Here is a 72,089-nt window from a genome sequence, read left to right as displayed (position 1 = left end):
GCTCCATGGGTGTTAGAATCATTACTGTGTAATCTAGATTATTGACTCTAGTGCAAGTGGGAGACTGAAGGAAATATGCCCTAGAGGCAATAATAAAGTTATTATTTATTTCCTTATATCATGATAAATGTTTATTATTCATGCTAGAATTGTATTAACCGGAAACATAATACATGTGTGAATACATAGACAAACAGAGTGTCACTAGTATGCCTCTACTTGACTAGCTCGTTAATCAAAGATGGTTATGTTTCCTAACCATGAACAAAGAGTTGTTATTTGATTAACGGGATCACATCATTAGGTGAATGATCTGATTGACATGACCCATTCCATTAGCTTAGCACCCGATCGTTTAGTATGTTGCTATTGCTTTCTTCATGACTTATACATGTTCCTATGACTATGAGATTATGCAACTCCCGTTTGCCGGAGGAACACTTTGTGTGCTACCAAACGTCACAACGTAAATGGGTGATTATAAAGGTGCCCTACAGGTGTCTCCAAAGGTACATGTTGGGTTGGCGTATTTCGAGATTAGGATTTGTCACTCCGATTGTCGGAGAGGTATCTCTAGGCCCTCTCGGTAATACACATCACATAAGCCTTGCAAGCATTGCCACTAATGAGTTAGTTGTGAGATGATGTATTACGGAACGAGTAAAGAGACTTACCGGTAACGAGATTGAACTAGGTATGGGATACCGACGATCGAATCTCGGGCAAGTAACATACCGATGACAAAGGGAACAACGTATGTTGTTATGCGGTCTGACCGATAAAAGATCTTCGTAGAATATGTAGGAGCCAATATGAGCATCCAGGTTCCGCTATTGGTTATTGACCGGAGACGTGTCTCGGTCGTGTCTACATTGTTCTCGAACCCGTAGGGTCCGCACGCTTAAGGTTTCGATGACAGTTATATTATGAGTTTATGAGTTTTGATGTACCGAAGTTAGTTCGGAGTCCCGGATGTGATCACGGACATACGAGGAGTCTCGAAATGGTCGAGACATAAAGATTGATATATTGGACGGCTATATTCGGACACCGGAAGTGTTCCGGGGAAGTTTCGGATAAAACCGGAGCACCGGGGGGTTACCGGAACCCCCCCGGGGGGTTAATGGGCCTCATGGGCCTAAAGTGGAGAAGAGGAGGGGCTGCCAGGGCAGGCCGCGCGCCCCCTATCCCCCTAGTCCGAATTGGACAAGGAGGGAGGGGCGGCGCCCCCCCTTTTCCTTCTCTCCTTCCCCCTCTCCTACTTGGACAAGGAAAGGGAGGGGAGTCCTACTCCCGGTAGGAGTAGGACTCCTCCTGCGCGCCTCCTACTAGGGCCGGCCGCACCCCCCTTGGATCCTTTATATACGGAGGCAAGGGGCACCCCTAGACACACAAGTTGATCCACGTGATCATATTCTTAGCCGTGTGCGGTGCCCCCTTCCACCATAGTCCTCGATAATATTGTAGCGGTGCTTAGGCGAAGCCTTGCAACGGTAGTACATCAAGATCGTCACCACGCCGTCGTGCTGACGGAACTCTTCCCCGATACTTTGCTGGATCGGAGTCCAGGGATCGTCATGGAGCTGAACGTGTGCTAGAACTCGGAGGTGCCGTAGTTTTGGTGCTTGATCGGTCGTGCCGTGGAGACGTACGACTACATCAACTAAATTAACGCTTCCGTTGTCGATCTACAAGGGTACGTAGATCACACTCTCCCCCTCTCATTGCTATGCATCACCATGTTCTTGCGTGTGCGTAGGAATTTTTTTGAAATTACTACGAAACCCAACAAAGGTATACTACGGGTATCTCCGAAAGTGTCTGTTGGGTTGACACGGATCAAGACTGGGATTTGTCACTCCGTATGACAGAGAGGTATCTCTGGGCCCACTCGGTAATGCATCATCATAATGAGCTCAAAGTGACCAAGTGTCTGGTCACGGGATCATGCATTACGGTACGAGTAAAGTGACTTGCCGGTAACGAGATTGAATGAGGTATTGGGATACCGATGATCGAATCTCGGGCAAGTAACGTACCGATTGACAAAGGGAATTGTATACGGGGTTGCTTGAATCCTCGACATCGTGGTTCATCCGATGAGATCATCGAGGAGCATGTGGGAGCCAACATGGGTATCCAGATCCCGCTGTTGGCTATTGACCGGAGAGCCATCTCGGTCATGTCTACATGTCTCCCGAACCCGTAGGGTCTACACACTTAAGGTTCGGTGACCCTAGGGTTGTAGAGATATGAATATACAGTAACCCGAAAGTTGTTCGGAGTCCCGGATGAGATCCCGGACGTCATGAGGAGTTCCAGAATGGTCTGGAGGTGAAGAATTATATATAGGAAGTGCAGTTTCGGCCATCGGGAGAGTTTCGAGGGTCACCGGTATTGTACCGGGACCACCAGATGGGTCCCGGGGGTCCACCGGGTGGGACCACCCATCCCGGAGGGCCCCATGGGCTGAAGTGGGGAGGGGAATAAGCCCATAGTGGGCTGGTGCGCCCCCATTGGCCCACCCCCTGCGCCTAGGGTTGGAAACCCTAGGGTGGGGGGGGCGCCCCACTTGCCTTGGGGGCTACTCCACCCTTGGCCGCCGCCCCCTAGGAGATCCCATCTCCTAGGGCCGGCGCCCCCTAGGGGAGCCTATATAAAGGGGGGGGAGGGAGGGGCAGCCGCACCCTTGAGTCTTGGCGCCTCCCTCTCCCCTACTACACCTCTCCCTCTCGCAGTAAAACGGCGAAGCCCTGCTGCGGTGACCCCTGCATCCACCACCACGCCGTCGTGCTGCTGGATCTTCATCAACCTCTCCTCCCCCTTGCTGGATCAAGAAGGAGGAGACGTCACGCTGACCGTACGTGTGTTGAACACGGAGGTGCCGTCCGTTCGGCGCTAGGATCTCTGGTGATTTGGATCACGTCGAGTACGACTTCCTCATCCCCGTTCTTTGAACGCTTCCGCGCGTGATCTACAAAGGTATGTAGATGCAATCCGATCACTCGTTGCTAGATGAACTCATAGATGGATCTTGGTGAAACCATAGGAAATTTTTTATTTTCTGCAACGTTCCCCAACAGTGGTATCAGAGCTAGGTCTATGCGTAGTTCTCTTTGCACGAATAGAACACAATTTGTTGTGGGCGTAGATGTTGTCAACTTTGTTGCCGCTACTAGTCTTATTTTGCTTCAGCAGTATTGTGGGATGAAGCGGCCTGGACCAACCTTACACGTACGCTTACGTGAGACCGGTTCCACCGACTGACATGCACTAGTTGCATAAGGTGGCTGGCGGGTGTCTGTCTCTCCCACTTTAGTTGGAGCAGATTTAATGAAAAGGGTCCTTATGAAGGGTAAATAGAAGTTGACAAATCACATTGTGGCTTTCACGTAGGTAAGAAAACGTTCTTGCTAGAACCCTATTGCAGCCACGTAAAACTAGCAACAACAATTAGAGGACGTCTAACTTGTTTTTGCAGCAAGTGTTTTGTGATGTGATATGGTCAAAGTTGTGATGAATGATGAATGATATATATGTGATGTATGAGATGTTCATGCTATTGTAATAGGAATCACGACTTGCATGTCGATGAGTATGACAACCGGCAGGAGCCATAGGAGTTGTCTTTACTTTTTGTATGACCTCCGTGTCATTGAGAAACGCCATGTAAATTACTTTACTTTATTGCTAAACGTGTTAGCCATAGTAGTGGAAGTAATAGTTGGCGAGAAACCTCATGGAGACACGATGATGGAGATCATGATGATGGAGATCATGGTGTCATGCCGGTGACAATATGATCATGGAGCCCCAAGATGGAGATCAAAGGAGCTGTGTGATATTGGCCATATCATGTCACTATTATTATTTGATTGCATGTGATGTTTATCATGTTTTTTCATCTTGTTTACTTAGAACGACGGTAGTAAATAAGATGATCCCTCATAATAATTTCAAGAAAGTGTTCCCCCTAACTATGCACCGTTGCGACAGTTCGTTATTTCGAAGCACCACGTGATGATCGGGTGTGATAGATTCCAACGTTCACATACAACGGGTGTAAGATAGATTTACACATGCAAACACTTAGGTTTACTTGACGAGCCTAGCATGTACAGACATGGCCTCGGAACACAGAAGACCGAAAGGTCGAGCATGAGTCGTATAGAAGATACGATCAACATGAAGATGTTCACCGATGTTGACTAGTCCGTCTCACGTGATGATCGGACACGGCCTAGTTAACTCGGATCATGTTATACTTAGATGACTGGAGGGATGTCTATCTGAGTGGGAGTTCATTGAATAATTTGATTTAGATGAACTTAATTATCATGAACTTAGTCTAAAATCTTTACAACATGTATTGTAGATCAAATGGCCAAAGTTGTCCTCAACTTCAACGCGTTCCTAGAGAAAACCAAGCTGAAAGACGATGGCAGCAACTATACGGACTGGGTCTGGAACCTGAGGATCATCCTCATAGCTGCCAAGAAAGATTATGTCCTACAAGCACTGCTAGGTGAAGCACCTGTTCTCCCTGCAGAACAAGACGTTATGAACGCTTGGCAGACACGTACCGATGATTACTCCCTCGTTCTGTGCGGCATGCTTTACAGCTTAGAGCCGGGGCTCCCAAAGCGTTTTGAGAGACACGGAGCATATGAGATGTTCGAAGAGCTGAAAATGGTTTTTCAAGCTCATGCCCGGGTCGAGAGATATGAAATCTCCGACAAGTTCTTCAGCTGTAAGATGGAGGAAAACAGTTCTGTCAGTGAGCACATACTCACTATGTCTGGGTTACATAACCGCTTGACTCAGCTGGGAGTTAATCTCCCGGATGACGCGGTCATTGACAGAATCCTTCAGTCGCTTCCACCGAGCTACAAGAGCTTTGTGATGAACTTCAATATGAAGGGGATGGAAAAGACCATTCCTGAAGTATTTGCAATGCTGAAATCAGCAGAGGTAGAAGTCAAAAAGGAACATCAAGTGTTGATGGTGAATAAAACCACTAAGTTCAAAAGGCAAGGGTAAGAAGAACTTCAAGAAGGACGGCAAGGGAGTTGCTGCGCCCGGTAAGCAAGCTGCTGGGAAGAAGCCAAAGAATGGACCCAAGCCCGAGACTGAGGGCTTTTATTGCAAGGAAAGTGGTCACTGGAAGCAGAACTGCCCCAAATACTTAGCGGACAAGAAGGCAGGCAAAACGAAAGGTATATGTGATATACATGTAATTGATGTGTACCTTACCAGTACTCGTAGTAGCTCCTGGGTATTTGATACCGGTGCGGTTGCTCACATTTGTAACTCAAAGCAGGAGCTGCAGAATAAGCGGAGACTGGCGAAGGACGAGGTGACGATGCGCGTCGGGAATGGTTCCAAGGTCGATGTGATCGCCGTCGGCACGCTACCTCTACATTTACCTACGGGATTAGTTTTGAACCTCAATAATTGTTATTTAGTGCCAAGTTTGAGCATGAACATTGTATCAGGATCTCGTTTAATACGAGATGGCTACTCATTTAAATCCGAGAATAATGGTTGTTCTATTTATATGAGAGATATGTTTTATGGTCATGCTCCGATGGTGAATGGTTTATTCTTAATGAATCTCGAGCGTAATGCTACACATATTCATAGTGTGAGTACCAAAAGATGTAAGGTTGATAATGATAGTCCCACATACTTGTGGCACTGCCGCCTTGGTCACATAGGTGTCAAACGCATGAAGAAGCTCCATGCAGATGGACTTTTATAGTCTCTTGATTACGAATCATTTGACACGTGCGAACCATGCCTCATGGGTAAAATGACCAAGACTCCATCCTCAGGAACAATGGAGCGAGCAACCAACTTATTGGAAATCATACATACTGATGTGTGCGGTCCAATGAGTGTTGAGGCTCGCGGTGGCTATCGTTATGTTCTCACCCTCACTGATGACTTGAGTAGATATGGGTATGTCTATTTAATGAAACACAAGTCTGAGACCTTTGAAAAGTTCAAGGAATTTCAGAGTGAGGTTGAGAATCAACGTGACAGGAAAATCAAGTTCTTGCGATCAGATCGTGGAGGAGAATACTTGAGTCACAAGTTTGGCACACACTTAAGAAAATGTGGAATAGTTTCACAACTCACGCCGCCTGGAACACCTCAGCCTAATGGTGTGTCCGAACGTCGTAATCGCACTCTATTAGATATGGTGCGATCTATGATGTCTCTTACCGATTTACCGCTATCATTTTGGGGCTATGCTTTAGAGACTGCCGCATTCACTTTAAATAGGGCTCCGTCAAAATCCGTTGAGACGACACCGTATGAATTATGGTTTGGGAAGAAACCTAAGCTGTCGTTTCTAAAAGTTTGGGGATGCGATGCTTATGTCAAGAAACTTCAACCTGAAAAGCTCGAACCCAAGTCGGAAAAATGCGTCTTCACAGGATACCCTAAAGAAACTATTGGGTATACCTTCTACCTCAGATCCGAAGGCAAGATCTTTGTTGCCAAGAATGGATCCTTTCTAGAGAAAGAGTTTCTCTCGAAAGAAGTAAGTGGGAGGAAAGTAGAACTTGATGAAGTATTACCTCTTGAACCGGAAAGTGGTGCAACTCAAGAAAATGTTCCTGAGGTGCCTGCACCAACTAGAGAGGAAGTTAATGATGATGATCATGGAACTTCAGATCAAGTTTCTACTGAACTTCGTAGGTCCACAAGGACACGTTCCGCACCAGAGTGGTACGGCAACCCTGTCTTGGAAATCATGTTGTTAGACAACGGTGAACCTTCGAACTATGAAGAAGCGATGGCGGGCCCAGATTCCAACAAATGGCTTGAAGCCATGCAATCCAAGATAGGATCCATGTATGAAAACAAAGTATGGACTTTGACAGACTTGCCCGATGATCGGCGAGCGATAGAAAACAAATGGATCTTTAAGAAGAAGACGGACGCGGATGGTAATATTACCATCTATAAAGCTCGGCTTGTCGCTAAGGGTTATCGACAAGTTCAAGGGGTTGACTACGATGAGACTTTCTCACCGGTAGCGAAGCTGAAGTCCGTCCGAATTATGTCAGCAATTGCCGCATACTATGATTATGAGATATGGCAAATGGACGTCAAAACAGCATTCCTTAATGGTTTCCTTAAGGAAGAATTGTATATGATGCAGCCGGAAGGTTTTGTCGATCCTAAGAATGCTGACAAGGTATGCAAGCTCCAGCGATCCATTTATGGGCTGGTGCAAGCATCTCGGAGTTGGAATATTCGCTTTGATGAGATGATCAAAGCGTTTGGGTTTATGCAGACTTATGGAGAAGCCTGCGTTTACAAGAAAGTGAGTGGGAGCTCTGTAGCATTTCTCATATTATATGTGGATGACATACTTTTGATGGGAAATGATATAGAGCTTTTGGACAACATTAAGGCCTACTTGAATAAGAGTTTTTCAATGAAGGACCTTGGAGAAGCTGCTTATATATTAGGCATCAAGATCTATAGAGACAGATCAAGACGCCTCATAGGTCTTTCACAAAGCACATACCTTGATAAGATATTGAAAAAGTTCAATATGGATCAGTCTAAGAAGGGGTTCTTGCCTGTGTTGCAAGGTGTGAAATTGAGCTCAGCTCATTGTCCGACCACGGCAGAAGATATAGAAGAGATGAGTGTCATCCCCTATGCCTCAGCCATAGGTTCTATCATGTATGCCATGCTGTGTACCAGACCTGATGTAAACCTTGTCGTAAGTTTGGTAGGTAGGTACCAAAGTAATCCCGGCAAGGAACACTGGACAGCGGTCAAGAATATCCTGAAGTACCGGAAAAGGACTAAGGAAATGTTTCTCGTTTATGGAGGTGACGAAGAGCTCGTCGTAAAGGGTTATGTCGATGCTAGCTTCGACACAGATCTGGATGACTCTAAGTCACAAACCGGATACGTGTATATTTTGAATGGTGGGGCAGTAAGCTGGTGTAGTTGCAAGCAGAGCGTCGTGGCAGGATCTACATGTGAAGCGGAGTACATGGCAGCCTCGGAGGCAGCGCATGAAGCAATTCGGGTGAAGGAGTTCATCACCGACCTAGGAGTCATACCCAATGCGTCGGGGCCGATCAAACTCTTCTGTGACAACACTGGAGCTATTGCACTTGCCAAGGAGCCCAGGTTTCACAAGAAGACCAGGCACATCAAGCGTCGCTTCAACTCCATTCGTGAAAATGTTCAAGATGGAGACATAGATATTTGTAAAGTACATACGGACCTGAATGTAGCAGATCCGTTGACTAAACCTCTCCCTAGAGCAAAACATGATCAACACCAGAATTCCATGGGTGTTCGATTCATCACAATGTAACTAGATTATTGACTCTAGTGCAAGTGGGAGACTGTTGGAAATATGCCCTAGAGGCAATAATAAAAGGATTATTATTATTATATTTCCTTGTTCATGATAATTGTCTTTTATTCATGCTATAATTGTGTTATCCGGAAATCGTAATACATGTGTGAATACATAGACACCAACATGTCCCTAGTAAGGCTCTAGTTGACTAGCTCGTTGATCAACAGATAGTCATGGTTTCCTCTATGGACATTGGATGTCATTGATAATGAGATCACATCATTAGGAGAATGATGTGATGGACAAGACCCAATCCTAAACATAGCACAAGATCGTATAGTTCGTTTGCTAGAGTTTTTTTCAATGTCAAGTATCTTTTCCTTAGACCATGAGATCGTGTAACTCCCGGATACCGTAGGAGTGCTTTGGGTGTACCAAATGTCACAACGTAACTGGGTGACTATAAAGGTATACTACGGGTATCTCTGGGCCCACTCGGTAATGCATCATCATAATGAGCTCAAAGTGACCAAGTGTCTGGTCACGGGATCATGCATTACGGTACGAGTAAAGTGACTTGCCGGTAACGAGATTGAACGAGGTATTGGGATACCGACGATCGAATCTCGGGCAAGTAACGTACCGATTGACAAAGGGAATTGTATACGGGGTTGCTTGAATCCTCGACATCGTGGTTCATCCGATGAGATCATCGAGGAGCATGTGGGAGCCAACATGGGTATCCAGATCCTGTTGTTGGCTATTGACCGGAGAGCCATCTCGGTCATGTCTACATGTCTCCCGAACCCGTAGGGTCTACACACTTAAGGTTCGGTGATGCTAGGGTTGTAGAGATATGAATATGCAGTAACCCGAAAGTTGTTCGGAGTCCCGGATGAGATCCCGGACGTAACGAGGAGTTCCGGAATGGTCCGAAGGTGAATAATTATATATAGGAAGTGTAGTTTCGGCCATCGGGAGAGTTTCGGGGGTCACCGGTATTGTACCGGGACCACCGGATGGGTCCCGGTGGTCCACCGGGTGGGACCACCCATCCCGGAGGGCCCCATGGGCTGAAGTGGGGAGGGGAACCAGCCCATAGTGGGCTGGTGCGCCCCCCTTGGCCCACCCCCTACGCCTAGGGTTGGAAACCCTAGGGTGGGGGGGCGCCCCACTTGCCTTGTAAGGGCTAAATTTAACGGGACAAAAGTCCCCAAGATCAACCTTGGGAGGTATAGGTTCCTCCTTTGGTCCTTCATAATGCACAACCAATTCATCATTATAAGCATTCTTTTGACAGAACTTTGTGAGCCTATATTCAAGAGAATATCCTAGTTCATTATTTCGAATAGCCAAATCATCATTAAGTTCAGAAATTCTATCAACTAAAACATTGGTAGGAGCCCTTTTTCTAAGATTTTCATTGAAAGCAACATAGTCTAGAGATTGAAAACGCATTATTTCTTCTTGATCAAAGAGGATAGCCTCTATGGGAGGACGGCAAGCGTCCACCCTATAATGCGCAAATATTTCTTTGGCTTCTTTTATTATGAATCTAAACTCATCAGCCAAAAAGATAGTAGCGGCACGCTTAACAGAAGAATGCTCAATGTTAGAAAATTCCATAAAAATCCTTTGTATGGAAGGATGTATGTGCATGAATTGTCTTTCAAATTCAACTACAAGCATGGCATTAGCGTCTGCAAGACTACTAGTTCTATGAAGGATAGAACTTCCCATAGAAGGTAAAGCACCGGCACAAGTAAAGAAATCTTGAATAACTCCTTTTCCAATAATATTACCACTACCAACACTGAATTTTTTTGTATGAAAGATGGTAGGTTCTTTAGCAGGAGCATCAGAATTTTTCATGACATTATTATTGTCCATATCGACAATAATTTCCCCAATTTCAGACATAGAGGCAGAAGGTAAAGGACTTGACATAACGACAAGCTAGCAAACTGACACACAAGCAAACAAAAGGCAAACGGGCAAAAGAGGCAAATAGAGAAAGAGAGGGAGGATAGAGAGAGAGGGTGAATAAAACGACAAGAGTGAAGTGGGGGAGAGGAAAATGAGAGGCAAATGACAAATAATGTAATGCGGGAGATAGGAATTGTGATGGGTACTTGGTATGTTGACTTTTGCGCAGACTTCCCGGCAACGGCGCCAGAAATTCTTCTTGCTACCTCTTGAGCACTGCGTTGGATTTCCCCGAAGAGGAGAGGATGATGCAGCAAAGTAGCGTAAGTATTTCACTCAGTTTTTGAGAACCAAGGTATCAATCCAGTAGGAGGCTACGCGCGAGTCCCTCGTACCTACACAAAAACAATAGCTCAACGCAACCAACGCGCTTAGGGGTTGTCAATTCCTTCAAGGTCATTTACGAAAGTGAGATCTGATAGAGATGATAAATAATATTTTTGGTATTTTTGGTATAGAGATGCAAAGTAAAAAGTAAAAGGCAAAGTAAAAGCAAAGCAATAATAAAGTGATGGAGATTGATATGATGAGAAAGAGACCCGGGGGCCATAGGTTTCACTAGTGGCTTCTCTCAAGAGCATAAGTATTCTACGGTGGGTGAACAAATTACTGTTGAGCAATTGACAGAATTGAGCATAGTTATGAGAATATCTAGGTATGATCATGTATATAGGCATCACGTCCGAGACAAGTAGACTGACTCTTGCCTGCATCTACTACTATTACTCTACTCATCGGCCGCTATCCAGCATGCATCTAGAGTATTAAGTTAAAAACAGAGTAACGCCTTAAGCAAGATGACATGATGTAGAGGGATAGTTTCATGCAATATGATAAAAACCCCATCTTTTTATCCTCGATGGCAACAATACAATACGTGCCTTGCTGCCCCTCTGTCACTGGAAAAGGACACCGCAAGATCGAACCCAAAGCTAAGCACTTCTCCCATGGCAAGAACAACCAATCTAGTAGGCCAAACCAAACTGATAATTCGAAGAGACTTGCAAAGATAACCAATCATACATAAAAGAATTCAGAGAAGATTCAAATATTATTCATAGATAGACTGGATCATAAACCCACAATTCATCGGTCTCAACAAACACACGAGAAAAAGAAGATTACATCGAATAGATCTCCACAAGAGAGGGGGAGAACATTGTATTGAGATCCAAAAAGAGAGAAGAAGCCATCTAGCTACTAACTATGGACCCGTAGGTCTGAAGTAAACTACTCACACTTCATCGGAGGGGCTTGGATGATGATGTAGAAGCCCTCTGTGATCGATGCCCCCTCCGGCAGAGCTCCGGAACAGGCCCCAAGATGGAATTTCGTGGATACAGAAAGTTGCGGCGGTGGAATTAGGTTTTTGGGTCCGTCCCCGATCGTTTGGGGGTACGTAGGTATATATAGGAGGAAGGAGTACGTCGGTGGAGCTTCGAGGGGCCCACGAGGCAGGGGGCGCGCCCTAGGAGGGGGCGCCCTCCACCCTCGTGACCGCCTCGTGGCTTTCTTGACGGAGGGTCCAAGTCTCCTGGATCTTATCTGATGAGAAAATCATATTTCCGAAAGTTTCATTCCGTTTGGACTCCGTTTGGACTCCGCGTATCTTGCTAGGGTGGATGGTGTAGTCCACGGGGTGGTGTTTTTCCATAGGTTACTAGCAAGACTGGGTAGTCGAAGGCATATTTGAGTTGGTCTGTAAATTCGCCAAGTTATAATTGGGGAGAGCCAATTAGACTTGTCATGGTCGAGTTGATGAGTAGACAAGTTTGGATTAGGGAGAGATTGTTAGGTATTCCAAACATATGTGTCAAGTTAGACAGAGTCAAGGTATTATACGTATTGATAGTCCAAGTCGGCAACTAGTCACGTGGTTGTGTTGGAGTCTTTGTAATTCAGCTATTATAAATAGAGGAGAAAATCCCCAGGGAAGCTATGGCAGAGGGGAAAAAAGGTTATCTTGTGCGTGCTGTTTGCCGTGTATTTTTCTACAGATCGATTAGACTCGCCGGAGATTAGTTTGCTTCATAAGCTAGCCTCGCATCCAAAGCATCCACCTGCCTAGTTGTCTGTTTAGCTAGTTGCGTACGTGCTTGTTCTGGCTAGTTGCACCGGCGTTTCACGTTGATCTGACCGACGGCAAGCGACGTGAGTTCCTACACCTGCAACCCGAGGCAGCCGCCCCCACTGGTGATGTGCTTAGCCCGTGAGCCCATCCACGCTAACGCCGTCAAGGAGGTGGAGAAAGAAAGGCTTCAAGAACCGCACCCAGGTCTGGGCCATCCTCATCACAACCATGGCCACAGCGCCATCCTCCGCATCAACTACTACGACGACTTGCCGGGCCACCGCTGGCTTGTTCTTCCTCTGGCCACCGCTTGTTTTTAGAGGAAAAAGAGATGGTTTTTCACTGTCTTGCTTTGTGTATGCCAACGAAGTGACGCGGTCCAGTTGAGCCCGCGTTTGCACTAATGATAATTCAGCCCTGCTTGCTTATGTATGGTTCTGAAGTGACCATGTTACTGAACTTGTGTTCTCACTAATTCTGAACTTGTGTTCACTCTTATGTATTACATTGGCCATGGATGCGCCCTGCTTGCCTCCTCTTCATATTCTCCCCTCTGTTTTCTTCAGTAAGTTTTCGTTAAAAGTCCTCGGAATAGCAAGTAGAAGTTTGACAAAAGGACCTACATCAGTTCGTCAGTATATATCAATTAGCAAAATTCATGTTATGCTGTTTTCTTACTTGTTGTTTACAGAAAAAATGACTGTTTGTTGCAGAAAATAGAGGAAAAACTGCAGTGAATGTGCTTTCAAAGTTCATATATATTGACAGAGGAATTATCGATGTTCACAAGGTCAGCCCTTTATGTTCAGAAAAAAAAAGTTCCTTGAAAACAAACCACATGAAGTTCATCGAGAAAAACTTTGTAAGTTCAAAATGGGTATAGGAAAACTTTGTAGGTTCAACTAGGTATAGAAAACTTTGTAAGTTCAAAATGGGTATAGGAAAATTTTGTAGGTTCAACTAGGTATAGAAAACTTTATAAGTTCAAAATGGGTACGCCTAACAATTCGAGAATAAAAACACTAATTTCTGAAGACCAGAGAAGAACACAACTTCTGTTGATGATGGTTGTTGTTGATTGCCGGTTGTCTGTGTGCTTTGATCGCTCTCACTACTGATATCATTGGTTAGTGTATGACACGGTTGCTGCAAATATGCAAATGAGTAAAACAAAATTTGCATGATTGGAAAATGAACTTTTCTGCAGGAGAAAAATGATGCTTTCTCAGCTACTGTACATTAGTTGCATTTGAGCCCTCACTATTGTCAGAATGTCAAAACTAGTGCAATCCCTGTTGAGTTGCTGCTCTTCTGAATTTTGGTTCCCACACCCAAGTCTGGTGGTTCAGATATTTTTTTCGACAAGTACTGATAATAAAAATTAAAAGTTCATCCATAAAAAAGTTTACATAGCATTGTACTTGTTTCACATAGTATTGTCCAGTAAGTACATAATTCATGCTCTTATTTGCACATCATGCAAGTTCAACTATATGCCCCGCATGCATGCATTTCTCCCTCAGTCCGACTATTGCTGGTGCTTCAAATCACAAAATTTGATTCTGCCAGTAAGTTGGTGCCAGTGGATCAAGTCCAGATCAACTATTTTGGTGTTGGTTCATACATTATTGTTTTTTGAGTGAAGAACTGCATGAATGTATAGCATAATGTAGGAGTTTTGATTTACAAAAGAAAATCCATGTTGAGAAAACAAAATTTTCTATAGCAAGAAAGTTCATGTATTACCTACTTCACCTCTCCCCCCAGCTCAATGTACATATACTACCATCGGTTCATGAAGAAACACAGATAAACATGTACATTCAGTTTGAGTAGAAAAAACATGCATGTACATTCTGTGATCTACCATATACATGTACCATACATTCTATGCTCTACAATCAGTTCAATGTACATATTATCATCAGCAATAGCTACTTGGTCCCGTGACACCACACCGGCCATTGTCATCGAGGTGCACAAGGAGCTCACGTGAGACCACGCCGGCCATTGTCAATCAAAATACAAATGTTGCAAAAAATGATGCTTAGAAGATGTTTGATGTAATGCACGTGAGAACGGAATGCTTGTACTCCTATTGTTTGTATGTTTGTATTACACGGTGACAGGATTTTTTGTGTGTGTAAGAACTTCAACGTCTGACCTCTAAAAATATTATTGCACAAAAAGAACTTCAAGTGAATATTTTTTGAGAAGTACAAACTCTAGTTGTTATAGCAAAAACAGTACAAACTTCAAGTCCAGCCCCATGGCGTACATTAACTTAGTTGTTATAGTTGTTATAGCAAAAGCAGTACATAACTCTTTTTATTTTTATTTTTGAACTTATGATGTTACTGTACATTAACTTGGTTGTTATTTTTATATGAACTCAATAGTCCGCAATAGTTCAACAGAAAATGTCTACCTCATTTTTTTTAACATCAGTACAGACGCAAGCGCTCATATACACGTGCATATACTCACCCCTATGAACGCACACATGCACACCCTACCCCTATGAGCACCTCCGAAAGACTGAGCCGGCATATCATTTTGAGATTTGCGAAGTCACCGTAGGCGACTCGTTATCGACGGGAACGTCTCCTCTCACTGAATGCGCATCGTCGGAAATTCTGAAATAAATCCAAAAAAAATTTTGAATCCTGGTGGGCTGGGGATACCACAGTCCCTCTAACCATCTAACCACAGGTTGGTTCGCATGTCTACATCAGTTTGAACTCAAAAAGACCATAAGTTCGGAGGAAGAAAAAGATCACCAGCACGATTTGGTCCAGGCAAGCCGTCAGAGGAAGAAAAAATGTTTCTTCATTCAATTCAGGTTGCTCTAGGATTTGTCCATGTTCTTTTTTTAGAAAAGGAGGTTAAACCCCCGGCCTCAGCATCAATTGATGCATGCAGTCATCTTTATTAATTATTCCACAAAGGTCTGACAAGAACATACATTAATTCACCCGAAGCCACCACTTACACCTACAAACTCAATAATGTGGAGTGCTCTCACTCCTCATATCTAAAACCGGTGTCATCGCCGATCAATCCACATAACGTATCGGGACCAACAACCGGTGCAGCCTACCTAAAGCGCACAACACATGCATATGTTTTAGAAGCCGCCATCATCATCGGACCACTGACCCATCTTCAGGAGAGAGATCTGCATCATCCTTGTCATCCCAGACATCCGTCGATGCCACCATATGGCGCCCAACGGCGCCACCGCCCTGCGCTCGTCCGTACAGACGCGATGAATCTGGAAGATCCGTCGTGCGTAGCACCTGCCAACTAGGCATGACTCGGCGTAGCACCTGTCGGTCAGGCATGCCTTGACAGCTCCACCGAAACTCTGTGCAAGACGAAGCTGCTCCACCTCCCGCCTCGGTCTTCCGGCGCTGCTCCACAAACGATGCTCCCAAGAGAGAAACTACACCGTAGTACCGCCATCGTCCGATCTGGAAGACCAGATCCTAGGGTTTCCCTTGAAGCAGCACGAGCGGGTCGACAACAGTTACACAATGAGCCTTCATCAAGGTAATGGCGCAAAACGCCGCCATCACCCGCCAACAGCTCGGTTTTCACCGGCAACTATGTCTCCCCGACTCGTAGCCGGGCCTAGATGACGAATCTCGAGATCCAACCACCCAGCCGCAGGCTGACCACCTCTGACGGAAGAGATGACCACCACCGCCGGCTGCATCGGTCAGAACAGATCTAACCGAAGGTGCCACCGACATGACCACCAGGCCCTCCACGCCGCCGCCGCCGATCCAAAGGCAGATGGCGCGCTGCCGCTGCTACCGACTGCAGCGCCGCCCCCGCCCGAACAGGGCAGGCCGTCGCCCCCGCAGCCCGCACCGCCTCCGACGCCGCCGCGCCATAGTCATCGCCGCCGCCAACACTGCCACCACAGCCGCCATTAGGACGCTGGCCGGCCGCCACACCGCCATAGTACAGATCTGGGCTGTCATGAACCAGTTCGGCGCTGCCGCAGTCTAGATCGGGGTCACACCCTCGAGCCAAGGGCGCCCTGCTTCACTCTATGACCCGCGAGAGGGAGGAGTGCCTCCTCTGCTGTCGTCGCACGCACAGGCTATGCCCGGCGGCGATGGAGGGGAGGGAGAGGAAGGAGTAGTGACCCGGCGGCTAGGGTAGGATCCCCTCGGTTGCCCGCGCAGGGGGGCGACGGAGGGGAGGGGAGGAGGGAAGTAATTAACTTGGGGTTTGGAGTGGTACCTACTGTGTCACCAAATATGTGTTGAATAGTTCTATTCATCTCCATACATAAGTTCAAAGATTTCAGTTTTTCCCTAGTGGTTGTTGATCGGAGGGATGTGTATTGGTGTACCTTTCCTGCTGTATCCTTCTTTTATAGAATAAACATTTGCTGTTTTTTACAGGAATAATTATTTGTATGTGATGTGATCTGCAAACTATATATCCAGATTTGGTTCTTTTTATTTTTCTAACATAGCAGAGAACATTGAATGATCCATTATATGTAGATTTATTTGAAACCTTGATTTAATTTTAAATGAAAAGTGCAGAATTTTTAATACAGTATGTACTTGTACATATGCTTATCAGGGTTGTGCGTTTGCTATGATACTTTTTCTACATGTTCTACATGTCAGTTTTTTTTTTGCGGGGGTAAAAAAATATATTACTCAAGAGCAGACAAGTTCATCCCTACACAGACTAGGGATGTTACCAGGACCGGAACGAATCCATACCACAGTTCGATCCTCCGCCCTTCCAAAGTTTGATAACATATGACTTATATTATTCTGCTCTCCAGAGATATGAGTAACACAACACTCCCTTAGACCCATGAGACGCTTTACCTCAGAAATTACCATGGCATACTGAGATCGATCTTTGCCCCGGGTATTGTTCATCTGTACTGTTTGCAGACTGTCACTCTCGACGATGATCGGCAGCTCCGTCCATTGGTGAGCAAGGGCTAGGTCTTCCATGCAACCGGCGAGCTCCACGTGCAAGGGGTCCGGACACGACCACCGGGATCTACACACAGAGAAGAGAATGGTCCTATCATGGCCACGTAACACCATACCTGAACCTGCACTCCCGTCCTCATGTGAGTATGAGCCATCAACATTGAGTTTAGCCCATCGGGCCGGTGGAGTGCTCCATCTGCGTACGTTTTTCACACCAGCCTCCACATGTGATATAGGCTGCATCTCAGTTTTCCTTCCTTTTAACATTTTCATTAGCAAAACATTTTGCGTCTTGCAGAGCGTACTGTGTAGTATAAATGGAGGACGGACTGTGATGACTTCACTGCGGCGATGACACAACATCTGTGAATCTTCTGGCCATGATAGCGCAGTAGCTTATTTATCCTTAGAGTTCTATAAAATGCCTGAAGTTGTCAGTTTCAGTTAGTCTTCTTTTGCCTGTTTATTGTAACACAAGAACGCAGTTATCGTCCACGGAACCAAGATGTTCTTTTTTGTCTCGCGAATACACAAAGCTTGCGTATCTTTTCATTGATAGAAGAAGTTGAAATGAGAACAAAGAGAGGGTACATCACATGGCATAACCACAAGATGGCGCAAACATGATGCCCGAAGCAGAGATGTGGGATGCTCGGCCCAGATAGAAGCTACAACACAGCGCAAAACTACCCTACTCAGAAGAAGACCCGAAACAATGTACCAATCTCGAAACACGGTATCGAGCATACCACGAGCAATCAAGATGAGGCCTCCAATAAGGGAAATGACGCTGTGACGTCGATGTCGTCGGATCCGAGGAACCAGACCTTGGACCTAGTGTTTGCCCTGGTGCTCAAAGAGGGGCATGGAGAAAGGCCGCGACAGCGCCTGCAAGAACATGATGGCACCCGCAGGTGTTGCCGCTGCCAGCATCAGCAAGCCGAGCAGGGATTTCGCCCCGAAATATGTCCGAACAATTCCAAAGCCGCAAGACAGGATCCGAAGACATGGAACATGTTGTGACCCGCCACTGAAGGGGAGCTACGCCCGCCGACGAAGGATGGCAACGAGCTCCGCCGGACGCGCGTGCCATGGATCCGGCGAAGGAGGGGCAATGCAAGGGGTGGCAGTCAAGGTTGGAGAGGCAGTGATGAGACGTAGATAACTAGCATACGGGAAGCGACAACGGCCGACACCTCGGCAAGCCAATATCTGGAGAGACCACTAGTGCAGAACCGGACTTTAGCGCCGGTTCGTAAGGGCCTTTAGTGTCGTTTCCATAACCGGCACTAAAAAGTGGGGACTAAAGGTCCCCCCTTTAGTACCGGTTCATCACGAACCGGCGCTAAAGTGCCACCACGTGGCACGAGTCAGGCCCGGGCGTGAAGAATAACTATTCCTTACCCAGGATGACGAACAGCCGGTCTATTATGATAATATTATCAGAATAGTTATTCTGATAACACTTCCGCACTGCACGCTCAATGCAAATGCACGTCATTGTTTGAATCAAGTGTGCTGCTGTACGAAGGCGAGTGAACTTCCCGTGGCAAAAAACTGCATGCAGTATTTTTTTTGGTACTGTTTTTGCTCTAGTTTTTTAACCGTTTGTCGGAATGAGGCATGTAATATATCGTTGAAAAGCTATGGATTAGACGCAACTTCTCTATGTTGAACACTTTTCGAGATTCCTCACGGTTTAAGAGCAGTTTTGAAAATGGTGCGGCCCATAACGAGTGGCAGCGAGCATTTTTCCGTATTTCTTTCTAAACCGCTCGTCGGAATGAAGCAAATGATACACCGCTGGATAGATATCATCGAGGCGCATCTTTTTCATATCTATTTCTTTCTCTAATTCGTTACGGTTTGAGAGCAGTTTCAAATTTACTAAATCGCGGAATTCTGTTTTTCAAATTTTTCAAATTTTTGGTACTGTTTTCACTCTAGTTTTTTAACCGTTTGTCGAAACGAGGCATGTAATATGTCGTTAGAAAGCTATGGACAAGGCGCAACTTTCACATGCAGAAATGGTTTTGAGATTCCTTACAGTTTTAAGTTAATTTTGAAAATCGTGTGGCAGATGACAAATGGCAGCGGCCGTTTTTCGTGAAATTTTTACAAACCGGTCATCGAAATGATTCAAATGATATGTCGTTGGAAAGATATCGACGAGACGCAACTTTTTCATATAGAACACTCTCTCTAATTCCTTACGGTTTAAGAGTAGTTTTAAATTTACCAAAATACGGACACTCTGTTTTTCGCGACACCCAAATCGACGTGGGTACTTCATCCGACTGAAAACCGCACTGCATCAGACGAAAGACCGTACTGCATCAAACGTGTTAGAGAACTGCATGGTTTCTTTTTTGTGGGACGTAAATTTTTGAAGACGAGGAAGAAAACCACACTGTTTTTAGACTGAAAACCGCACTTCATCAGACGAACTAGCGGACTGCATGATTTTTTTGCGGGACGTAAATTTTTGAAGACAAGGAAGAAAACCGCACTGCTTTTAAACTGAAAACTGCATTGCACCAGACGGTCAAGTGAACTTCATAATTTCTTTTGCCAGACGTAAATTTTTCTCAGACAAGTTTTTGTTGTCTTTTTTTTCATTTTTTGTGAACAAGACTTTTTTTTCATTTTTTGTGAACAAGAGTGGACCGTAGAGAGGAGCCAAGTGAACCGCGACATATATCAAAGTGAACCGCATTACTTTTTTGTTGTTTCCCTAATATTTCCGCACTTTCACGTCGTGCGCAAGTGAGCACCATCACTCTCCAAAGTGAACCGCATTATTTTTTGCTAGTGAACTTCAATACCATTTATTTCAATCATCCCACAAACAAAACAATTTGCATTAGAAAAAGAAGTGAACCTCTTTATGGGAATTTCTTTTGCTATTTTTTACGAAGCGAACCTAGCACTTGGCATAACACACAGAGATCACGCAGCACAACAAAAGAAATACAAAAATAACATGTATCAGGTGGCTACCGAACTGCACACTCCTATCTGCAAAACCAAGACAAGTCCTCTGCACACACACGCTCTCTCAAACACATGAAGTGCACTGCATGCGGCAGAGTGGCGTTGACCCTGCCTTTTTCTTCTCCTGTTTGACCTGCGGAAGAAGAACAGCTAGTGCCACACTGCATGGGGGTTCCTTTGACTTTGGCCATCGACACGGTGGCTGGGAGGTGGTGCTCGTCGTCGGGTGCTCCACGACCATTGTTGAGCACTGCACACACCCACGCGCCGCACTGCACGCACATGCTGCGGATAGCCACACCCAAGCTGCAAGAACCACGAACCACTCCAGAACATAACCGCAAGGGGGTGTGAGCATGCATGTGTCTGCTAATGGACTGCATTCACATAAATCGCTCCAGAACATAACCGCACTACAACACCCTGCTTCAGGAACCACAAGACAAATGCACAATATTTTGAACTACTATGACGACGGATTTTTCATTCATCTCATGCAGAAAATTAGCAAGCTGAAACCGCAATAGCAGGGAAAGCAAACTGCATTGCATTGATTCTCCTCCCCAAATCAAAAAAGTGAGCTGCGACAACAACCCCAAATGCTCATGTGTTTGTCTGTTCAGAAGAGGATAAGAAGCAGGGGGATGCCGGTGCGCTTGGGAGAACTTCCTGGCCGGGGTGGGCGGGCTGCAGTGGAGCCCAAGGTGGGCTGTAGGGGGCTAGTCGAGCGCGGGGCGGCCCGACTTAGGGGACACGGCTGGGGCGGTAGCAGCCGTGGTGCGTAGCGCGGGTAGCTGGCCCGATCTAGCAGTGGCGCGCGTGCGATGAGCTCGGGGAAGGAGGTCGCCGCATGGAGGACGGGGGAGGTTCGACCTCTGATCCATGGAGGCAGCGGAGTCGCGGCTCCGAGGTGGCCGCTCGGGGGAGGGAGGCGCCATGGCCGCGGGAGGAGGTGGGGTAAGGGGCGCCATGGCCGCGCGAGGGGCCGAGGGAGGAGGTGATGGGGCGGCGGACCGGTTTCGATCTGCTGCTGCAGGAGATCTGGACGGGGCGGTGTGACGGGTGGGAGGTGGGAAAGGTGCTGGTGTAGGAAGGGCGGGGAGTGGGTGACGGCGGCAGCGTGGGTGGGTGCTGACGCCGCGGTGAGGAGGTTGAAGAAGGGGGGAGTGGATCGGGAGGTTCCAGCGGTCATGGTGGGGTGGGAGGTGGTGGGGATTGGGATCAGGCGGGAGTGGGCAGCTCGCGGCGATTTCGCTGGGCGGGAGTTGGCCGGCGGCAGGTGGAGTGGGGGTTGGGCAGGGTGGGGTGCGCCTACGGGAAGAAGGTGGGGATAAGGTGGAGATGGTGGGGGGAGCGAGGGAGGAAGGCGGTGAGGTGGGGGAAGAAAATGGGCACGAGCAGTGGGTGGGTGGGCGTGTGCCGTCAGGTCGGGTGGCTGTGGTCGGGGTGTTATCAGAATAAGCTCAGGTGTTATTAGAATAAGGTCTTAATAGGTGTTATTAGAATAGACCCACCCTATATATATATATCATTGAATGTCTCACAACCACCATTAATTATTCACACATACACATGTATATATATATACAATTTCTCCTACATGTTGCTTTGGTGCCTTCGGAGTACGATGACAAGTGGTTCATAGGGGCGGTAGCGGGTAATAGTATTCTCCTTTGGGATCTATAACCTGGTCGAGCAAAAATCCTGCTATTTTCTCTTGAAGTGCTAGTATGCGCTCCGTTGCTAGGAGCTTCTCCCGCACCTCTTTGAACTGTTAAGAAGGAGATCAATATGCATGTGTATTAGTCGTGTGACTAGATATTGATAATGATGTAAATATTGTGAATAGTGTTCTAGCAAACGTACCAATTCCTGTCTTTGAGATTTGCTCCTTTCGGACACCATCATGTGAATGTTCTCGCAAACGTAGTATGCACACAGATGATTCCTCGAAGCCTGCCTCAGGGCCTTTACGAGAATGGAATTTAATCGGATAATAATTAATCAAGCATGATAATTAATTAATGGTATTGAAACAAGAATTAAAGAGATGGTAAGCTAGCTAGTAATAGTTAATTACTTACCTTGGGTCGAAACCAAAGCAGGTTTTGTCACCATTTGCTTGGAGTCACCTTGATGAACTTTGCCCAAGCCCTGCCTGCTAGCAAAAAAAATGAATAAAAGGGTTATTAAATAGTTGATATCAGGAAATGACGAACTAATTAAATAGGCCGAGATATAGTTAATAATGAGTGAAATTACCTGCCGACTATCCCAACACGATGGCGAAGTCACATTCTTCCTTAAGTAGTGAGTCCAGTACTTCAACTGTTTCTTTATCAACTTTAATAATTAACAAGATCCAGTGAAAACTGCATGCGCACACGTTTGCATGTCTTAATTAAGCGGGCATGTGCACAACATTAATCAACTAGCCTAAACCCTATACACTTAATTATTAACATCTAGCTAGCTAGTAAGCAAAAACAGAATTTGTAGTACAAGACAGTGTGACTCACAGGAATTTATAAGGAAGTAGTATATCTTTATTGCTATTGAGGCGCTTGAAGAACTCTAGCATGCTTTCCTCCAAACTTGCATATGTCAAAATTCTATATGCAATTTCATACTAATTAAGCATCTAACACTAAAAATAGAAAAAACAACTTCTATACATCCATTAAAAAACAGAAAAACAACATTATAAAAAAATCAATACTAATTAAACACTAATTATATCCATCTAACATGCATTCATACATATATACTAATGAAAAAATAATAATCTAAAACATGTAAACTAATTAAACATACAAAAATACGTATATACTAATTAACTTAAGGAAATGTGTGTGTGTATGTTCATCATGCTTGTGTGTGTGTGTGGGCTCGGGGAGGGGCGGCGCCCATGGTGGCCGCCGGGGGCGAGGGAGAGGGGATAGAGGGGGGAGAGCTCACAGCGGGGCGACGGTGCCGGCGAGGCAACGGCGATGGCGAGGCAACGGTCGGGGGCGGCGACGGGGGACGGCGACGCGGGGTAGGGCCTGGGGCGGCGACGGAGACGAGGGCGACGACGGGGACGGGGGCGGCGACGGCAACGACGCGCGACGGGGGCGGCGACGGGGACGGCGCGGAACGGGGGCGGCGACGGCGTCGATCGATCGGGGCAGACAGTGCTTCGATGGGGAAACAGAGGGAGAATGATTTTTTTCCAAATGTTGCTTATATAGAAGGCACCTTTAGTACCGGTTGGAGCCACCAACTGGTACTAAAGGTCTGTTTTGGCCATGCGAAGCGGTGGGAACCGCACCCCCTTTAGTACCGGGTCGTGGCGCCAACCGGTACTAAAGCCCCCCCCCTTTAGTATCGATTGGAGCCACGACCCGGTACTAAAGGGTGTGCGCTGCCAGGCGAGGGGCACTCGCACCTGCTTATAAGCCCCGCTACCGCTGCTATCTCGAGCTCCTCTCTAAAGCAGGCCTTCTGGGCCTACCTGTGCTGCGATGCCCTGTTGGGCCTAGTGGGCTAGCAGGCCTGCATCCTGGCCCAACTAGAATTTGGGTTTCTAGTCGTATGCAGGCCGTTGTGGCCCAGTAGGTGGGCATTTTTTCATTTAGTTTTTTTCTTTTTTTCTTTTCTGCTTTATTTATTTTTTAGTTGTTTTTTTTTCTTATTTTGAGTTTCTTTGTGAATATTTTTGCTTTAGGTAAAAAAATTACAAACTTTCTGTTAGTGCCGGTAGTTTTCAAATTTGAAACACAGAAGAAAGTGATGATAGTGAAGCCGATCACATCCTAGATCTTTGGGTGTGAAACTTTTTCTTCGCGTGTGTCCCTTTGCGCCGTAACCATGGAAAATCTTCATCATTTAACGGGATGCTCGGGTCAATATTCACTGTGAATGAAGCAATTTCATCAAATTTTTCATAATCTTCTGACATGTCTGTCTTGTCATCCACTCCCACGATGTTTCTCTTTCCAGAAAGAACTATGTGGCGCTTTGGCTCATCGTATGATGCATTCGCTTCCTTATCTTTTCTTTTTCTGGGCTTGGTAGACATATCCTTCACATAGAAAACCCGTGCCACATCATTGGCTAGGACGAATGGTTCGTCTGCATACGCAAGATTGTTGAGATCCACTGTTGTCATTCCGTACTACGGGTCTTCCGTTACCCCGCCTCGTGTCATATTGACCCATTTGCACCGAAACAAAGGGACATTCAAACCACGTCCATAGTCAAGTTCCCATATGTCCTCTATGTAACCATAATATGTTTCCTTTCCCGTCTTGGTTGTTGCATCAAAGCGGACACCACTGTTTTGGTTGGTGCCCTTATTATCTTGGGCGATCGTGTAAAATGTATTACCATTTATCTCGTACCCTTTGAAAGTCATTATATTTGAAGATGGTAAATGTGACAGCAAGTACATGTCATCTTCAATAGAGGCATCATGCATGGTACATGTCTGCAACCAGCCGGCGAAACTCCTGGTTTGTTCACGTGTAATCCAGTCATCAGACCGCTCCGGGTGTTTGGAGCATAGAAAATTCTTGTGTTCATCCATATACGGAGCTACCAAGGCGGAATTCTGTAGAACTGTGTAGTGTGCTTCAGTGAGAGAATGTCCGTCCATATATATTATTCCCTCCTAGCGTGCCTTTTCCATTCAGTCTGCCCTTATGCCGCGATTCAGGAACACCAATCGGCTTAAGGTCAGGAATAAAGTCAATACAAAACTCAATGACCTCCTCATTTTCATGGCCCTTGGAGATGCTTCCTTCTGGCCTAGCATGGTTATGAACATTTTTCTTTAAGACTCCCATGAACCTCTCAAAGGGGAACATATTGTATAGAAATACAGGACCCAAAACGTTAATCTCTTCGCATAGGTGAACTAGGATGTGCGTCATGATGTTGAAGAAGGATGGTGGGAACACCAACTCAAAACTGGCAAGACATTGCACAAATCGTTCTCTAACCTTGGTATGATTTCTGGATCGATTATCTTCTGAGAGATTGCATTGAGGAATGCACATAGCTTCACAATGGCTAGTCGAACGTTATCCGGTAGAAGCCCCTCAATGCAACCGGAAGCAGTTGCGTCATAATCACGTGGCAGTCATGAGACCTTAGGTTCTGGAACTTTTTCTCTGCCATGTTTATTATTCCCTTTATATTCGTCGAGAAGCCAGACGGTACCCTAATACCGAGCAGGCATTCAAAGAAGATTTCCTTCTCTTCTATGGTAAGAGCGTAGCTGGCATGACCCTGATGTATGCCATCTTTTACGTGCATACATTGCTGGTCCTCCCATGCCTCAGGTGTATCTTTTGTCTTCCCATACACGCCCAAGAAGCCAAGCAGGGTCACACAAAGATTCTTCGTCACGTGCATCACGTCGTTTGCGGAGTGGACCTCTAGGTCTTTCCAATAGGGCAGGTCCCCGAATATAGATTTCTTCTTTCACATGGGTGCGCGTCCGTCAACGTCATTCGGAACAGGTTGTCCGCAAGGACCCTTTCCAAAGACTACCTTCAAATCCTTGACCATATCATGTACATCAGCACCAGTACGGTGGCGAGGCTTCGTCCGGTGATCCACCTCACCTTTGAAATGCTTGCCTTTCTTTCTTAAGGGATGCCTGCTCGAAAGAAATCGACGATGTCCCAGGTACACATTCTTCCTACAATTATCCAAATATATACTGTCGGTATCATCCAAACAGTGTGTGCATGCAAAGTATCCCTTGTTTGTCTGTCCCGAAAGGTTACTAAGAGCAGGCCAATCATTGATGGTCACGAATAGCAACGCCTTTAGGTCAAATTCTTCCCCCGTGTGCTCATCCCATGCACGTACACCTGTTCCATTCCACAACTGTAAGAGTTCTTCAACTAATGGCCTTAGGTACACATCAATGTCGTTGCCGGGTTGCTTAGGGCCTTGGATGAGCACTGACATCATAATGAACTTCCGCTTCATGCACAACCAAGAAGGAAGGTTATACAAACATAGAGTCACAGGCCAGGTGCTATGGTTGCTACTCTGCTCCCTAAAAGAATTAATGCCATCTGCGCTTAGACCAAACCATACGTTCCTTGCGTCACCTGCAAACTCCTTCCCGTACTTTCTCTCGATTTTTCTCCACTGCGACCCGTCAGCGGGTACTCTCAACTTTCCGTCTTTCTTACGGTATTCTCTGTGCCATCGCATCACCTTGGCATGCTCTTTGTTTTGGAACAAACGTTTCAACCGTGGTATTATAGGAGCATACCACATCACCTTGGCAGGAATCTTCTTCCTGGGGCGCTTGCCCTCGACATCACCAGGGTCATCGCGGCTGATCTTATAGCGCAATGCACCGCATACCGGACAAGCGTTCAAATCCTCGTACTGATCACCGCGGTAGAGAATGCAGTCATTAGGGCATGCATGTATCTTCTGCACCTCTAACCCTAGAGGGCAGACAACCTTCTTTGCTTCGTACGTACTCTCGGGCAATTCGTTGTCCTTTGGAAGCATATTCTTTATCATTACCAGCAACTTTCCAAATCCCTTGTCAGATACACCATTCTCTGCCTTCCATTGCAGCAATTCCAGTGTGGTGCTCAATTTTTTCTTGTCAGTTTCTCAATTCAGGTACAACAATTTCTTGTGATTTTCTAACATGCGCTGCAACTTCTTCTTCTCCAAATCACTTGCGCAATTTCTCTTTGCATCGGCAATGGCCCGACCTAGATCATCAGAGGGCTCATCTCATGCCTCTTCTTGAGCTTCTTCCCGCATTGCCGGCTTAGCTTCTTCCCCCATTGTTGTATCATCATATTCAAGGAACCCATCATGGCCAGGATAGCTGTCGTCATCCTCTTCTTCTTCATTGTCTTCCATCATAACCCCTCTTTCTTCGTGCTTGGTCCAAACATTATAGTTGGGCATGAAACCGGACTGAAATAGGTGGACGTGAATGGTTCTTGACTTAGAGTAATTTTTATCATTCTTACATGCAGCACATGGACAAGGCATAAAACCATCCGCCCGCTTGTTTGCCTCAGCCGCAAGCAGAAAAGTTTGCAGGCCATTAATGAACTCGGGAGAGCATCGGTCATCGTACATCCATTGTCGGCTCATCTTCATTACACAACATCGAAAAGACCAAATTAATACAAGTTCATACATAAAGTTCATACAACACTTAAATGCAACAAACAAATAACTCTCTAGCTAAAGAATTTAAATGCAATAACAAATGCAATCAAGATCGCAACTAAGGTAACAATTGATCCAATAGCATAATGATACCAAGCCTCACTATGAATGGCATATTTTCTAATCTTTCTAATCTTCAAGCGCATTTTCTCCATCTTAATCTTGTGATCATCGACGCCATCGGCAACATGCAACTCCAATTCCATCTTCTCCCCCTCCATTCTTTTCAATTTTTCCTTCAAATCCTCGTTTTCTCTTTCAACTAAATTTAAGCTCTCGACAATAGGGTCGGTTGGAATTTCCGGTTCACATACCTCCTACATACAAATATCTATGTCAACTTGATGGGCATAATTTGTCAAAAAGACGAAATGCAACAAATAGTTTTAAAAGAGAATATACCATATCCGAATCATAACCCGGACGAGGGCCGACGGGACGGATATCAAAACCATGGCACTATGTATAACAAACAACATACGGGTAAGATAATTATACGAGTAACTATATATCCAAATCACACAAACATCAATTTTTTATATAAAACATTCATGAACAAGAGGCTCACCACAAGGTGGTGCCGGCGACGGGACGTTGCAGACGATCGACGGTGGTTACGACGGAGATTTAGAAGGCACTAAGTAAACCACACCTACATATGCAAACTAAGTGTTATTTTGACCTCAAATTGCACATAAATCAAATACTAGCACACACACACACACATATATATATATAATTCCTCCCAAATTACTAAACTCACAAATCAATCACTATATAAAGCATTGCAAGAGCTAATCTAGCAATGAGAGATTAAAGGACGAAGTTGCTAACCTTTGTGATCATTTGAATGGATGGGGGCCTTCAAATCTTGACAAATTTTGGGCAAAATGTGTGATGAGCTTGAGAGGAAGAGGGGAAGAACAGAGAGGAGAGGGGAAAGGGGAAGAACAGAGCAAGCTCGGGTGGACGAAGGGTTTATGTAGGACGACCTTTAGTACCGGTTCGTGATACGAACCGGTACTAAAGGTGCTGGAGGGGCCCCAGGCTGACAACATCCTGCCACCACTCACTTTAGTACCGGTTTGTGGCACGAACCGGTGCTAAAGGTTCGCCACGAACCGGTACTAATGAGAGCGGCCGACTAGCCGTTGGAACCGGCACTAATGCACACATTAGTGCCGGCTCAAAATCAAACCGACACTAATGTGCTTCACATTTGACCCATTTTCTACTAGTGGGCATAGATCTAGTCCAAACAGGTCGGAGCCGCCAAGCGTGCCAGCGAGAAAGGAATCCAGAAAGGGTGCGGGTTCCACAATACCGGGGCCATAGTCGGGATTGGAGCAGCTATAGTGAGATCCACCATATGCTGCCGCACTGCCGAAGAACACCACCACCAAACGAAACAGCTGCAGGACGTCTGGGCCCAAATTGGGCCCACTTGGAGCACTAGCCCGTGGAGCAGCCGTCTTTACACCACAACAGCGGCTAGGGCACACGACCATGGCCAGCATGCGACAAGTCATGTGGACGCTCGCTGAAGCCCTTCGCAGCGGTCCCCATGGTCAGATTTGCCGCATGTCTCGCGTGGAGCCAGAGGGTGGCACCGCCGAGGACGAGAGCGTCGGAGAAGGGTGACGCCGCCGCCTGACGAAGGAGCACTCGTCGCTGGGAGAGGATGCTTCTAGATAGGAGCGCGCCCACACTGTCAGGAGGCAAGACCCCGCGCAACGATACCACAAGAGCAGGAACACCCTGCCACCACCTACACTGGGCACACACTGACTTCGCTGGCATCCCCTCCGGTGGCGGCGGCGCTAGGGAGGGCTGGATCTAGGGTCGGTGGCGGCTCATCTAGGGTTCCCCTGTGTCGCCTGGGAGAGGCGACGCGGTGGTCAGGGGGGGGGGAGGGAGGCAAGATGTTCTTTCTTTTTCTCTACCCTACTCCCTCCGTACCAGTGCATAAGCCATCTTACGAAAACCAAATAATCTCAAAACACTTAGACGCGGTTCATTAACTTTTACCTCGTTTCTTATTTTTTGACATGAATAAAGGATTAACCAATAAGAGACATGGGGCGTGTATGTTTTTAATGACTTGAGACTACATAGAACGGCATGCAGTGGCCAGTTCATTACATGCAATGCTATTAATTAGCAACTGAAGATTAAGTTCTCTCATTTTTCCCCTCTGCCTTGGATGCAGTGCACAACATAAAATGACTTATGCACCGGTACAGAGGGGGTAATCTTTGTGTGCCAGTCTATTTTAGTTTGTGTTCGTTCGTCTGCCTTTTCTGTCTAGGAAAAATACATGAACTCATGTTTAAATTGTGGTCGGGCTGTATATTGAACTCTTCGGTTTTTCTCTTTTCATCTCGGGTAGATTGATTGTTGTGAAACGTATGCGTGGGATAGTTGTCCAACCTAACTCACAGTTTTACCGATCACTACTCTGTTAGACATCACTTTATTTGCATCCTTTTGCCTCTCCGGTCTAACAAAAACATTTCGGACGCAATAGATTTCTTTTTCTTTTTCACTGTTATCTCAATTAAAAGATTGAAAGACAACATTTTTTTCCATTCCTATGATTTTCGGCTGAGCCAAGACATATAACCCGATGTCTGAATTTGGGCCCAACTATACCTTGGGCTTCTTAGTTTTTCTTTTGCCATTTCAGCTAATTTGATTAGTGCAAAGTGTGAATGTGAAATTATCGTTCGACGTGCTCCACAATTTTGCTAACCGTTACTCTTTTCTTTCCCTTTTTTCGCTCTATAGGTCCAGTTAAAAATATTCGGAACTTTATTCTTGCACTGAAAAAAAAGAGGTCCGAAGTGGCAATCTAACGAAAATATATAAGGCCACATTCGAATTAAAGCCCAGCCATGTGTTGGACTTCCCGATTTTCTTTCTACATTTCCAATCTAACACAGCCCTATGCATTCAACAACGCAGCAAAACCATTATACAAGTGTCTAACAAATAAACGTCCCCGTTTAACTAAACCCGAAAGGCAAAGCTATCACCTAGCTATACACCAAGATTGCAGAATCCAAACATAGAAAACACCAACTCCCTTTCCCTTTGCTTGACGACAAAAACACACATGGGCTTCTCGATGGGCGCCGCGTGCCGTCGCACCTTTGCCTGCTAGTGGAGACACAGGATGGCTCCATCGACACGATTAACATGATGTAAAAGTAGTGGACATTTATTCTCTTCATAATTTATGTCACCCATATGATTTATTAAGTAACAAAGAGTTTGAAAGAGACTAAGCTCAAACAAATAATGTTACATCTAATCACACGCAACCTCCTGGCCCACCATAAAGGCATTGGCTGTGGTCAATATGTCTAATAGAATGGCATTTGGCCTTGGTAATTAACTCGGGCAGGTTTGCTTTTATGGGGCTGCTATTCCCATCCTTATCAATGAGTTGAAGGTTGGTGAAAGATGCCGCATGACCCTTGCCACCATTTGGGAGGACACCACTACCCATTGGAGGAGTTGGAAGCGCCTTCTCAGCATCCACGAAGGCACCGAAAGCCACATGGTTTGCCTTTTCTGCCAAATAGGTGAACAACGACCTTGGGAAGTATCCCACCCCCGTGGGGATGCCGTTCAAGCCGTAGTATACCCACCAATCTCCGCTTGTTTTGTCCTACCATTAATTAGGATTTGGTTAGGTAAATAATCTAGGTACTTATATTTAAGGACTAGAAACCCGACTATATGCGAGGACTAAGATATTTGCAAATTATACAAAATGGATACACCATTTTGAGCCATTGTAGTGTGACTTAAGGAGTAAAGCATTGTCATGAACATAACATAATGGTAAAATATTTCAAGAAAGATGCAACTCCTACCTTATGCAGTCTGAGTGTGATATTCTGTACACGTCCACCAGGGACACCAGAAACTGGATGTATAACATCGCCAGGGGCTATAACAGCACCATTCACCCTTATGAAGCCAGGGCAGTCCATGTTTAAGCATCCAGTTTGAGCATATCCATCTCTCTGTTGCATATATGTTCACTCAGATGTCAGGAACCTTATCTATATGTTTCCCCTCAGAGTAAGATATATATTTTAGCAAATCATAAACACATCACCGTCCAGTCAGTATAGAAGTGTGGATGTGAGTCTCCATAGTGCTCTGGATAGATCTGTAAAACCAAGGGTGCAAGTGAGAGAAATGCAATGCCTCGATGCACAAAGGTTGAGGACAGGAAAGATGAGACAACACAATCCTCAAAAATGAAGTGGTATTGATTTTCTCCACTTTTGCATATGTAGCTTTGCAAATAGTTCCTTGATGGTCCACAAATGGTCCTTTGTTTTTTTCCTTGTGATGTATAACACAAAATGTTGGAAAACATTTACATCACTCCTCACTTAATAAGGGGTGTAAACTTAGCCCATAAATCATCTTCAAAATTATATATAGTTTTGGATGAACCTTTTAATCAGGTTTAATGAGTTCTTTTAAGCTCCCCAACTTGGCATGGAGCCGTTGTGTCACATGGTTATTGTATTACCATGCGTGCAGAAATTGACTAGTTTCAACAGAAATTGAAAATTTATGTCCAAATTAAAAGGGGAAAATGATACATACATGCCAGCCAATACTAATTGTATTTAAGCTTGATTTAACACCATCTCCAACATGATTAACCCAAATTGCAGTCGAAGTCTGTTGGCCGGGTTTTAGATTGTGGCTATACACATCCGTGGTGACATGTAAGCCATAGTAACTGTCGCCAGGACCTCCAGAAGTTGTTTGGTGCACCGCATACTGTACAGTGAAAGCACCCAAAATAAACAACACATGAAAGCTTGACAAAAAGATGAGCAGAACATGCAATTGTAACATTTTACAAATATAGAATGCTTAAATCTGGAGCAGTTCCAAAACTCGTGGGAACTATTTGTTATGAAGGAACATGGACTTATTAGAGAAAAAAAATTCTTCAATTACATATTGTTTGGTCATACATTGAAATGTTTTTTTGAACGGGCCTTACATTGAAATGTGTGAGTGCATATACACGAATAGAAGTGACAGAAGCAACATAATACTTGTTCGATTCTGAATAGTTTCTTCGAATTAAAACCTTGCATGCTCTATCTTTTCTCAGATTTCTTTTACCGCTTGGCAACTTTCATGATATCTTATAAAAGAGGGGGAAGTTATAACTATAGACTTTTCAGCAATACAATATGGTTCATGTAGATTTAAAGTACTATTGTTGTCATTGCACTTCAAAGTTATTTACTGGTTAACTGTAGGTACAGCACATAAGTAAAATAATTAAGTGAAGATCAGAAAGTGTAGCTCACATATGGTTGACCCCATGAACTTGAATCTTCTCCAAAAGCTGTCATTTCAATGGAGTTTGACTTCAAACTTGTAAGAATTCTTTTGGTTTGACCATCCTCCTTCAACTAAAATGATAAGTACATGTTAAGAAGGAAATAAATCATACTAATTAAGCAACCAATGTAGAATCAAGGACCTGAAGAAAATCAATCTTAATTCCGTACAAAGAAAAAATATTTAACAATATACGATTTCCACCAAAAGCCCTTTAAGGGCACACTATAAGATAATGCATTTATTATTTCAATACCATATTTTGGTGGAATTCAGCAATCATAAAAGGCGTGTAAACAATTGATGGGTCTTTGAAAATAAAAAATTCCACACACCTCCCAAGCTTGGTCTTCCCAAATAGACATGTGCTTTGTTGTGGTTACTTCCGTTAACATTCCATACTTTTAACTCAATGATCCATCTTTGTGTTATGGCTATTATGAACCACCATGTTGTATAGTTTGGAAGCATTGGGTCAAGATGAAAAATAAATGTATAGGAGTAGTGAAGACCAAAAATGGTGAAAGTCCACCTTGCCCACGCGAAGACCAACAAGCTTGACCCACAAGCGTATTAATGCATTCTAACTAGCCCACACTAATGTAGCCTAAATAAGGTATTAAGGGCCGTCACATTGTCCACACCTATCACTTGCAAGAAGGCTTGGTAATGATAACGACCAGAGCAAAATGCAAAATATGATGATGGCAATAAGAAGCTCTGGTAGTATAGTTATTGGTGCTTTACAACTTGATCCGATGAGAATGGGCTAAGATCCAAAACTAGCGCATGGGCTCTACAATTGCCACCTCCACGACAATAAAAGTGGTTGCCCTAATGATTCTAAAAAAAGTGGTTGCCCTAATATCGAATCTACTACCACGATTAGAGGGACGGTTCCCCTTGAACAGGATTTTTGGTGTAACAATCTCAAATCTGGTTAGGATAATCTACCTCAATCGTGGATAACTAAAGCCGAGATTTACAGAAACCAGTTTGCCATAGCCTAGATTACAGGAGACTAATGAAGCCGATATCCCCGTTTTGGTGAGCTCGCCAGCAACGCCAACCCGAGCACTAGGCGCTCGGTGGCAGGGACAGGAGCACGAAGCCACGAAGAGATCCGATGTCATCGCCTTGGCCACCTCCGCTGGTAGCGACAAGAACGCATTGACGTGCTGGCCGTGCAACTGCATCGGCGGGCGTCGGCGACAAGGCCACCACCATCACCGTGGGCATCTTCGATGACGGGGGAGCTTGACAAAGACATTGTGTGGGCAGTGCGCAGGAGCACCATCGCTTGTGAAGGACTCGATCCATTTTGGCTGCTATGCTGCTATACTCGTTAGACCACCTCCATTTTACGACCTCGTACACGAGATGCACCAACGAAGCCCACGAGCTCGCTCAGGCATGGAAACTCGAGGTGGGAGATTGACAGGAAGTGCTAGAAGGGATGGATCAATACAAGAGAACAGTTTGGGACGAGCCAAGAATATTGAGCAGCGACCATGAAAAGGTGAATTTTTTTTAGCAACCGAAATATGATATTTCAGTGCGGCCCAACCAAGGAATTGCATCATCGCCTTCCTATTTTCCGTACCCAGACAAGGAATTAGGTACACTTATTTAACACAAAAACTAACCAAAACCAAGTTTTCCTAAAATTCCTCCAAAAACTAATTTTTTGAAAGAGTCTGTCTAGAAGTCAGCCATCTGAGCAGTGACGTTAGCATAGTTGTTTTGCTACGAGCGGCAAGGCTAGCTACAATCGGCGCCGAAAAATGTTGCAACAATACTGCAATCAACGACAACACATGCTACGACTGTTCTGACTAAAATGGTACAACCGTCAATGGAGGATATTACGGCCAGTGAGATGACATGCTACAGATACGAGGGCTGACATGCTACAACCAGCAAGACCGATGCTGCAAACGGTAGGAAGAAATGTTGCGAACGATGTGACAAAATGCTACAAGGTCGACTGAGACTTGGTTAGATCTCAGTCGACTGAGTTCCATTTTCGAAATCCCGTGTCTAATTAATTAGTAGTATCCACAGTTTCAAAAAGATAGTATCCACACAAACACCTTGCGTTGGTTTAGATGGGAGCCAAGCAACATCTTGATGTATGATTACTAGTCCTTAGGATCTGAATTCTTTATAGATCAATCTCGCACCACTCCCTAGCTCAAAGAAAATAATAACCCCAAAACCATCTCCTTGAGTTTTATACAATCCAACAATATAATAACATGATCTATGAAAATGAAGAAATACTGGTCCCTCCTTACAGCACATGATAATAACCCTACAATACAGTAATACAACACATGACATGATTACCTCTTGGATAGTAGAACGTAATCGATCACCTTCAATATGAAGTGCATGGCAAAGTAAACATAGAGCAATTGCTCCTAGAAGCAGAGTATGTCTAAACATTTTGATGTGTGTGAAAAGATGAAGATCACTATATGCATTGAGAACTATTTATAGACTTGTCATATAGCTTTCTTTAATTTCAATTAAATAATATGATATTTGTGTAGATTGTTTCTGTAATGCCAATTAAAGTGCAATATTTATTTTAATAAATGTGTAAATCTCTTTCTAGATTGTTTAATAATTTCAATGATATTTGTGTAGATTGTTTCTATAATGCAAAGCGTATCATAATGAATTAATTGAAGATGGGGTGAAATATTTTAAAATTGCAGCCAACTATGCAATATTAATTGACCATACAAATAATATATATATTCAACACCGACTAAACTAAATGAGTACACATTGGTCGCCAAGAAATAAAGTGATACCCTATCATTGTAATATTGGGGACCGCATGTCATCATCCGCATTGAATCTACATGTCAAGAAATAAAACGAACAACAATATGTGACCCAATAAAAACATGTTTGCTATACACTAGCAAGAAGCCTGTTGTTACAACGAGGCATACATAATCTAGTGGCTGAACATCAATATTGTACGACATATACCTTACATCCACCATATTCTAGATTTTGGTAGTAACATTTAATTTGATTTGAGTATGGGTAGGGGAAGGCAAGAAAAGTTTTGATTTAGTTGAGATTTTGTTAAGATTGATCTGATTTGATTGAGTTAATGCATGACGTGGTTTTGGGAAATTATCGATTTGGTTTATATTTATGTTGGTTTTTATTTGTGCAGCGTCGATTGGGGTTACCAGAAAAACCAATAGGAAACCATAAGGGGAGGGAAGGCGACGGAACCAACTCCCCTTTACTAGAGATCGGAAGATTTTTACAATGCCATCCCGCAACTGTACATAGCATAAACAACAGCCTTTCCACATGCACTTAAAAGTATATCTTGCAAACACATCCAGTCACAAGTACCTAGGCATCTCCTATTGCAGCATCAGGCCATGTCTGTCCTCATCCTGTTTCCTCCTTATAAATCATGATTTGTTGCTAGTATACAAATCCAAGTGGCTAGAAATTGTATGACAGTTTTGTTGATGACAATCGATCATGCTAGTTTCCCTAAAATTTGCTTCATTCGCAGATCTCAGACTTAGCAGTGAAGTCCTCCAAAATGCATGAGAACAACCTAGTAGCACAAACCTCATATGCCTGCAGAGTCATCAGAAACAACCAACCAGGTAAAATCTCATATGCTTGCAGAGTTATTAGAGTTCAATTATCATACGGATAGTTTTAGATGTGTATCACGCACGCCCTTCGTACAAGTATGGATCAGAAAGTGAAGAAAGAGTAAGTGCAAGTTACAGATATCTTTAGTCACCGAAACTAATTTCGTGCTTAGATGAAGGGAGATAGAACAGGGGCTAACCAAGTGACGGCACCGGCGCCGAAACCCAAGGGCGCCCTTCCGCCACATGTCGTGGCGCAGCCGCATCCGAACCGAGAGGGTCCGGAGAACTCGGAGCTCGCGGATCATGCTCCCGCCATGGGTAGGCCGTCAGCACGCTGTGGTGGTGGCGGTGGTGGCGCAGGATATCATCGTTTCCTGGCGTCCCCGGGCAGAGATACTGGTCCGGCTGGTCGCAATCCGCCCGGGGTCAATGGGGAGATGACGGATATGACACCTATGGCGAGGGTCAGCATCGCGGATCGTCGTCGTCGGGCGGTGGTCGTGGCTATGCTTGGCAGAGCGATGGATCGACGGAGCGTCCATTTTACGGCCCTCCAGGAGGTTTTGTTGAGGGGGTAACTGGCCCGGACTACCGGCAGAGAGGTGGTTATAGAGGTAATCGTACTGGTCGCGGTGGCAGGAACCACTACCGTCAGCCCCCACCAACTTTCACTACTATTGTGTCCGAGGTTGCTGAGCAGACGGTGTCCTCAGAGGCGGGTGCGGCACAGACACCCGCGTTGTCTGGACAGGTCTTGGCTGTGGTCTCGGCATTGTCTACTGCAGCTGTGCCCGTGCTTGAACCGGTGGTGACGGGTGCTGTCGGTGTTTCCGATAAGCCAGGCGGTGAGAGAGCTAGCAAATGGGCTCGTAAGAAAGAGAAAATGCTTTGCTATTGCTGGGGTGAGCAGGGGCATTTCATTGCTGATGTAAGGCTGAACTTTGTGACACTTGTTCCAAACCGGTCCATGTTACGGGAGAGTGCCCGCTTTTGAGTGCACCAATGCCGGATGTGACCCTTTATGGCATTTGTTGCACGGAGTTGATGTTTTTCGAGTCTCCCAGTGCTTTGGACGTGCCTGATGTGCCCCAGAATGCGACCACGGGGATAGTGAAAGTGACCCACGGCGTATTGCCAGATGCACAAATCCTGCACAGGCTGAATGAGCTAGCTCCAGGTAACCATCAATGGGAACTTATTAGGCTCGAGGATAATATGTACAAGGTTGACTTCCCATCGACTGAGGACTTGGAGATGCTTCTGAGTTTTGGGTTGTGCAGAGTTCCCGGCACTCAGTGCATCCTCGAGTTTCATGAGTGGAAGAGGGTTGAACCGAAGGGTAAACCGCTAACTTAGGTTTGGCTACGATTCTCGGGGGTACCTTCTAAGCCGCTGAATGATGTTCGAGTGGCGGCTAGTTTGGGGGCACTGGTTGGGAAGACTGAGAGGGTGGATATGGCCTTCACCAGAGCCAATGGGGTGGCCAGATTGCTTGTCAGTATCCTAGACATTGAGTACGTGCCAGATGTGATTTAGTGGGTTCACAGAGGCATGATTTATAACCTCGAGATTGAGTTCGAGGACACCGAGATCTTCTCTGAGGCCATGGCTACGAATGATGTTGATATGCTCGATAAGGATGATGGATCGGGTAATAAGGAGGTGCGCGGGGATGACCATGGGCGTGAGGCATCTAACATCCCGGGTTCTGATGCGCTGGCATCTGGGAAAGAGACTACACCATCGACGGCTGCTCCCATGAACTCGCTGAGATTTGGGTCCTTCGAGCCTGCCTCCGCTCCTCCCCGATTGTGGAGCGATCGGGTGGAGCGTGATGACGTGCTTGAGAGATCGCTTCCTCCTTTGGATTTTGCCATTGCTGATGATCCGGTGGTTGATGAGTTTGTTGCAGCGGTACCCTTAGTGGAGAGTACACCGACATTGCTACCTCTTGAGCACTGCGTTGGATTTCCCCGAAGAGGAAGGGATGATGCAGCAAAGTAGCGTAAGTATTTCCCTCAGTTTTTGAGAACCAAGGTATCAATCTAGTAGGAGGCTACACTCGAGTCCCTCGTACCTACACAAAAACAATAGCTCAATGCAACCAACGCGCTTAGGGGTTGTCAATCCCTTCACGGTCACTTACGAAAGTGAGATCTGATAGAGATGATAAATAATATTTTTTTGGTATTTTTGGTATAGAGATGCAAAGTAAATAAAGTAAAAGTAAAGCAATAGAAAGTGATGGAGATTGATATGATGAGAAAGAGACCCTGGGGCCATAGGTTTCACTAGTGGCTCTCAAGAGCATAAGTATTCTATGGTGGGTGAACAAATTACTGTTGAGCAATTGATAGAATTGAGCATAGTTATGAGAATATCTAGGTATGATCATGTATATAGGCATCATGTCCGAGACAAGTAGACCGAAATGATTCTGCATCTACTACTATTACTCCACTCATCGACCGCTATCCAACATGCATCTAGAGTATTAAGTTAAAAACAGAGTAACGCCTTAAGCAAGATGACATGATGTAGAGGGATAGTCTCATGCAATATGATACAAACCCCATCTTGTTATCCTCAATGGCAACAATACAATACGTGCCTTGCTGCCCCTTCTGTCACTGGGAAAGGACACCGCAAGATTGAACCCAAAGCTAAGCACTTCTCCCATGGCAAGAACAACCAATCTAGTAGGACAAACCAAACTGATAATTCGAAGAGACTTGCAAAGATAACCAATCATACATAAAAGAATTCAGAGAAGATTCAAATATTATTCATAGATAGACTTGATCATAAACCCATAATTCATCGGTCTCAACAAACACACCGCAAAAAGAAGATTACATCGTATAGATCTCCACGAGAGAGGGGGAGAACATTGTATTGAGATCCAAAAAGAGAGAAGAAGCCATCTAGCTACTAGCTATGGACCCGTAGGTCTGAAGTAAACTACTCACACTTCATCGGAGGGGCTTGGATGATGATGTAGAAGCCCTCCGTGATCGATGCCCCCTCCGGCAGAGCTCCGGAACAGGCCCCAAGATGCGGAGTGCTACTTGGCATAATTTTAATGTAATTCTTCTTAATTGTGGTATGAATATTCAGATCCAAAAGATTCAAGACAAAGGTTCATATTGACATAAAAATGATAATACTTCAAGCATACTAACTAAGCAATTATGTCTTCTCAAAATAACATGGCCAAAGAAAGTTCATCCCTACAAAATCATATAGTTTAGTCATGTTTCATTTTCGTCACACAAGAATGCTATCATCATGCACAACCCCGATGACAAGCCAAGCAATTGTTTCATACTTTAGTAATCTCAAACCTATAAACTTTCATGCAATATATGAGCGCGAGCCATGGACATAGCATTATGGATGGAATAGAATATAATGAAGGGGGGTTATGTGGAGAAGACAAAAAAGGAGAAAGTCTCACATCAACGAGGCTAATCAATGGGCTATGGAGATGCCCACCGATTGATGTTAATGCAAGGAGTAGGGATTGCCATGCAACGGATGCACTAGAGCTATAAATGTATGAAAGCTCAACAAAAGATACTAGTGGGTGTGCATCCAACTTTCTTGCTCACGAAGACCTAGGGCACTTGAGGAGGCCCATTATTGGAATATACAAGCCAAGTTCTATAATGAAAAATTCCCACTAGTATATGAAAGTGATAACATGAGAGACTCTCTACTATGGAGATCATGGTGCTACTTTGAAGCACAAGTGTGGTAAAAGGATAGTAACATTGTCCCTTCTATCTTTTTCTCTCATTTTTGGCCTTTCTCTCTTTTTTTATTCCTCACTTGGGACAATGATTTAATAATGATGATCATCACACTTCTATTTATTTACAACTCAATGATTACAACTCGATACTAGAACAAAGATGACTCTATGTGAATGCCTCCGGCGGTGTACCGGGATATGCAATGAACCAAGAGTGACATGTATGAAAGAATTATGAACGGTGACTTTTCCACAAATACTATGTCAACTACATGATCATGCTAAGCAATATGACAATGATGAATGTGTCATGATGAATGGAATGATGGAAAGTTGCATGGCAATATATCTCTGAATGGCTATGGAAATGCCATAATAGGTAGGTATGGTGGCTGTTTTGAGGAAGATATAAGGAGGTTTATGTGTGAAAGAGCGTATCATATCACAGGGTTTGGATGCATCGGCGAAGTTTGCGCCAACTCTCAATGTGAGAAAGGGCAATGCATGGTACCGAAGAGGCTAGCAAGGGTGGAAGGGTGAGAGTGCGTATAATCCATGGACTCAACATTAGTCATAAAGAACTCACATACTTATTGCAAAAATCTACAAGTCATCAAAAACCTCGGCACTACGCGCATGCTCCTGGGGGGATAGATTGGTAGGAAAAGACCATCGCTCGTCCCCGACCGCCACTCATAAGGAAGACAATCAAATAACACCTCATGTTTGAAATTTGTTGCATAACGTTTACCATACGTGCATGCTACGGGACTTGCAAACCTCAACACAAGTATTTCTCAATTTCAAAACTACTCAACTAGCTTGACTTTGATATTATTACCTCCATATCTCAAAACAATCATCAAGCATCAAAATTTTCTTAGTATTCAACACACTCATAAGAAAGTTTTATTATTAATCTTTCATACCAAGCATATTAGGATTTTAAACAAATTACCATGCTATTAAGACTCTCAAAATAATCTAAGTGAATCAGGAGAGAACAATAGTTTCTATAAAACAAATCCACCACCGTGCTCTAAACGATATAAGTGAAGCACTAGAGCAAAATTATAAAGCTCAAAAGATATAAGTGAAGCACATAGAGTATTCTATCAAATTCCAAATCATGTATGGCTCTCTCAAAAGGTGTGTACATCAAGGATGATTGTTGTAAACTAATAAGCAAAGACTCAAATCATAAAATACGCTCCAAGCAAAACACATATCATGTGGTGAATAAAAATATAGTTCCAAGTAAAGTTACCGATAGAAGTAGACGAAAGAGGGGATGCCTTCCGGGGCATCCCCAAGCTTTGGATTTTAGGTGTCCTTATATTATCTTGGGGGTGACATGGGCATCCCCAAGCTTAGGCTCTTGCCACTCCTTGTTCCATAATCCATCAAATCTTTACCCAAAACTTGAAAACTTCACAACGCAAAACATAAAGTAGAAAACTCGTGAGCTCCGTTAGCGAAAGAAAACAAAAGACCACTTCAAGGTACTATAATGAACTCATTCTTTATTTATATTGGTGTTATACCTACTGTATTCCAACTTCTCTATGGATTATAAACTATTTTATTAGCCATAGATTCATCAAAATAAGCAAACAACACACGAAAAACAGAATCTGTCAAAAACAGAACAGTCTGTAGTAATCTGTATCTAGCGCAAGATCTGGAACCCCAAAAATTCTAAAATAAATTTCTGGACGTGAGGAATTTATCTATTAATCATCTGCAAAAAGAATTAACTAAATAGGACTTTCCAATTAAATATTACAGTAGTTATCGTGAGCGCTAAAGTTTCTGTTTTTTACAGCAAGTTCAACAAGACTTTCCCCAAGTCTTCCCAACGGTTCTACTTGGCACAAACACTAATTAAACATAAAAAACACAACCAAAACAGATTCTAGATAATTTATTTATTACTAAATAGGAGCAAAAAGCAAGGAATAAAAAATAAAATTGGGTTGCCTCCAAACAAGCGCTATTGTTTAACGCCCCTAGCTAGGCATAACAAGCAAGAATAGATCTAGGTACTGCCATATTTGGTAGGCAATTCATAAGTGGCTCTCATGATAGATTCATATGGTAATTTTATGTTCTTTCTAGGAAAGTGTTCCATGCCCTTTTTTAATGGAAATTGAAATCTAATATTCCCTTCCTTCATATCAATAATTGCACCAACCGTTCTAAGGAAAGGTCTACCAAGAATAATAGGGCAAGAAGGATTGTAATCTATATCAAGAAAGAAAAATCAACGGGAACATCATTAGGATCAGAAGAAACACTCTTATTAGAAAATAATTTTAAGTTCATCCATCTTTCCACTCAAAACATTAATTTCTTCTATCGCATGCACCTTTTTAGTAGATCTTTCAGTATGCCATTGAGAATAATTAACCATAATATTATCTAGGAGTTTAGTAGCTTCTCCTAAAGTGATTTCCATAAAAGTGCCTCCCGTGGCCGAATCTAAAAGATTTCTAGAAGCAAAATTCAATCCGGCATAAATTTTTTGAACAATCATCCACAAATTTAAACCATGAGTAGGGCAATTACGTATCATTAATTTCATTCTCTCCCAAGCTTGTGCGACATGTTCATGATCAAGTTGTTTAAAATTCAAAATATCGTTTCTAAGAGAGATGATCTTAGCGGAATGAAAATACTTAGAGATAAAAGTATCTTTGCACTTGTTCCATGAATCAATACTATTTTTAGGCAAAGACGAAAACCAAGCTTTAGCACGATCTCTAAGCAAAAAAGGAAGTAGCTTCAATTTAACAATATCATTATCGACATCTTTCTTCTTTGCATGTCACACAAATCAACGACGCTATTAAGATGGGTAGCGACATCTTCACTAGGGAGGCTGGAGAACGGATCTTTCATGACAAGATTCAACAAAGCAGTATTAATTTCACAAGATTCAGCATCGGTAAGAGGAGCAATCGGAGTGCTAAGGAAATCATTATTATTGGTATTGGTGAAGTCACACAATTTAGTATTATCTTGAGCCATCGCGACAAACAAGCAACCTAACACACGAGCAAACAAGAGCAAACGGGCAAAAGAGGCAAATAGAGAGGGAGGATAGAGAGAGAGAGAGAGGGCGAATAAAACGGCAAGGGTGAAGTGGGGGAGAGGAAAACGAGAGGCAAATGGAAAATAATGTAATGCGGGAGATAGGGATTGTGATGGGTACTTGGTATGTTGACTTTTGCGCAGACTCCCTGGCAACGACGCCAGAAATTCTTCTTGCTACCTCTTGAGCACTGCGTTGGATTTCCCCGAAGAAGAAGGGATGATGCAGCAAAGTAGCGTAAGTATTTCCCTCAGTTTTTGAGAACCAAGGTATCAATCCAGTAGGAGGCTACGCTCGAGTCCCTCGTACCTACACAAAAACAATAGCTCAACGCAACCAACGCGCTTAGGGGTTGTCAATCCCTTCACAGTCACTTACGAAAGTGAGATCTGATAGAGATGATAAATAATATGTTTTTGGTATTTTTGGTATAGAGATGCAAAGTAAATAAAGTAAAAGCAAAGTAAAAGCAAAGCAATAGTAAAGTGATGGAGATTGATATAATGAGAAAGAGACCCGGGGGCCATAGGTTTCACTAGTGGCTTCTCTCAAGAGCATACGTATTCTACAGTGGGTGAACAAATTACTGTTGAGCAATTGACAGAATTGAGCATAGTTATGAGAATATCTAGGTATGATCATGTATATAGGCATCACGTCTGAGACAAGTAGACCGAAACGATTCTGCATCTACTACTATTACTCCACTCATCGACCGCTATCCAGCATGCATCTAGAGTATTAAGTTAAAAATAGAGTAACGCCTTAAGCAAGATGACATGATATAGAGGGATAGTTTCATGCAATATGATAAAAACCCCATCTTGTTATCCTTGATGGCAACAATACAATACGTGCCTTGCTGCCCCTTCTATCACTGGGAAAGGACACCGCAAGATTGAACCCAAAGCTAAGCACTTCTCCCATGGAAAGAACAACCAATCTAGTAGGCCAAACCAAACTAATAATTCGAAGAGACTTGCAAAGATAACCAATCATACACAAAAGAATTCAGAGAAGATTCAAATATTATTCATAGATAGACTTGATCATAAACCCACAATTCATCGGTCTCAACAAACACACCGCAAAAAGAAGATTACATCGAAAAGATCTCCACAAGAGAGGGGGAGAACATTGTATTGAGATCCAAAAAGAGAGAAGAAGCCATCTAGCTACTAGCTATGGACCCGTAGTTCTGAAGTAAACTACTCACACTTCATTGGAGGGGCTTGGATGATGATGTAGAAGCCCTCCGTGATCGATGCCCCCTCCGGCAGAGCTCCGGAACAGGCCCCAAGATGGGATCTCATGGATACAGAAAGTTGCGGCGATGGAATTAGGTTTTTGGCTCCATCTCCGATCGTTTGGGGGTACGTGGATATATATAGGAGGAAGAAGTACGTCGGTGGAGCTTCGAGGAGCCCACGATGCAGGGGGCGCACCCTAGGGGGGGTGCCCCTACCCTCGTGAGCACCTCGTGGCTTTCTTGACAGAGGGTCCAAGTCTCCTGGATCTTATCTGATGAGAAAATCACGTTTCCGAAGGTTTTATTCCGTTTGGACTCCATTTGATATTCCTTTTCTTCGAAACCCTAAAACACGCAAGAAACAACAATTCTAGGCTGGGCCTCCGGTTAATAGGTTAGTCCCAAAAATAATATAAAAGTGGAAAATAAAGCCCAATAATGTCTAAAACAGTAGATAATATAGCATGGAGCAATCAAAAAATATAGATACATTGGAGATGTATCAGACAGCACCGGCAGAGATTGATCTGGGTGCCCAGGTGTGCCTAGTTGGTGGGGATGTTCGTGGGCAGGCGGCCTTAAGATCTACATCTCCGTCTCCTGTGGCAGTGGCTGTGCCGCGGGTCAGCGCTACGGTCGGACCGGGAGGGGGGCGCGGGCAGGAGGCCTCCGCCCTTGCCTCTCCCTCGACGCACTTGGCCACGGTAGCCGGACAGGGTGGGGGCGTGGGCAGGAGGCCCCTGCCTCTCCGTTGGCGCGACGGCGTCGGTGGCTGGACCGGTAGGGGGGCACGGGCAGGAAGGCCTCCGCCCCTATCTCTTCCTTGGCGCTCTCGGTCGCGGCGGTGTCCGCGGTGGCTGCATTGCCTCAGGTGGTGAGCCCGATGGTGGCCATCCCTCACTCCGGCGATGGGGCCAGGACAGGAGGGGGCGCGGGCAGGTGACCTGATACGTCCATTTTGCATCATGCTTTTATATCAATATTTATTGCATTATGGGCTGTTATTACACATTATGTCACAATACTTATGCCTATTCTCTCTCATTTTACAAGGTTTCCATAAAGAGGGAGAATGTCGGCAGCTGGGATTCTGGGCTGGAAAAGGAGCAAATATTAGAGACATATTCTGCACAGCTCCAAAAGTCCTGAAACTTCACGGAAGACGTTTTCAGAATATATAAAAAATACCGAGCGCAAGAAGTTCACCAGGGGGGCCACACCCTGTCCACGAGGGTGGGGGCGCGCCCTACCCCCCTGGGCGCGCCCCCTACCTCGTGGGCCCCCTGGTGGCCCTCCGATGACCATCTTCTGCTATATGAGGTCTATCGATGAGAAAAAAATCAGAAGCCATCTTCTCGGACGAAACTCCGCCGCCACGAGGTGGAACCTTGGCGAAACCAATCTAGGGCTTTGGCAGAGCTGTTCTGCCGGGGAAACTTCCCTCCGGGAGGGGGAAATCATCGCCATCGTCATCACCAACGCTCCTCTCATCGGGAGAGGGCAATCTCCATCAACATCTTCACCAGCACCATCTCCTCTCAAAATCCTAGTTCATCTCTTGTATCCAATTCTTGTCTCCAAGTCCGAGATTGGTACATGTGGGTTGCTAGTAGTGTTAATTACTCCTTGTAGTTGATGCTAGTTGGTTTATTTGGTGGAAGATCATATGTTCTGATCATGTATGCACATTAATACCCCTCTGATTATGAACATGAATATGCTTTGTGAGTAGTTACGTTTGTTCCTGAGGACATGGGAGAAGTCTTGCTATTAGTAGTCATGTGAATTTGGTATTCGTTCGATATTTTGATGAGATGTATGTTGTCTCTCCTCTAGTGGGGTTATGTGAACGTCGACTACATAACACTTCACCATTATTTGGGCCTAGAGGAAGGCATTGGGGAGTAGTAAGTAGATGATGGGTTGCTGGAGTGACAGAAGCTTAAACCCTAGTTTATGCGTTGCTTCGTAAGGGGCTGATTTGGATCCATATGTTTCATGCTATGGTTAGGTTTACCTTAATACTTTTGTTGTAGTTGCGGATGCTTGCAATAGAGGTTAATCATAAGTGGGATGCTTGTCCAAGTAAGGACAGTACCCAAGCACTGGTCCACCCACATATCAGATTATCAAAGTACCGAACACGAATCATATGAGCGTGATGAAAACTAGCTTGACGATATTCCCATGTGTCCTCGGGAGTGCTTTTCTCTATATAAGAGTTTGTCCAGGCTTGTCCTTTGCTACAAAAAGGATTGGGCCACCTTGCTGCACTTTATTTACTTTCGTTACTTGTTGCTCGTTACAAATTATCCTATCACAAAAACTATATGTTACCACTTATTTCAGTACTTGCAGAGAATACCTTGCTGGAAACCGCTTATCATTTCCTTCTGCTCCTCGTTGGGTTCGACACTCTTACTTATCGAAAGGACTATGATAGATCCCCTATACTTGTGGGTCATCATGACCTCCGCCCCCTCTTCTCCCTTGGCTCAAGAGATCTCGACGGCTCTCGGGGGCCTTTCAGCGGTCCCAGTTCAGCCGAGTTCTGTTGGGGGTCGGGCAGGAGGCCCCACCCCGAACGGGGCGACGCGCGAGGATATCATTGCTTTTGGAGGGATCCCGGATCCTGTTTCTGAAGGACGACAGGTGAGCAGTCGCCTTCAGGATCAGCCGGATGTTGATGGCATGCAGCTCAGGTGCGCCATGCAGGCGGGCAAACTTCATGACATTGAGGTGACCACTAGTATGTCGGTCAACTCATCAAATTCGATTTTACATTTTTCCAATGATGAGATTGTTCACAATGCAAATCAATTAGGGGTTTCACTAGGTAGTAATGGTAGTGAAATCACTAAATCAGTTAATGAAATTCTCGATCTCGAAGAGGAGCTCGGTTTGGAATTGATTCATAACTTAGAAACCGTCAAACCTATGAATGAGTCAGACATAGATGCGTTGGGTGTTAGGGTTCTTGACAGTCTTTGTGTGGATCTGGCCCCTTCACTTCCTGAAACTGAGGAGGATGAGGTTTTCGATTCCCCGAGAAACTCGATACATGTAGAGGTTCCGGAAGTTAGGTCCACGGAGTCCGGTTGTGAGGACTGGATGGAGGATCAAAATAAGCCTAAGCGGAAGTGGAAACGGAAGGTTTATCTATTGGGGAACGTAGTATTTCAAAATTTTTGCCTACGACGCAAGATCCATCTAGGTGATGCATAGCAACAAGAGGGGAGAGTGTGTCCACGTATCCTCGTAGACCGTAAGCGGAAGCGTTATGACACGTGGTTGATGTAGTCGAACGTCTTCGCGATCCAACCGATCCAAGTACTGAATGCATGGCACCTCCGTGATCTCCACATGTTGAGCTCAGTGACGTCCCTTGTACTCTTGATCCAGCTGAGGCCGACGGAGAGTTTCGTAAGCACGACGGCATGATGACGGTGATGATGAAGTTACCGGCGCAGGGCTTTGCCTAAGCACTACAATGATATGACCGAGGTGGAAATTTGTGGAGGGGGCACCGCACACGGCTAAGACAACTGTCAACTTGTGTGTACTAGGGTGCCCCCCTGCCCCTGTATATAAAGGAGCAAGGGGGAGGCCGGTCGGCCCTCATAGGCACACCAAGGGGGGAGGAATCCTCCTCCTAGTAGGAGTAGGACTCCCCCCTTTCCTAGTCCTACTAGGAGAAAAAGGAAGAAGGGGGAAGAGAAGGACGGAGGGGGCGCCACCCCTCCCCCTAGTCGAATTCGAACTAGGCCCATGGGGGGCGCATGGCCAGCCCTTGGCAGCCCCTCTCTCTCCCCTAGGCCGAATAAGGCCCATTACTTCTCCGGTGGTTCCGATAACCCTTCCGGCACTCCGATATATATATCAATCTTTATGTCTTGACCATTTAGAGACTCCTCGTCATGTCCATGATCACATCCGGGACTCCGAACAACCTTCGGTACATCAAAACACATAAACTCATAATACCGGTGGTCATCGAACGTTAAGCGTCCGGACCCTACGGGTTCGAGAGCTATGTATACTTAACCGAGACTCACTTCTGGTCAATAACCAATAGCGGAACCTGGATGCTCATATTGGCTCCTACATATTCTACGAAGATCTTTATCGGTCAAACCGCATAACAACATATGTTGTTCCCTTTGTCATCGGTATGTTACTTGCCTGAGATTTGATCGTCGGTATCCTCATACCTAGTTCAATCTCATTACCGGCAAGTCTCTTTACTCGTTCCGTAATGCATTATCCCGCAACTAACTCATTAGTCACATTGCTTGCAAGGCTTATAGTGATGTGCATTACTGAGAGGGCCCAGAGATACCTCTCCGACAATCGAAATGACAAATCCTAATCTTGATCTATGCCAACTCAACAAACACCATCGGAGACACCTGTAGAGCATCTTTATAGTCACACGGTTATGTTGTGACGTTTGATAGCACACTAAGTGTTCCTCTGGTATTCGGGAGTTGCATGATCTCATAGTCATAGGAACATGTATAAGTCATGAAGAAAGCAATAGCAATAAACTAAACGATCATAGTGCTAAGCTAACGGATGGGTCTTGTCGATCACATCATTCTCTAATAATGTGATCCCATTCATCAAATGACAACACATGTCTATGGCTAGGAAACTTAACCATCTTTGCTTAATGAGCTAGTCTAGTAGAGGCATACTAGGGACACTCGGTTTGTCTATGTATTCACACATGTACTAGGTTTCCGGTTAATACAATTCTAGCATGAATAATAAACATTTATCATGATATAAGGAAATATAAATAACAACTTTATTATTGCCTCTAGGGCATATTTCCTTCAGTCTCCCACTTGCACTAGAGTCAATAATCTTGTTCACATCGTCATGTGATTTCACATCAATAGTTCACATCTTTATGTGATTAGTTCACATCTTCATGTGACCAATACCCAAAGGGTTTACTAGATTCAATAATCTAGTTCACATCGCTATGTGATTAACACCCAAAGAGTGATCATATTTTGCTTGTGAGAGAAGTTTAGTCTACGGGTCTGCAAAATTCAGGTCCGTGTGTATTTTGCAAATTTCTATGTCTACAATACTCTGCACGGAGCTACTCTAGCTAATCGCTCCCACTTCAAATATGTATCTAGATCGAGACTTAGAGTCATCTAGATCGGTGTCAAAAGCTTGCATCGACATAACTCTTTACGGCGAACTCTTTTATCACCTCCATAACCGAGAAATATTTCCTTAGTCCTCTAAGGATAATTTTGACCGCTATCAAGTGATCTACTCCTAGATCACTATTGTACTCTCTTGCCAAAATCATGCTAAGGTATACAATAGGTTTGGTATAGAACATAGCATACTTTATAGAACCTATGACTAAGGCATAGGTAATGACTTTTCATTCTCTTTCTATTTTCTACCGTGGTTGGGTTTTGAGTCTTTACTCAGCTTCACACCCTTCAACACAGACAAGAACTCCTTATTTGACTGATCCATTTTGAACTCCTTCAAAATCTTGTCAAGGTATGTACGCATTGAAAAACATTATCAAGCGTCTTGATCTATCTCTATAGATCTTGATGCTCAATATGTAACCAGCTTCACCGAGGTCTTTCTTTGAAAAAACTCCCTTCAAACACTCCTTTATGCTTTCCAGAAAATTCTACATTATTTCCGATCAACAATATGCCATTCACATATACTTATCAGAAAGGCTGTAGTGCTCCCACTCACTTTCTTGTAAATATAGGCTTCACCGCAAGTCTGTATAAAACTATATGCTTTGATCAACTTATCAAAGCGTATATTCCAACTCCGAGATGCTTGCACCAGACCATAGATGGATCGTTGGAGCTTGCACATTTTGTTAGCATCTTTAGGATTGACAAAACCTTCTGGTTGCATCATATACAACATTTCTTTAATAAATCCATTAAGGAATGTAGTTTTGATATCCATTTGCCAGATTTCATAAAATGCGGCAACTACTAACATGATTTGGACAGACTTTTAAGCATCGATACGAGTGAAAAAATCTCATCATAGTCAATACCTTGAACTTGTCGAATTTTTTTTGCGATAATTCGAGCTTTGTAGATAGTAACTACTATCAGCATCCGTCTTCCTCTTGAAGATCCATTTATTCTGAATGGATCACCGATCATCGGGCAAGTCAATCAAAGTCCATACATTTTTCTCATACATGGATCCCATCTCAGATTTCATGGCCTTAAGCCATTTCGCGGAATCTGGCCTCATCATCGCTTCCTCATAGTTCGTAAGTTCATCATAGTCTAGTAACATGACTTGCAATACAGGATTACCGTACCACTCTAGTGCGGATCGTGCTCTAGTTGACCTACGAAGTTCTGTAGTAACTTGATCCGAAGTTTCATGATCATCATCATTAACTTCCTCTCTAGTTGGTGTAGGCATCACAGGAACAGATTTCTCTGATGAACTACTTTCCAATTCGAGAGAAGGTATAGTTACCTCATCAAGTTCTACTTTCCTCCCACTCACTTCTTTTGAGAGAAACCCCTTCTCTAGAAAGGATCCACTCTTAGCAACAAAGATCTTGTCTTTGGATCTGTGATAGAAGGTGTACCCAACAGTTTCTTTTGGGTATCCTATGAAGACGCACTTCTCCGATTTGGGTTTGAGCTTATCAGTTTGAAACTTTTTCACATAAGCATCGCAACCCCAAACTTTAAGAAATGACAGCTTAGGTTTCTTACTAAACCACGGTGTCGTCTCAACAGATTTAGATGGTGCCCTTTTTAACGTGAATGCAGCTGTCTCTAATGCATAACCCCAAAACGATAGTGGTAAATCGGTAAGAGACATCATAGATTGCACCATATCTGATAAAGTATGGTTACGATGTTCGGACACACCATTACGCTGTGGTTTTCCAGTGGCGTGAGTTGCGAAACTATTCAACATTGTTTCAACTGAAGGCCAAAATCGCAACTCAAATATTTCGTCTCCGCGATCAGATCATAGAAACTTTATTTTCTTGTTACGATGATTCTCCACTTCACTCTGAAATTCTTTGAACTTTTCAAACGTTTCAGACTTGTATTTCATTAAGTAGATATACCTATATCTGCTCAAATTATCTGTGAAGGTCAGAAAATAATGATACCCACCGCGAGCCTCAACACTCATTGGACCGCACACATCAGTATGTATTATTTCCAACAAGTCTGTTGCTCGCTCCATTGTTCTCAAGAACAGAGTCTTAGTCATCTTGTCCATGAGGCATGGTTCGCAAGCATCAAGTGATTCCAAAAGTCCATCAACATGGAGTTTCTTCATGCGCTTTACACCAATATGACCTAAACGGCAGTGCCACAAGTATGTTGCACTATCATTATGAACTTTGCATCTTTTGGCATCAATATTATGAATATGTGTATCACTACGATCGAGATTCAATAAACCATTTATATTAAGTGTATGACCATAGAAGGTTTTATTCATGTAAATAGAACAACAATTATTCTTTGACTTAAATGAATAACCGTATTGCAATGAACATGTTCCAATCATATTCATGCTCAACGCAAACACCAAATAACATTTATTTTAGGTTCAACGCTAATCCCGAAGGTAAAAGGAGTGGAGATGGTGATCTTATCAACTTTGGAATCATTTCCAACACACATCGTCACCTTGCCCTTAACTAGTCTCTGTTCATTTTGCAACTCCTATTTTAAGTTACTAATCTTAGCAACTGAACCGGTATCAAATACCCTGGGGTTACTATGAACACTAGTAAAGTACACATCAATAACATGTATATCAAATATACTTTTGTTCACTTTGCCATCCTTCTTATCCGCCAAGTATTTGGGGTAGTTCCGCTTCCAGTGACCATTCCCTTTGAAGTAGAAGCACTTAGTTTTAGGCTTAGGTGTACCTTTGGGCTTCTTCCTGGGAGTGGCAACTTGCTTGATATTCTTCTAGAAGTTCCCTTTCTTTCCCTTGCCCTTTTACTTGAAACTAGTGGTCTTGCCAACCATCAAGATTTGATGTTTTTGTTCATTTCTACCTTCGTCGATTTCAGTATCACGAAGAGCTCAGGAATCATTTTCGTCATCCCTTGCATATTATAGTTTATCATGAAGTTCTAGTAACTTGGTGACAGTGACTAGAGAACTCTGTCAATTGCTATCTTTTCTGGAAGATTAACTCCCACTTGATTCAAGCGATTGTAGTACTCAGACATTCTGAGCACATGCTCACTGGTTGAGCTATTCTCCTCCATCTTGTAGGCAAAGTACTTCTCAGAGGTCTCATACCTCTCAACTCGGGCATGAGTCTGAAATACCAATTTCAGCTCTTGGAACATCTTATATGCTCCATGGCGTTCAAAACTGTTTTTGAAGTCCCGGTTCTAAGCCGTAAAGCATGGCGCACTAAACTATCAAGTAGTTATCATACCGAGCTTTCCAAACGTTCATAATGTCTGCATCTGCTCCTGCAATAGGTCCGTCACCTAGCTGTGCATCAAGGACATAATTCTTCTGTGCAGCAATGAGGATAATCCTCAGATCACGGAGCTAGTCTGCATCATTGCTACTAAAATCTTTCAACATAGTTTTCTCTAGGAACATATCACAAATAAAACGGGGAAGCTATACGTGAGCAATTGATCTACAACATAGATATGCAAATACTATCAGGACTAAGTTCACGATAAATTAAAGTTCAGTTAATCATATTACTTAAGAAATCACACTTAGATAGACATCCCTCTAATCATCTAAGTGATCACGTGATCCATATCAACTAAACCATGTCCGATCATCCCGTGAGATGTAGTAGTTTTCAATGGTTAACATCACTATGTTGATCATATCTACTATATGATTCACGCTCCACCTTTCGGTCTCAGTGTTCGGAGGCCATATCCGCATATGCTAGGCTCGTCAAGTTTAACCCAAGTATTCTGCGTGTGCAAAACTGGCTTGCACCCATTGTTTGTGAACGTAGATCTTATCACACCCGATCATCACGTGGTGTCTCGGCACAACGAACTGTAGCAACGGTGCATACTCAGGGAGAACACTTGTACCTTGAAATTTAGTGAGAGATCATCTTATAATGCTACCGCCGAACTAAGCAAAATAAGATGCATAAAGTATAAACATCACATGCAATCAAATAAGTGATATGATATGGCCATCATCATCTTGTGCCTTTTGATCTCCATCTCCAAAGCACCGTCATGATCACCATCGTCACCGGCTTGACACCTTTATCTCCATCGAAGCACCGTTGTCATCTCGCCAACTATTGCTTCCACGACTATCGCTACCGCTTTGTGATAAAGTAAAGCAATTACATGGCGATTGCATTTCATACAATAAAGAGACAACCATATGGCTCCTGCCAGTTGCCAATAACTGCGTTACAAAACATGATCATCTCATACAACAATTTATATAATCACATCTTGACCATATCACACCACAACATGCCCTGCAAAAACAAGTTAGACATCCTCTACTTTGTTGTTGCAAGTTTTACATGGCTGCTACGCACTACAAGAAATATATCAACTTGTGACCTTGACTATTGGTCACTTAAAGGTCATTGTTTTTCATTTGCGACCTTTTTGTGACCAAAAACAGAAGGTCAAAAGCTGGCGGTCGTAAACTGAAATTAAGAAGGTCGTAGACGTTTACGACCAAAATATGCCTATTGTTTTGTTTTGGTCACTAGCAACCTCCCCAGGCCACGTAGGCATCCAGCGTGGCAAGCTGATGTGGCACAAGATTCAGCCCGGTCCAATTTGGTATTCTACATGGGCCTAGCCCATTAATTCAGCCTATTAGTGTTTTTTCTCATATTAATTTTGGCTAGCTGGATGGGCCAAGCCCAACAATTAAGCCTTCTCATTTTTGGGCCGTGGCCTTTTCTGCTAGAAAGTTTTAGTTTTTTTGTAATATAAAAAAGGTCCACTAGTCAAATGGGTCCCAAATGTCAGGTTCCGGTACGTGGGTCCCAGCTAGCAAGTTCATATTCTTCATATTTCAATTTAACAGTAAATAAATAAACAGTATTTAAATTGGCACAAACAAAACACACACATAATACTCCAAATATTATCAGCCAGATTCAGTACAAAGCTCCTATTGTACAAATAACATATACTTTACAAGCTCTACACATAATAAGCTCTAACATATACAAGCTCTACAAGCTCTACACGTGATACGGTGCCCTGGTGTTAACCCTGTAGCTCTACAAGTGTCTTCAATCTTCTTCAACATGGAGCTCCTTCGGTAGCGAGCACAAACTGGGCACCTGCATCATCACAGGAACGCAATTTTAGATCATAAAAACGAATGTTCCAAGCACAGTTTAGAGAAAAGAACCAAGTAAATTTGCCCTCAATCATACAAACAAAGTTTAGACAAAACCAAACATGAACAAGCACTTATTATGCAGGACACATACGTACACATCTCAGGAAAAGCTCGGAAAGAGCAAGGTGTCAGAGCATGATGTTATCGAAAGCATGATTTACAAGTTTGTCTCTGAGACATACGATAGGTGCTTTTCATAGAAGACAGAATAAGTAAAACTATTCATGTTTGCCAACCCAGACTCTAAACGAGACTCTAACCAAGACCATCCAGAAGTGACCCAAAGAGCGACCCAATATAGTGACTGCTACAGTTCATATTTTGATAGTAAAACTGATGTGTAATCATATAGATAATAAAATACATGGCACAATATCAGTACATCTCCAAACAACCAATAAATCTCATAGTACCACAAGGACATGCACCAGCAGTACATCCTGCATTGCAGGTTCACATCAACAGCTCATAGCAAGGCTATCAGTTCAACAACACTAATACCACCTCAAGCATCAGCAGTTTAAGAAGAATGAGCACCAAAACAAAAGGGCAGTAGATACCTCTTCAATTTTTTTTTCAAAAATCAGCTCATCCTCTTGACCGCTCCAGATATCGTCCATGTGCATTGCTCAGGAAATTATAAATTCTGGTATAGCACACAAGAAAATATCAGAGTAGAAAAGTGGCATAGAAACTACCAAAAAATTCTCATGCTTATTGTTATTGCAAGAAGCCATCGATCAGATTTTGAAGCTAATAATAATTAACATGTACACAAGGAAGATAGTTAGACAAAATGATCACACATATCTATGGTACACTAAACCAATAATCTAGAGATGCATGACAGCACACACCAGTTTGGGTTTTAAAAAAATTCCATCTTCAAGCATCACACTAGCAAATGATAGGAAAGATCACAGGAAATAGGAATGCCCTGATCAAGTATACATAAGCATAGAAAAGATCAAACAAGCTCATTGTGCATTTTCTCTTTCGATGTGATACACAATAAGCATAACTAACCACTAGGAAAATAACTTGCTATCTACAGGCCCTATTATCGGCAACAGGAACATTACACAAGGAAGAACAGTATATTAACAAAGCAATCTGTTAGACAACATTATGTGGGGGCTACATGAGTATTATGTGGGGGCTGCATGATCCGTCGTTTTAAAATGCTTCCTAAAAATACAAGACTGAAAGAATGCCCACGTCCCCCTCCAGCGGCCGCTTCTCCACGGTCTGGAGGGTCAGGCAGAAATCATACTGCCACAGTGTGCACCTGGTTAACCCGAATCAGCAGCTCGCCATCCTACTCCAACAGACTGAACCTCTCCTTGCTATCTCGCCTGACCGCCTACACGCGAGAAGGCAAAAAAACATTTACTCAAAACATCTTACAATTCACAACAAATTTGAGACTGACCCAATTAATTTTACAGCATATAGAGATTTCATAATCAAAGTTCATGGCGCTAGGCTGCTAGCTATCAAGATGAAAACAACATGTAGAAGATACAAGCATACCAGGCAAGGTGGGCTAGGTGTTTAGTAAGATCACCTATTGTTCAGTAGAAAGATGGGTCATGAACAAATATTACCTCCCTGATTTCAGCCACCATGTGGGACTTGAGGGGAACCTTGGCGAAGGTCTGCAAGTTGAGGCCGAGCAGGTCGAGGACCCGCACGTAGCCGTTGCTCCTCATGCCCAGGCTCAGCTCTGGCACCATGTGCCACAATACCATTGTCCTGAGAAGAGAAGCACAGATAGAAGGCAGCCGTGAGTGGGTACCAAGGGAAAAAACAGAAGCCACAACCAAGAATTGCAAGATTTAGTATAAAGGAAATAGGATTTGATAGATCAACTGACATGGGTTGCATTGAAATCCAAATGAGTCAACAAAAATGACTCCCATCAACGGCAAGTATGCGGTAGAAGCTGTTGTCACGGCAACCGGAAACTCAGAAATGATATTGGTGGCAAACCCATTACATGTACCAGATGCCACCCACCTACCAAAATTGATAAACACTTCAGTTGTGTACAATCCTATTACAGGGCTCGGAAATGACAATGCCACAACCCTTTGCATGTACCAGACCCCATAAACCTGTCCAAATTGCTATAGGAGATGGACGTGCTACCTGCTGCCGCGGTGGTGCGTCGTGGTGGCCTATTTGAGCTCCTCCTCCTGATGCTGCTCACTAACTTGCAGGACAAACAAGGCCATATGTGAGCTCCAGCAAAGGCATTTCGTGATGATTTCAGGGCAAAATATTGCACCTAACTATACACCAAGAACACAACTGCTGGAAACTGTTAAGACATACATATTACTAGGAAACATGCTCGTGCGTTGCAATGGGAGAATAAATATCCCCGCACTCATCCAATTTAGTCCCTAAATACTGCACATTTGTGAACATTGCAAAACCATTTCATCCAACTTTCATTGAAAATACAAACTATTGCAGCCAAGTTTCTACAATTTAGTGTGGAGCTTAAACAATTTAGTGTGGCCCAGCTACTCAGATCTGATCGATGAGGCCAACTACTAATCATAATGTTTCCCCTGCCTGCTGTGGATCCTTGCTACTAACAACCCATCCAGCCTCCCTTGCAAGATGCCAAAAAGAATCGAATCGATCGAAAGTAGCTACTGGCTAACTGCCTACTGCTAGTGCTAGCCATCAGTGGGGATAGATCGGACCGAGTAATTACCTGGGATGGCGGCCATGCACGGCTCGGCGAAGTGCCCACTGCAGACGACCACGACATCAAGACTCCTCCTCCAGCTCGCTGCCAGCACAGGCGAGCCTCACCCTCCAGCTCGCGTCGTCGTCCCTGCTGCAGCGGACGCTCACCACCTCTGTCCCGAACCGGACCAGCCTGACAGGGTCGAACCGCCGCGTGAACTCCTCAAGGTATCTTAGCACCGGGGAACTTGCGCGGGTCGGCGGAGGAGCGGTCCGCGATGACGACCACCGCGTCCCGAAGATCTTGGCCGTGATCTCCTTGTTCTACGGTGGCAAGTTGGATCTAGGAGTGGGGAGAGGATCTGAGGTGGGGAGGGGAGGTGTGGCGGAGGTGGGTGGCGGCGAGGAGAGGGGTGGGTGGTGGAGGTGGGTGGCGGCGGGGGAGGGGAGGAGTCTGGATCGATGAGCGCTAGGGTTTGCCCGTGAGGAGAGAGAGGAGGGGACAAGGAGTGGTGTGCGGGGGAGAGAGGAGCTCCCGGTGGGTGGGTGACAGGGTGAGAGGGTGTGGGTCGTTGGATCTCAGAGTATCCGACGGTCTCTAATGCTTGATCCACGTGACATGCTCGTAGACCAATCAGAACAAAGTACAGGATTTGATAACGTTATGACCATCTAAATTGGTCGCAATCGATTAACAATAGGTGGCTGTTATGAGTCAGTTAGATGATTTTGTCTAGAAATCATCCGCCTAGCTAGCCGCTTGATCTACGCATTGGTGATCGTTTGATCACATCAATGTGTCACGACAGCACCGAGCATGAAAAAACTTCAACGCAGCACCGATGACATCCCCACGAAGCTCCATTGCGGCTCTCAACAGCGCGCCAAGAGCTCCAATGCAGCACCACGGTGTCCGACGAAGCTCCATTGCAGCGTCGGGGAGCTCCAACGCAGCACCACGACGCCCGGCGGTAAGTTCCCTTCTCTTTTTATGACAACGTTTAAGTACGGTTCCCTCGAATAACTAGAGTTCTTTCATACTAGGTGGGATTTTCGTCAATTCACTAGGAAACGGGTCAAATTTGAACTGCGGCTTCCTTATAGTTTGTTCTTTATTTTTTCCAAAAATTATTTCTAGGTACATAAGTATCTATTTAATCACAAAAATATCAAAAGTTTTCCAATATTCAACCACCAGCTAGGAACGGTCAAGCCCGCCGTTTTGACCGCATTTTGAAACGGGCATGGAAAATTAAAAAAATAAAAAAATTGGAAAACCTTCGCATTGTGTCATTATATGTGACCAAGTTTCTAGGAAAAATAATAAACTTGTAATACGGTAATTATTTTAAAAAAAGTATTCTCATAAATGAGCTATCATGTGTGAAGATGCATGGCTTTCAAGCAAATTGATCAATATTATGGCCACATTCATGGCTTAGTTTATTTAAATGATCTAATATTGTGCACAAGGATGCATCTTGAAATGGAAAACAATGTTGCCTAAGGAAGTTTTCATTTTCTTTTCACGTAAAATAGATTTTCCATTTTTTGAGTGCCCGAAATTAGTTTTTTTGTGAAGGACCTACCATATATTTGTTGCAAAATTGGACCAAATAAATTTTCTAAAATACTAGAACATATTTAACGCACAATTGACCAAATGGTTGGGTGTCAAAAGTTTTGATCCACCTCTGGTGAAAAAGACAATTTCCGCTGATTTAGTAGGAAGCAGGTCAAATTTGAACTGTAGATGCCTCATACTTTGCTATTTATTTTTTACAAAAATCATTTCTAGGTACATAAGTATCTAGTTAATCAGAGAAACATCAAAAGTTTTCCAAGATTCAACCACTAGCTAGGAACGGTCATGCCCGCCGTTTTGTCCGCATTTTGAAACGGGCATGAAAAATTAAAAAAAATCAAAAAATTAGAAAACCTTCGCATAGTGTCATTATATGTGGCAAAGTTACCAGGAAAAATAATAAACTTATAATATGATAATTATTTTTAAAAAGTGTTCTCAGAAACAAGCTATCATGTGTGAAGATCAACGACTTTCAAGTTAAATGATCAATCTTAAGGCCACATTCATAGCATAGTTTGTTCAAATGATCTCATATTGTGCACAAGGGTGCATGTTGGAATGGCAGACAATGTTGCCTAAGGAATTTTTCATTTTCTTTGGACGAAAAAATCATTTTCCATTTTTCGAGCACCCAAAATGAGCTTTTTTGTGAAGGACCTACCAAATAATTGTTGCAAAATTGTACCAAATCAATTTTCTAAAATACTAGGCCATATTTAATGCACAGTTGACCAAATGATTGGGTGTAAAAAGTTTTGACCCACCTCTCGTGAAAAAGACAAATTTCTACAGATTCAATTGGAAACGGGTCAATTTTGAACTACAGCTGCCTCATAGTTTGCTATTTATTTTTTCCAAAAATCATTTCTAGGTACATAAGTATCTATTTAATCAAAGAAACACCAAAAAATTCAAGATTCAACCACTAGATAGGAACGGTCATTCCCGCCGTTTTGACCGCTTTTTCAAACGGGCATAAAAAATTCAAAAAAAAATCTAAAAATTGGGAAACCTTCGCATTGTGTCATTATATGTGGCCAAGTTCCCAGGAAAAATAACAAACTTGTAATACGACAATTATTTTAAAAAAGTGTTCTCATAAATGAGCTATCATCTCTGAAGATTCATGGCTTTCAAGCCAAATGATCAATCTTATGGCCACATTCATGGCATAGTTTGTTCAAATGATCTCATATTGTTCACAAGGGTGCATATTGGAATGGAAAACAATGTTGCCTAAGGGAGTTTTCATTTTCTTTGGACGAAAAATCAATTTTCCATTTTTCGAGTGCCCGAAATGAGTTTATTTTGTGAAGGACCTACAATATATTTATTGCAAAATTGCACCAAATAAATTTTCTAAAATACTATGCCATATTTAATGCACAATTGACCAAATGGTTGGGTTTCAAAAGTTTTTATCCACCTCTGGTGAAAAAGACAAATTTCTGCTGATTCAGGTGGAAGCGGGTCAAATTTGAACTGTGACGACCTCATAGTTTGCTCTTTATTTTTTCCAAAAATCATTTCTAGGTAGAAAAGTATCTATTTAATTAGAGAAATATCAAAAGTTTTCCAAGATTCAACCACTAGCTAGGAACGGCCAAGCCCGCCGTTTTGACCGCATTTTGAAACGGGCATGAAAAATAAAAAAAAATAAAAAAAATTGGAAAACCTTCGCATTGTGTCATTATATGTGACCAAGTTTCCAGGAAAAATAATAAACTTGTAATACGGCAATTATTTTAAAAAAGTGTTCTCAGAAATGAACTATCATGCATGAAGATTCAGGGCTTTCAAGCCAAATGAACAATGTTATGGCCACATCCATGGCATAGTTTGTTCAAATGATCTCATATTATGCACAAGGGTGCATCTTGGAATTCTAAACAATGTTGCCTAAGGGAGTTTTCATTTTCTTTGCACGGAAAATACATTTTCCATTTTTCGAGTGCCCGAGATGAGTTTTTTTGTGAAGGACCTACCATATATTTGTTGTAAAATTGGACCAAATAAATTTTCTAAAATACTAGGCCATATTTAATGCACAATTGACAAAATGGTTGGGCGTCAAAAGTTTTAACCGCCTCTGATGAAAAAGACAAATTCCCGCCGATTCAGTAGGAAGCGGGTCAAATTTGAACTGCAGCTGCCTCATAGTTTACTATTTATTTTTTCCAAAAATCATTTATAGTTACATAAGTACCTATTTAATCATAAATACATGGTTTGGTGGCGATACGTCGAGGTTTGGGCGGTGGCCGAGGCCCCCAACTCTAGAGCGCGTAAACTCGCATGGCCGCCACGTGGTCACCGCGTGACCGTGGCGTTGCCATGTGTTCTGGGCAGCCTAGGCATGTCTAGTGGGTTGGGCACTCCCCAGATAGGTGCTAGGAAGAAAATTACAACATAAGATTCTCACGAGGAGACCGATCGATGCTCAAACATGAATTAGCAGCCAAGTGTTTGATAAGAGGTACGGGAAATGTACATGGCTAATGGGCGTGAGTTTTTGCTGAGGATGATCAGTTACTAAGAAGACCGTCTTCACACATTTTCAGCTCAAAAGGAGGAGCCTAGGTGGTACTTGCTTTGCAAACTACCACACTAGACATAAATACGAATGTTGAAGCTCGGCTCAAAATAATGAATGGATTGAGCTGGAATTTGGTGGAGGATGGTTATATGGGCATAGGAAAGCACTGTAGAAAATGGATACTATTTGGACATGCCAAAGTGGTACTTCCTTCACAAACTGTTGTTCTGAACAGAATAGGAAAATGAATATTTTTGAATTATTTTTGCACTAGGCAAGGAAGGTTTTTTACATATTTGGCGAAGATATGACCCAAAGAATTTATGAGATTTTTTTTGGGAATTTTGGGAATGACAGAAATATAGGTTGCTTCACAACCTAGGGCAAAAACTGGCACATGGACATGACACATAGGCAAAACCGATGAGGTGGCGCCTAGTCATAGCAACCCACCACAATTTACAAGGTTATGACCATCTGTATTGGTCATGATCAGCTAGAAATAAGGCAGCAGACCAGTGCTATCTCCTTTATGACCATTTCGTGTAAGGAAATTACGACCTTTGTGACCAAAATGGTCGTTATAGTTTAGGGTTTGGAGCCCCCCGAACAGCTTTCGACCAATTGGTCTGAAATGGTCATAGATCTATGACCAATTCTTCCAGGGTCACTGACAGAAGGTCACTAGTTGACATATTTCTTGTAGTGACGGGCTTAGCAAGAATCATTATTACCTACGCATTAAAAACCACAACATGGTATAGTGATTGCTTTTTGATCTTCAGAAAGAACCCTGTTCATTGAATCTGATTCAACTAAAGTTGGAGAAACAGACACCCACTAGCCACCTGTGTGTGAAGCACATCGGTAGAACCAGTCTCACGTAAGCGTACGCGTAATGTCGGTCTGAGCCGCTTCATCCAACAATACTGCTGAATCAAGAATCAACTAGTGACGGCAAGCAATATGTATATATCCACGCCCACAACTCCTTTGTGTTCTACTCGTGCATATAACATCTCCGCATAAACCTGGCTCTAATACCACTGTTGGGGAACGTAGTATTTCAAAAAAATTGCCTACGCACATGCAAGATCCATCTAGGTGATGCATAGCAACGAGAGGGGAGAGTGTGTCCACGTACCCTCATGGACCGTAAGCGGAAGCATTATGACACGCGGTTGATGTAGTCGAACGTCTTCACGATCCAACCGATCCAAGTACCGAATGCACGGCACCTCCGCGATCTGCACACGTTTAGCTCGGTGACGTCCCTTGTACTCTTGATCCAGCTAAGGCCAAGGGAGAGTTTCGTCAGCACGGTGGCGTGATGACGGTGATGATGAAGTTACCGGCGCAGGGTTTCGCCTAAGCACTACAACGATATGACCGAGGTGGAAATCTGTGGAGGGGAGCACCGCAAACGGCTAAGACAACTATCAACTTATGTGTCCTAGGGTGCCCCCTACCCCCGTATATAAAGGAGCAAGGGGAGGCCGGCCGGCCCTCATAGTCGCGCCAAGCGGGGAGGAATCCTCCTCCTAGTAGGAGTAGGACTCCCCCCTTTCCTAGTCCTACTAGGAGAAGAAGGAATGAGGAGGAAGAGATGGAAGAAGGGGGCGCTGCCCCTCCCCCTAGTCCAATTCGGACTAGGCCCATGGGGGGCACGGCCAGCCCTTGGCAGCCCCTCTCTTTCTCCCCCCTAGGCCCAATAAGGCCCATTACTTCTCCGGTGGTTCCGATAACCCTTCCGGCACTCTGATATATATCCGGTGATCCCCGGAACTCATCCGGTGTCCGAATATAGTCATCCAATATATCAATCTTTATGTCTCGACCATTTAGAGACTCCTCGTCATGTTCGTGATCACATCCGGGACTCCGAACAGCCTTCGGTACATCAAAACACATAAACTCGTAATACCGATCATCATCGAACGTTAAGCGTGCAGACCCTACGGGTTCGAGAACTATGTAGACATGACCGAGACTCACTTTCGGTCAATAACCAATAGCAGAACCTGGATGCTCATATTAGCTCCTACATATTCTACGAAGATCTTTATCGGTCAAACCGCATAACAACATACGTTGTTCCCTTTGTCATCGGTATGTTACTTGCCCGAGATTCGATCGTCGGTATCCTCATACCTAGTTCAATCTCGTTACCGGCAATTCTCTTTACTCGTTCCATAATGCATTATCCCGCAACTAACTCATTAGTCACATTGCTTGCAAGGCTTATAGTGATGTCATTACCGAGAGGGCCCAGAGATACCTTTCCGACAATCGGAGTGACAAATCCTAATCTCGATCTATGCCAACTCAACAAACACCATCGGAGACACCTGTAGAGCATCTTTATAGTCACCCAGTTACATTGTGACGTTTGATAGCACACTAAGTGTTCCTTAGGTATTCGGGAGTTGCATAATCTCACAGTCATAGGAACATGTATAAGTCATGAAGAAAGCAATAGCAATAAACTAAACGATCATAGTGCTAAGCTAACGGATGGTTCTTGTCCATCACATCATTCTCTAATGATGTGATCCTATTCATCAAATGACAACGCATGTCTATGGCTAGGAAACTTAACCATCTTTGATTAACAAGCTAGTCTAATAGAGGCATACTAGGGACACTCTGTTTGTCTATGTATTCACACATGTACTAAGTTTCTGGTTAATATAATTCTAGCATGAATAATAAACATTTAGCATGATATAAGGAAATATAAATAACAACTTTATTATTGCCTCTAAGGAATATTTCCTTCATTATCCAACTTCGGTTGTGCGTAGAAGTGCTAGGATCCGTACCTCTAAAAAAATTCATGATGAAATATGGGAGGTATTTTTTGGAATAGCAGAGGTCTTAAGGACTTGGTTAAAAGAAGGTTTCTAGTGGATTCGTCTATTGAATACCAGTTGGATTTCATCGCCCTTTCAGAAATTGGAAGTGACAATTCCCCCCCCCCCCAGTTTCTTAGTACTTTATCGGGGGGTGTCGGTTTTGATTGGCATTGCCTACCCCCAAGAGGAAGGTCCGATGGGATCTTACTTGGGGTTAAATGTGAGTCATTGGAAGTTCGGAGTGTGGTCATGGGAGATTTTGCGGTAAAATTTCGGGTAAGATCAAAGGCCGACGGGTTTAATTGGGCAATGGTGGCGGTGTATGGTGTCGCCCAGCCAAAGCTCAAGCAGGATTTTTTGGCTGATCTTGTATGTATTTGCGGGAGTGAGCAGCTCCCAATCCTCGTTGGGGGCGATTTTAACATTATTTGAAGGAGGGAGGAAAAGAATAATGATAATTTTGATGGCAGATGGTCGTTTATGTTCAATACCATAATCGAAAGCCTGGATCTTAGAGAGATCGAGATTTCGGGTAGGAAATTCACTTGGGCTAATACTTTACCAAACCTGACATTTGAGAAGCTGGACCGTGTCCTTTGCTAGTGTCGAATGGGAACAGAAGTTTCCCCTAGTCACGGTCCAAGCGTTATCGCGCGCAATCTCGGATCACACCCCGTTGCTAGTAGATTCTAGCGAGGCCACTCACGTGGGGAACAAAAACACTTTTTCTTTAGAACTAGCATGGTTCGAAAGAGCAGGGTTCCTGGATCTGATGCCAGAGAATGGGCTAAATATTCAGGTGGGAGATCTCCTGTTGAAAGATGGCAGACTAAGATTAGGCATCTACATAGATTCCTTCGTGGATGGGCTAAGCACGTGCATGGGATTTATAAGGCTAAAAAGGAAAGGCTCCTTATACTTATTCAATCCCTAGATTTAAAAGCTGAGTCCACCATTTTAGATACCAGAGAGCTGGAAACTAAAGTGGAAGCGGAGTTGAGACTGAAAGAACTCCTTCGAGAGGAGGAATTGAAGTGGGCACTGCGGGCTAAGGTTCGCCAAATCGTCCAAGGAGATGACAACACTCAATTCTTTCATATGATTGCTAATGGCAAACACCAAAAAAAATAGGATCTTTCAATTGGAGCAGGACGACGGGACGATTTTAGGACAAGAAAACCTCAAAGTATATATAACCAATTACTATAAACAGTTGTTTGGGCCTCCGGAGGACAACTTTGTGTCCTTAGATGAGTCCAGGGTTGAGGATGTCCCTCAACTTGCGGTGGATGAGAATGATATTTTAACCGCCCCATTTACGGAGAAAGAGGTCTTTGAGGCTATTTCACAAATGAAGAACAATAAGGCTCCAGGGCAGGATGGTTTTCCGGCGGAGTTTTATAAAAAGTGTTGGCACATTATCAAAGGGGATTTACTTCTGATGTTCCATGATTTATTCTCTGGACAGCTTCAATTGTTTCAATTGAATTTTGGAACGATAACTTTACTTGCTAAGAAAACAGAGGCCGTTCGTATTGAGTAGTTCAGGTCTATTAGTCTTCTTAATGTAAGTTTCAAAATTTTCACCAAGGTCGGGACCAATAGGCTTACGCAAATTGCGCACTCTGTGGTGCAACCGTCCCAAACTGCTTTCATGCCGGACAGAAATATCCAAGAAGGGGTGGTAGTCCTGCATGAAACGCTCCATGAAATCCACACGAAAAAACTTGACGGAATAGTTTTCAAAGTGGACTTTGAGAAAGCGTACGATAAGGTCAAATGGCCTTTCCTTCAATAGGCCTTGCGAATGAAAGGTTTTGATCAGGCTTGGAGACACCAGGTAGACTCTTTCATGCAAAAAGGGAGTGTTGGGATTAAACTGAATGATGATATAGGTCACTACTTCCAAACACACAAAGGATTGAGGCAAGGCGACCCGATGTCACCTATCCTATTCAACATAGTGGTTGATATGTTGACAATTCTCATAGGAAGGGCTAAGGATGCGGGGCAGGTAGGTGGCCTAGTTCCGCACTTAGTTGATGGAGGTGTATCCATCCTACAGTACGCTGATGATACGATCATCTTCATGGAGCATGACTTGGCAAAAGCGCGAAACATGAAGCTTGTGTTATGCTTATTCGAACAATTGATCGGGTTAAAGATTAACTTCCATAAGAGCAAATTGTTCTGTTTTGGAAGAGCTAATGATGACCAAGAGGCATATAAACAATTGTTCGGGTGTGAATTGGGGGCTCTACCTTTCACGTATTTAGGTATACCAATCCACCATCGTAAGCTGACTACCAGAGAATGGAAGTGCATTGAGGATCGATTTAAAAAGAAGCTAAGCTGTGGGAAGGGCAAGCTGATGTCATACGGAGGCCGATCAATTCTCATTAATTCGGTCCTCATGAGTATGCCCATGTTTCTTCTTTCCTTTTTCTAGGTACCTGTTGGGGTCCGAAAAAGGCTAGACTTCTATCGATCATGATTCTTTTGGCAGAGCGATGAACTAAAACGAAAGTACAGACTTGCTAAGTGGGATATCATTTGTAGGCCAAAAGACCAAGGAGATCTAGGCATTGAAAATTTGGAGGTGAAGAACATATGTCTTCTTAGCAAGTGGCTGTTCAAACTTTCGATTGAGACGGAGGCCACATGGCCTCAACTTTTGCGTAATAAGTACGTTCACTCCAAGACCTTGTCCCAGGTGATAGTGAGGCCGACTGATTCGCCTTTTTGGAAGGGATTGATGAGAGTCAAATCACTCTTTTTCAACAGGACAGGGTTCATAGTTGGAAACGGTACCACTACAAGATTCTGGGAGGATACATGGCTAGGGGACACATCCCTTGCACTCCAATATCCGTTTTTGTATAACATTGTTTAGCGTAGAGACGCGTATGTGGCTTCAGTACTCTAGTCCACTCCGCTCAATATTCAATTTAGGAGGACGCTAGTGGGAAACCATTGGGAAGCCTGGCTCAATCTTGTGAGAAGATTGATGGATGTTCGGTTGTCTCAACAGCCCGATCAGTTGTGCTGGAAGCTAACTAAGAATGGAGAGTTTTCAGTCAAATCCATGTACTTGGATGTAATCAACTTTAGCGTGATTCCTCGTTCAAAGCATGTTTGGAAAGTCAAAGTATCTTTGAAAATCAAAGTGTTTATGTGGTTTGTGCATAAACAAGTTATTTTAACTAAGGATAATTTGGCAAAACACAATTGGACAGGATCTACAAGATGTAGCTTTTTCGACCAACATGAGTCAATCAAACACCTTTTTCTAGATTGCCCTCTGGCAAAAATTTTGTGGCGGTCGGTTCACATAGCTTTCAACATCACTCCTTCGAACTCTATCAACACGTTATTTGGTACGTGGCTAGATGGGATCGATTTCGCAACAGCGGGACACATTCGTGTAGGAGTATGTGCTTTATTATGGGTAGTCTGGAACTGCAGAAATGATTTGGTCTTTAACAGACCAACAAATATTCATTTTTTGCAGGTTATTTTCTGAGCCACTGCGTTGATCTGTATGTGGTCGCTACTCACTCCGATGAAGGCCAGGGAGCGTTTGCTTACTGCATCTATCCGATGGGAGATGGTAACTCGGAATATTTTTAACCGGTTTGGATGGCGGTCATCTAGTAGGATAGACATTTAGTTCCTATCGTTTTTGCCAGCCAGTTGTGGCTTCTCTTTTATTTTTTAGCTCTTTGTGAGCCTCTTTTTGTTCCTTGATTGAGACAGGAAGACTTGTGTAAGACCTTTTGCTTATTAATAATCATGGCCGTATACATCGTTCTGATGCAGAGGCCGGGGCAAACCTCCCCACCCCCACCCCCCTTCGAAAAAAATGTCACTCAGAATGCCATATCTCAACAGGGCACGTGTGGAAACATTGGTTCCTTCGACCTCAAAGCAGAGGGGTGAAAGTGAGTACCAATTGAACCAGTGCTCAGATTACTAAAATGTTTATCACAGGGACAGATGGAAATTACACGAATCACAAATAAAGAGAGAAAAGTGGAGAACAAGGATAGAACCATCCTGTCAGTATTTGAGAAATTAATAAAGCTTGTAAATTGCTTGGAAATCCAGCATTAAGGATATAGCAACATGGGAGATTAAACTCAACAACAACAATAGAGAAAATAAAGAATGAGTCGTACAAAGAAATAACGTTCTACATTTTGAACCATTAACATTTGTTCATACTATATTTTTGCAGGCAAAAGAATAACTTACAACTTCAACGAAAGGAGACATGCATTTTTTAAAAGAAAACAGTAAAGAGGTGCTAGCCACAACAGCTACATGACCGTAATACAAGCTCTGCTAACGCCGGTGAGTTGTCATACAAGCTCTGCTAACCACAACAGCTACTTAACCGTAATGACTGAGAACAACGCCAATAAAATAAGAAGAACACTTGCACGATATTTATTTGACAACACCATCTACTATAATACTGTTATTAAAAAAAGACGTTAATTTGAAATGGTTCGCCAATTTTGAAAAAGTTCATCATTTTTGAAGAAAAGTTAACAAAACTGGAAAAAGTTCATCAATTTGAAAAAAAAGTTCATCATTTTTAAAGGAAAGTTCGCAAACTTGAAAAAAAGAGTTCATATTATGAAAAAAAACTCCATCAATTTTGAAAACAGTTCATGAAAAAAATGGAAAAAAAAGTTCATCGGATTTTTTAAAAGTGCATCAATTTTGAAAAAAAAAGCATCCAATAGTGAAATTTTTTCATCAAATTGAAAAAAGAGTTCATCGAGTTTCAAAGAAGAACATCTCGATTTTAAAAAATGTTCACAAATTTGAAAACAAACCATCGAATTTGAAGAAAAGTTCATCAATTTTGAAAAAGGTCATCAGATTTGAAAAAACAAGTTCACCTATTTTGAAAAAAGAATTTATGTTTCACACAAACCTGACCCAGGTTAATGCAACCATAGCAACACAACCCATAGCTTGTGTGGGTGGGTTATAAGTATCACTGATGGGCTAGCTGAACTCCTAGGTAGACAGAGACAGCAAACAATGCAAAAAGTATCACTGATGTCCCTTTTGTGAAAATGAGCATATGTGAGAACCACAACAATAGGACACGGAGAAATATATTAGGAGGAAACTCAAGGAACAAATAACACATAACTACTGAGCATCACTAAAAACAGAAACGGAAAAAGATTACACCAAAGGTCTAGAGAAGTAGAGATTGCCGTTCCTTTTCGGAGCTCCCGACCATGCGCTACAAGGTGCGCCTCTTTCTTGAGAACTTGCCGGTGCAAGCATGGAACCTCGAGACGGTGAAGCGCATCCTCCCCATGCTTAAGATTCACGCCGTCGAGGTGGAGACCTATAACAAGACCGACGTATCCTACTACATCCTCTACGCCTGGGTGCTCTCGCCGGACCTGCTGCCGCGCTTCGTCCAGCTGGGGACCGACGAGCCGCGTCGCCATGCCGCGTCTGACCCCATCGGGCATCTGCAGCTGCCGGCGGGCTTCATGCAGACCATCGAGGCGAACTCGCCGCTGCCCGAGTGCCCGCGCGTCCACGACGGGCTGGTGCTGGTGCACCTCGACTACATGGAGGAGTTCGCCTTAGGCGGCGGGGGTTCAGGCATCTCGGCGGATCGGGACGGCAGAGGCGTTTCGCTCCGCGCTGCCCGCCCCCTCCCCTGGGCGAGGGGATCCGTCGCTTGTGCCCGCTCCGCTCCGGCGCCACCGGGGAGGCCGTCCATCTTCTCCAGACGGTTGGGGCAAGCTCTCCTACGTCGATCGGAGCCATGCAGTCTCAAGCCCTCCACTTCCATGTTCCTGTCGAGCCAGCGCTGCAGACGACGCAGCTGCCGCAGCCCACGCCTACCCAGGCTCAGGAAGCGGACCAAGCACAAAAGACAACCCAGGAGCTGGTGATGGATGGTGGGGGCGCTTCCTTGGGGGTCGTGGACGATGAGCTCGTGACGCGGTCGCTCCTTCACTTGGGTCAACGCCCAGCGTCACCGACACTGCTGCAGGCTGGCCCCACGATGGAGGAGGTGGCACATGCGCCCATGGGACCGGCACCGGCTGACGTGGGTATGGGAAATGCCAACATGGAGCCTCTTGGTGGGCTCCCAATCAATGGGCCGGTGGGAGCCATCAGCAACATGCTTGCCAATCTGGAGGAGCCAATCACGCCTGCACTGCTGCCCAGGCCGACAGCTGCACGCCCCAGAGCGCCTCGCCGGGGACGCCATTCGCCGGTGTCCAACCCACGCAGGAGCCCCCGCCTTGCTTCCTCCACCGCGGCCGCGCTGGGGGCAGTGGCTAGGGCGCAGAAGCTGATCATGCAGAAGCTTGGAATCGAGACGAACAATGATGATGCGATGACTAGATACACCAGCACCTTTGATGAGCCGCTTTCCGAGCATCAGATCAATGCCCTCACTACGCTGGCCGAGGCGAAGGGAGGAAAGAAGCGCGTCAGCAAGAGGGGTCAGGGAAGCGGGGCTACAGCACAGGAGGCGGCCTAACTGTGTGTTGTTGTAGTCTGACGATTAGTGTGCTTTATGGATAGTTGTCCCATCTTGTTCTGGAATATCCGGGGCCTTAACACCCCGGCGCGGAGAGGAGTGGCTAGGAGATTAGTCAGCCAGTTCAATGTATCAGTCGTATGCTTTCAAGAGTCAAAGTTGAGTGTTGTGGACCAGGATCTGATCAAGCAATGTTGTGGAGCAGCGTTTGATTCCTTTGTCTTCCAATCGGCCGCGGGAACCAGGGGAGGCATTATCTTTGCTTGGAAAGGAGCAGAGCTTCAGATAACCTATAGTCACTGTACCGCTAGTTGGATTGAGTTGCGCTGCTTACACCGCCGGTCTGGTAAATGTTGGAGGATGTTTGGTGTATATGGCCCCCAAAGAGATGATGAGAAGATTGCCCTTCTGGCTGACCTTGAAGCCGCCATGGCCGGCACTGCCATGCCCACTATTTGTGCTGGAGATTTTAACATGATCAGTGCAGCATCTGATAAGTCTAATAACAAAATTAATCGCCGCATGCTTAACGCCTTTCGCCGTTTCATCAGTGACATGGCACTCAAAGATATGTACCTACACGAAAGCAGTGGCGAATCTAGAAAAAAATGGAGGGCGGGCTGGGCTGCCTGGGTCATGCAAATATGTGTTGGATTCGGCCTGCAAGTAGTTGGGCTGGGCCTTAAAACTAGTAGTAGAAACAAATTTTACAGTGCTGGAGGGGGGGGGGCTTGAGCCTGTTAAAGCCCCCCCCAGTAGAATCGCCCCT

At 44.1% G+C, this 72,089-nt stretch overlaps 2 protein-coding genes across 3 annotated transcripts; one reads left to right on the top strand and one right to left on the bottom strand.

The window, feature by feature from the left end:
* Window positions 1-30,776: 30,776 nt before the first annotated feature.
* On the bottom strand, window positions 30,777-35,439 carry LOC125531006 (protein neprosin-like). 2 transcript variants are annotated; one of them, XM_087525077.1, is made up of 6 exons: window positions 35,318-35,439; window positions 32,935-33,039; window positions 32,210-32,389; window positions 31,707-31,760; window positions 31,459-31,611; window positions 30,777-31,250 (listed from the first exon to the last, which is right to left on the bottom strand). In XM_087525077.1, exons 1-6 carry the CDS (start codon window positions 35,414-35,416, stop codon window positions 30,891-30,893), a joined length of 951 nt encoding a protein of 316 aa, XP_087381203.1. In that variant the 5' UTR covers window positions 35,417-35,439; the 3' UTR covers window positions 30,777-30,890. The 2 variants fall into 2 exon arrangements, with proteins under 2 accessions (XP_087381203.1, XP_087381204.1); XM_087525078.1 differs by lacking the exon at window positions 31,707-31,760.
* An 11,739-nt stretch (window positions 35,440-47,178) lies between these two features.
* LOC147973725 (uncharacterized) lies at window positions 47,179-69,034 on the top strand. Its single transcript, XM_087524770.1, has 4 exons — window positions 47,179-47,867; window positions 64,711-64,783; window positions 68,776-68,871; window positions 69,023-69,034. The coding sequence occupies exons 1-4, from the start codon at window positions 47,179-47,181 to the stop codon at window positions 69,032-69,034; spliced, it is 870 nt and encodes a 289-aa protein (XP_087380896.1).
* The last annotated feature ends 3,055 nt before the right edge of the window (window positions 69,035-72,089 follow it).

Source organism: Triticum urartu, chromosome 5A (assembly GCF_056163025.1).
Source record: "Triticum urartu cultivar PI428250 chromosome 5A, HENAU_Tu73, whole genome shotgun sequence".
NCBI classification, from domain to species: domain Eukaryota; kingdom Viridiplantae; phylum Streptophyta; class Magnoliopsida; order Poales; family Poaceae; genus Triticum; species Triticum urartu.
Note: the sequence above shows the minus strand (reverse complement) of the source record. Positions and strands in the feature narration are given on the sequence as shown.

What these genes read in the sequence shown, in the direction of transcription:
- LOC125531006 (XM_087525077.1), bottom strand. Translation starts at nt 35,416, where the DNA reads ATGTTTAGACATACTCTGCTTCTAGGAGCAATTGCTCTATGTTTACTT. An exon ending in CAATTAGTATTGGCTGGCAT is followed by an intron (nt 31,761 to 32,209) that starts GTATGTATCATT and finishes TTGGTTTTACAG; the next exon opens with ATCTATCCAGAGCACTATGG. An exon ending in ACTTCTATACTGACTGGACG is followed by an intron (nt 31,612 to 31,706) that starts GTGATGTGTTTA and finishes TATATGCAACAG; the next exon opens with AGAGATGGATATGCTCAAAC.
- LOC147973725 (XM_087524770.1), top strand. Translation starts at nt 47,179, where the DNA reads ATGACCTCCGCCCCCTCTTCTCCCTTGGCTCAAGAGATCTCGACGGCT. An exon ending in CGGAAGTGGAAACGGAAGGT is followed by an intron (nt 47,868 to 64,710) that starts TTATCTATTGGG and finishes ATATTTCCTTCA; the next exon opens with TTATCCAACTTCGGTTGTGC. An exon ending in TTCATGATGAAATATGGGAG is followed by an intron (nt 64,784 to 68,775) that starts GTATTTTTTGGA and finishes TGTTTATCACAG; the next exon opens with GGACAGATGGAAATTACACG.